This window comes from Bolinopsis microptera, chromosome 5, assembly GCF_026151205.1.
Source record: "Bolinopsis microptera isolate Bmic1 chromosome 5, MBARI_Bmic_1.0, whole genome shotgun sequence".
Classification (NCBI taxonomy): Eukaryota; Metazoa; Ctenophora; class Tentaculata; order Lobata; family Bolinopsidae; genus Bolinopsis; species Bolinopsis microptera.
The window spans coordinates 8108692-8164526 of NC_087076.1; the positions used below are offsets into that span (position 1 = coordinate 8108692).

Genomic DNA, 55835 nt, shown 5'->3' on the forward strand with positions numbered 1-55835 from the left:
TGCCGCGCCGCGCACTCAATGAGGTTTCTCGCTAGATCGGCGAAATACGCTACTGTGCCGCGCCAAGCTGCGATGAATTGACATCGTCAATTAAATTTTATATATTTATAAAAATAACGGTATGCATGCGGTGCTTCACATAGCCATGTGTCTACGCGTACTGCGTGACTACGGCGGTCGCGCGCTACTGCAAGCGAGAGGGCTCTGGTTAGAGCAAATGCGGTGCCGCGCGAATTTTTAGCAGCAGTTAGCCAATAAGTTAACGGGTGATACTCGTAAAATATTTTTTCCATATATTTGGACCGTTGGTCCGTCGACGAGTCCAACTCGGCGCGCGTCATGGTAGGTTGTAAACAATTTTTTTTTCTTTACAAAACTTTTTTATTAAAAGTTAAAAACTAAGTGAATCAGAACAAAATCAAACATTTTGACCGATAACGCACAGTACACGCTAAATCAGACATGGCGCGCGCAAAACATTTTAAATATTTAATGACAATATATAATTGTTACTTAGCACAGCTTGTCACGTCATTCCATTTGCATAGCGCGGCGCTCTTTTCATTTTGCATGTTGTATATAGCGCGATTCGCTACTGTGCTTGCTGAGCTGCAATAAATTAACATCGTTAATTAATAAGGCTCAAAAGCAAGTAAATAATTAATATTACCAAAAAGTGGGATTTTTTGTATCGCGTCGTGACCCACACTATTTCAACGATACAGGGGAGCCGCGCATTCGTGCGCGGCAGGTCATACAACGTATGACAAGGATTTTTTGTAATAAATAATTTTAAATAGAACTTTTGTTTAAAAACAAACTTTTTGAGTTTAAATTGGGTTATTAAAATTTTGCATTGATAGCATCATTGATCATGCATGATAATTTTTGTTTATTTTTTATATTAATGAGGCATGAAAATACTGCACATTAAAATTGACGCGCGCCTGATCATGCAGTTTATTAAAATAAACAAATAGTTAAGTATCTAAAAATTATTTAAATATTTTGCATGTTGGAAATATTGAAAATATTGCTCATAAACTTTGTATTCTTGTGTAAAATTGTATTAATCCCGTTTGATGTGACAAGGAAAAATGCTTTTATCAGGAAAGGTATTTACTCAACGTTTTAATGTTACAACATCGTATTCATGATATGATCTAAAAATATATTTCTATAAAAAATTCAAAACGCAAACTTAATATTTTTTCTGGTATTTGATTATTCAAACAATAAACAAGAAATGTAATAAATTTGCACAGACGCTAACTTTAATTTAATATAAAGTTTAGTCAAATTAGTTGTTTTATTCATTATCAAATATTATATTTTTATTTTATTATTTTTTAAAACTATTATGGACAATAGACAATAGATAATACAAAAGCCAGGCAACAAGCCAATGCCAAAAATAAACTTAACTAGGGACATTACGGAATGAGATACCGTGATGTGATGAATTTTATCATATTAAACTCAGACTGCTATTTGACTGCTATTTAAGAATTATCCCCAAAAAAAGAAATTATTATTAAATCTAAAATAGCTAATAATTTAATAAATTATTAACAGGCCCCTTAACGTGGGCAATAATATACGCTTTATAAATTATATAAACAAATTGCAGTCTATTTTTCCAATGTTGTTAAGTGTCCCTTTAGATCTGTTTTGGTGTTTTGTGGGAGTTCCCACATTTGTTGGTTGAGAATGCTCAACATAACATACATGATGCTTGACTGCTTTATTGACCCGGACAGGCACCGGGGGCAGACATCCCAACACCAGTGCGTTGGGACATAGTGTTGGTCTGCTTCAGGACGTGTTAGATCCTAGAGAAGCCGCCATCCCCTCTACTGCTTTAGCTCAGCGGCAGCATGAGCCCTGGTTTCCTGCCACATTGGTACCTCTGAAAGTACAGAAAAGTGGTGGATTTCGGGGTCCAGGATCCTCCCTCTTTAATCTTTACGGTGGTGTTATTTCTCTGAGATGTTTGCAGAGTCTTTATTTTATGATCTTTCTAGTTTAGTTGGATAAATCCTGGAGAGCATCATTTTGACCCCAAAGAAATTCGACTCTTCTAATGAATGCTTTTTGTGTGCTGCTTTTTGTTAACACTTCATCTAGATAGGAATGTGAGTCAGCCCCACCCAGCTCTTCTTTTAGCTGCAGGTAACTGGTGTCTTGCACCTCCAGACACAATAGGAGCTGGTGTACAGGAGAATCATCGAAGCTGTTGCAGAAACGACAGGCCTCACCACTGTCACCACCCATGATCTTTTGGATATTCGCAAAGAGTGGTGAGCTGCCGTGAATGTAGTCCATTATTCGGCTGTCCAGATTTTTACTCGTGTTGTGCCCGAATAAGAAGTTGTTTTTGTCTAGGAGCAGCCCACTGTTTTTGATCTTTGTGATCACACCAAGTATCTTGGTCTCCTTGTTGTTACTGACAGTTCTGCATTGCAGATTTGTTTCGATGCTGTCAATCCAGATCTTATTTTTGTAGCTCATTATGTCTGCCTGAGTGTAATAGGCCAGATCCTTGAAATGTTGCTGCGTTAGGTCTATCATTCTGGTTCCGTGTGACTTATTTTCTTTCCAAAGGAAGTACATGAAGGTTACACGTGTTCCTTGAGGAAACCCTGCCTTCTAATCTGTCAGGCAGACCCACCTGACAATCACAACACTAGATCAACCAAAATTTTTAACATTTTAACCCCAAAATTCAGAATGACTGACTTTACTACTAGTGTAATGTGCTTGCGAGGTAAGCTAAAACGTGCGCTATTAACGAATCAACATAATCACGCCCTGCTTGATTGGACTGTCAAAGATTTTGACTGCGCAAATCTTATTTCCCAAACATTATAACTGGCTGGTCACACACATCTCAATTAAAATTACCCTAGGCTACTGTTTTCCAAGTCTTGTCCTGTGAGTAAAGTATGTGTGAGAAAGTTTTAATAAAATTATTGTATATTTACTTTTGAATTTTAAAAATCTAATTTGAGAATGAAGTTTAAAGAAATTTTAATTAGCACTGTATAGTTTAAGATATTTATAGCTTATTATAACCATTGTTACAAAGGCCATAATCTTTCGCCAGCTCTCCAATATCCACCTTGAAAGCTTGAAGCTGCATTTTATATCCTTGAACTACACAATATAAACCAAAGAATGTTTTAGTGTAGACTTTTTGTCACAACAAGACTGCAACCTATAATAACAACTATAAACAGAACCCCTAATGTCTGCTTACAATTTTTCTTCTAGTCCTAATCTGAGCCTTGTCTCTATAAACTTAACTGAACTAGCGTTTCAGTGTGTGCAAAAGCTTCCAGGCACGCGCATTCCTTGCCCCGTTAGTTACCTGTCCTTCCAAAACCAAACTAGCAGTCAAGGACAAAAAGTCATACACCAAATGGGCATTATATTTTATGAATTGTTTTACATCTTTTTATTCTGTAAAAATGTGCTAAAATTAAATTTCTTGTTTCATTGAATTTCTTGTTTCATTGACTTTTTTAGTGACATTGTTAAGACATGAAAGCTTGGTATTCTGCTTTCGTCAACTTGGTAGAGTGTAGCTGAGAGGTTGTCACCTTGTGTGAGTACTTTGCACATGAATTTAACCGAAAGAGCTTCGAGTTGCACATCCAGTGGTGGGAGGTGGAGAGCAAGTTCGGTTAATTCCCTTTGTGGATTCAGGACTGATCCAGATATTTTTAGAATGATTTTATTCCAGAAGCTTTTAAATTGATTGAGACACTTGTGAAGCCAAATAGGTGCTGCGTAGAACAGTTTAGTGAGGACCATTGTTTTAAGGAGGAGAGTGAGGCTGTAAACGTTTAGACCGTAGTTGCGGTTAGTTGATTTTGTTATTAATCCCCACTTTCTTTTGCATTCTTTAAGTTTTTGAGACGCATGTTTCTTGAAATTGAGGTCTTCATCTACTATTACCCCAAGGACCTTTGTGCTTTGGACGTAGTTGATGCTTTTCCCATTAATACATAATTCTGCAGGTTTCTGTTCTTCAGTATAAGCTGCAGTTTTCAAGATTATGGCCTCCGTTTTATTCGTATCACAGTTCACTACTAGCTTGTTCTTGATGCACCACTTGCTGAGGTGGTCACAAACCATCTGCATTTTTTCATGGCATCCGGAGATGTTCTCGAAGGAAATCATAAGTGTACCGTCATCAGCAAATTTGTAGCAGCTTAGATATCTTTTTACTTCTTCCGGGGTGTTGTGTGTCATGTCTGCTATGTATAGGATGAAGAGGAGAGGTGATAGTACAGCCCCCTGAGGTAATCCAAATATTGTACATTTTCTTTTTTCTCCTTTATAGTTGTTCACTTTTAGACATATCGTCCGGTTGAACAGGAAATTTCTCAGCACGTTAAGAATATTTCCTTGAATACCGAGAGTTGATAGTTTGACACATAGTGATGGGAGATGAACACTATCAAATGCCTTTTCGAAGTCAAGGAAAAGCACTATATATGCCAGCTTCTGTCTTTTAACTTCCTCAAGGTTAGCCAGCATTCTGAAAAGATATCGCGTTGTTGATCTCCCTCCAATGAAACCTTCTTGATCTTCATCAAGAGTTCCTTCAATGTCCAGGAAGAGTCTCAATCTTTTATCTAGCACTCTTTCACAAATCTTTCCAAGGTAGGATGATATGGAAATCGGTCTATAAGCACCAGGTAACATGTAGCTGGATTTTCCTTCTTTCCTTAAGAATGTTACATCTGAAGTTTTCCACAGCCATTTTCCTGTTCTCATACACCAGTTAAATATAATCTGCAAGACGTGAAGACAATTTGTTTTCATATGTTTGAGGATGGTAGGGTGAATATTGTCTGCATCACATGATTTGTCATTTGTTTCTTGCCTTTCTATAGCTGCTTTTATCTCGTCCATAGAAATAGGGTTGTTCAGCGAATCATCTTCATTGTAACTACTTGCAGATTTGCTGCTAACATTCTGTAATTTACTGAACTCGTTATTTACATGCATGTCGTGCTCTCGGTCATTGGGTTGGTTTTGAAGGTGTTTTCCTGTGAAGAAAGTATTAAATAACAATTCCTCCTTATCTTTTTCAGATGTGACCAGCAAGTCACAGTCTTTGAGGTTGCAGATAAAATTGTCAGTTTTGGCCCCAAAAACTCGTTTATACAGGGTGGGCCAAAAGTCAGTGTGCAAACGTTGGCCTTAATAGCTCAGTCACTGAGTGCCCAATTGAAATACTTCCTTCTGGTATGACTTAGTACCACCACTGGTTCGAGGAATTTGTCAACTCGAAAAATATTCGCGTTCATTTTTTTCAAATGGAGGTTCATTTTCACATTTATTTGATAGTTTAGATAGTCGGATCAAGCTAAATGTTATTGAATTGTGTTTGGCCATTCGAATTACGTTTGTCCTGAAAGAATTAGAACTGTAGCTTCTCAGATGACCGAGATATGAAGCATAACGAGTTTATTCATTACGTGTGATCAGGTGATTGGTTTACCTAATCACGTGATAAGGTGACCCCGTTAACTACCCCGTTAAACATTATGGGAATTGTTAAGGGTGCCCAATTAAGGTGTTGTGTCACGGTGTCACATAATCACCCAGTCAATTTTGTTAACGAGATACAGAAAATGCTTGATAACTTCGTCATTTCTAATCCGTTTTGCCTCATGTTTTCAGATCATATGCAACATTTGATAATCTACCGTCTCTGAAAAAATTAGGCGTTCAGCATGTTCAGAGAAAACAATATAGGTGTTTTAATATTGAATGGGCGTGGTCTAAAATATTCGAATTTTCAAATTTTGACGACGGAATCCTCGAACCAGTAAGTACAGTATGCCATCTGCAAAGCAACAGCTCTCAAATATAAAACACGGCGGAGGTATAAGACCCAACGTTTGCACACTGACTTTTGGCCCACCCTGTATTTTCTCCAGAATTGAGTGCAGTCTTTGGTGTTAAGTGTTTCAACTCTGTCACGAATCCATTCATTCTTTTCTTTAATCAGCGCTTTCTTGAATGATTCAGTGCTTTCAGTGAGTGTGGCCTTGTTTCTGGGAGTTGATATTTGCTTAAATCTTTCTTTCGCTTCTAGAGCTTCATTAGATAGAGTTGTAAGTGCAGGACACCAATATGGTTTTGAATGAATGGATACTGTCTTCTGAGGGATGAACATTCAGTTAGCCTCCTGTATTTTATGTAATAACTGCTGCCATAGCTGATCCCCTCGGTTTAATAACTCTGGGGCCGAACGAAGATGTTGACAGTTGGTCTCCATTGCATTTGTCCATATTTTCCAGTCTGCATTTTTCCAGTCCATACACACTCTGGGGACAGTGTCTGATTTTGGGATCCCTCTGCAGATTTCTTGAAGCACCGGATAGTGACCTCTTCTTGGGGCACCTGAAAATAATTCAACATCTTTATACATCCACTGATTTCCCAACTTTGAGATGATGGGGCCTTCGGCTAACACTAAGTCAATAACACTTCCTCCATTTGTACAGACAAATGTGCAGTCGTATGGTGAGCAGAGAGTTAGGGTTTCCTTTTCAACGTAGTCTAGAAGCTTCTTTCCTCGCTGCGTGGTAACATGATCTCCCCAGTCATGATGTCTTGCATTAAAGTCTCCATATGTGAGAAGAGAGTTGAATTTATATTTAGCCTTATATTCTCTTGCTTTATCAATTTGGGCAAGAAGTCCTTCAAATTTTCTTATGGAATCATTAGAGTTATTGCAAGGTTTGCAATAAACTGATCCCACCAAATATCTCTTTCCTTCAACTTTTATTTGGCACCAAACCGCATCAACTTCGTCTACGTTAAGGTCATAGACCAACTCTGGATGTAGTGAAGGATCAATGACGAGTGCTACCCCAGCTGTCCCTTTATTTATGTCCCCAGCTTTATGAAATACCTTTTTATGAAGGAAACTTCCGTCTGATTGAGTCCAAGAGCTTGTTTCTTGAACCGCCATCAAGAGTATCTCATTTTCGTAGATAAACTTGTCAAGTGTCATCTCAGAGTTAGTTGACATCTTTGCTATATTTATTTGGCCAAAGATCATAATCTACTGTTGGGTTGTGTGGGTGATTTTGAACATTTGTTTGGTTGCATGTTGAGTTTCATGACAATATTTTGGTATGTTGGACAATCTCTGTTTGTAGCTACATGGCCAAAGACATCACAATTAATACAGTAGTCTCTTCGGTTACTCTTGCATTGATATGAGTGGTGATTGTCTCCACATTTGCTACATGTTGCATGGTTTTGGGTACAAAGTTTAGCAACATGGCCAAACCTGTAACAATTGTAGCATTGGATGATTCTCCTTCTCGGCTTATACTCTTCCGCAGTATAAATTACCTGTCCGAGCTTTAACCCATTTCCTAAGCATTTCTCATAGTCTTCCTTAGTCTGAAAGTTGATCTTAAGAGTTTTCAGAGAAATGTTGTCCCGTGTCACAAATCTTTTTGCCCTAGCTCCTGGATAACACCTTTCCACAGAAATTGTTAGATCACTATCCTGAATGTTTGTGGGTACTCCTTTGAGAATGACTGCCCAGCTTAGCTTTTCTAAGATCCTGCATTCTGTAGTCATGTTACTGTTTGCAAAGAAATCACCTTTCCATGATCCTTCTACTCTTATTGCATCCTCTTTAGATGTGAGCTCAATCATCAATGATCCACCTTTGGTGACAAATGTCGATTTTATGGCCATATCTTTAAAATATCTATTGAAGTTTCTCTTAATAGTTGCACTGTTTTTAAGATAATTTCTTGAGAGTCCTCTTGAGACTAGGACTGTCGTGGAGTCATTAACAGTGGTTTCTGATGGCTGGTGAATGTAGTATTGTTTGCCCTCATGTGTTTTATCTTCTGCTATGGTACTGAAAAGATCCAGGTTTGTGTGTCTTGTAGAAACACCTTGATGTCCAATTACAGTTCTCTTGAAGTCTACTCTGTTCATCTCTTTTAGGATGCTTTTATTTTCCTCCGTTATGTTCTGCAGTGTGCGAAGTGCTTCATCCATGCCACTGTCAGCTTGTGGGTTTGAGAATACTTTGTTAATCAAGGGAACCCCCTTAGCTAATAAATTTCCCATATTCTCCGTTAAATTCCTCTTTAGATATTCAAAGTGTTTTGTTTCACTCTCTCGTAAGTCTTTCATTTCAGCCTTCATTTGTGACATATATCTTTCGAAAAGAAAAGGGGGGACCCCCAACCCATGTAGCTGAGACACCTCACAGCCAGTAGACCAAAGTGGCTCTTGCTTGTGAAAGGTGCATCAACTACCCGCTGAGGCGGTGGGTTGGGAGTCCCCCTTACCTGGTATGGGATCATTTCGTCCGTAAAATTTTACACAATATAAAAGCTACAATAAATTATCTATAAAATGTACACAAACAAACTTAAGAGACCTCATAGCTCGTCTTCTGAGGTATGAGATTGAAGGATAAGTTATCCAGTCCAAGGTGCTGGTCTTTTTGTCTTCCTCTGATTCCCCTGAGTGCTATGAGAGTGCTTCGTAGCAGATCAAACCTGAATCGTGTTCTGATGTGATTCTTGACCTGGCTCTTAGCTTCTTTATTGTGGTCAGCTATCCTTTCAGAGATACGATCTACAAACACAGTGCAAAGTGGCATGGACCCATACCTCCAGATATTGTAGAGACTAGTGGGACAAGTCATTGTGGCACTCGGGTCCTTGGTATTGTCGTCGGTATATTGTCCATTACCTACGTTCTGCTTTCATAGTTTAAACAATAGTGAGTTCTAAATATACAGCTTTAAACCGACTAAGTATGAATGAATGAAATAGCTGACAATCTACACTCCTATAAAAATTAAAAAAGCATGAGTAACTCGTAGTGATGTATGATTTCTAGAAACTTTAAATTAAATTTGGCGCTCACAGGTCCTCATGATCATGTGATCGCCGCATGAGGTTCTGTAAATGCGCAGGGCACCTTCGAGCTTATATTATTCACCTTACTGAGGCAGTCAACCAACGCGCGGCTTTATTTTTATGATATGATATGTTTTGATTGTTATTAATAAATACCAAAATTTAAATTTGTTTTCCTAAAATTTGTTTTCCTAAAGGACCCTTTCTCTTATCTGTCTGAATTACTCTCTCTTTATAGAGATCTTTCTTCTCTTTCTCATGCGCACTGTAGATTTTATCCAGTGGCTTAAATGTAAACCTATGCATTTTAAGTTGTTGTGTCACTATATTAATCTATAAGTCTAAATTATTATTATTATTATTATTTATTCGCAATTAGGATGAGTGACCCTGATGTCAAAGAATGTTCTTTCGAATGACTGCTATTTGACTGGAGTTTTATGATTTGATTATTGGAACTTTTACTTTACTTTAAATAATGAAATGGTTATTCAAACAGTATTTTTATCTATGTTATAATTAAAAGAATTATTCTGTACAAGTTATTCTAGCAGGAACTCGTCTAACCCTAAAATGGTGTCAAGACTCAAGAGACTAAAATAATTATTACTTATTTAATTTGCGTTTTTGACACCACTTGGAGGTCCAAATTTTGGGCACTAAATTTCTTATTCCTTGGCCAATTTTTAACTTTGTATGCTGATTTGAAGGCCATTAAGGCATTTCACCTTGTCAAAAAAGTTTCAGTTTTATATCTTTTACGGTTTTTGTGGAACATTGTGTTAAAGTTGATGCCGTGTTGTCAGTAAAATGGTACGGATATGTAAACATACATATATGCATAATAATCTCGTCTCGCTTTATATACCTAAAGAAAGATAATATGAGATGCCAACATGGATTGGGAAATTTAGTGGACGCCTGCCCCACACAGGAAACATGATTGCATTTCTTTTTTCATATCACATATGATGTGACCAATTATATTATTGTAAAAGCTAAAGTAAAATTATTTACTCAATAATTTTCTTAGCGCTAAGACGGGAGTGTGGGTGCCCCTTTTCAATCAACTCCTAAGACCAGCATATCTTACAAAAGTCGCTCCTGTTTGTGCTACACGAATAAGGTGTGTTGGTATTAAATGAGATCATACTATATTTGAAGTGTAAAGTTGTTCTCTATTTGAGTTGCCTTTTTATTTTTAAATTGGAAGCAAAACAGATAAATATATTCTTTTCTATTCTATTCTGAACTATATTATAATTTTATAGAAACTTATGATTTCATTGATTCCTCAATGACATGATTCCCGATTTTCATAACCTCACTTTATTTTGTTTAGGTACTTTTCTTCAAACATGTCTGAGGGTGAACCAAAACTCAGCAAAAATGAGATGAAACGACGGGCAAAGTTGGAGCAGAAAGCCAAGGAAAAAGCTGCAAAAGACGCTGCCAAATCTGCTGAGGAAAGTTCTACGGGAGCTAAACCTAAGAAGGTTGAAGAGCCTCTTGATCCTGGAAAGTATCATGAACACCGATGCAAACAAATTCTAGGTTACAAGGATGCTGGAGAAACACCCTACCCTCACAAATTCCATGTCACTGATTCACTGAGTCTTTACATTGAGAAATACAAAGACTTGGAGGCTGGGGAACATTCAAAAGAAGTAGTGTCAGTGGCTGGTCGAGTACATTCTATCAGGGAGTCTGGAGCTAAACTCAGGTTTGTTTTATTTTTCATTGAATTGTGTCGAATAATTTTAAGTTTCTGTTTCCCTGTATCTTGTGAACTAAAATTGTGTGTATTCCTGAATTGTGCTTGAGCTGTTACGTTTTTAACACGGGTAGAAAAACTATAAGTCCAGTACGGTTGTTTGGACTTCAACATTGTTCACATTTTATATTATATTTTCAGTCTATATTTATGATCTTTCCAGGTTTTACGATCTGCGAGGAGAAGGTGTAAAGATTCAGGTAATGGCCAATGCCTCATTCTCTACGCAAGACTTTGAAGCTGTCCACTCGAGAGTCCACAGGGGAGATATCATTGGTTGCACTGGTCATCCAGGAAAAACAAAGAAAGGAGAACTTAGCATTATCCCTCAGGAAGTGCACATTCTTACTCCTTGTCTTCACATGCTGCCCACACTTCACTATGGTTTCAAGGATAAGGAATCCAGATTCAGGCAACGTTATCTTGATCTCATTATGAACGAGGATGTGAGAACTAAATTTTACACCCGCTCTAAAATCATCAATTATGTTCGTAAATTTTTGGACAATCTAGGATTTCTGGAGGTGGAGACACCAATGATGAACATGGTCGCCGGAGGAGCAACAGCAAAACCTTTTGTAACCCATCACAACGACCTAAACATGGACCTGTTCATGAGGGTAGCACCTGAGTTATATCTGAAAATGTTGGTAGTTGGAGGCCTGGACAGGGTCTACGAGATCGGGAGGAATTTTAGGAATGAAGGTATTGACATGACTCACAACCCTGAGTTCACTTCAATGGAGTTCTACATGGCGTACGCAGACTACAATGACTTGATGGAGATGGCTGAGGAAATGCTGTCTGGGATGGCTAAGGCTATTACAGGAGATTATAAGGTAGAGTTTACACCAATGGGAGCTGAGGAACCTATCATCATGGACTTTACTCCTCCCTTCAAGTTAGTTCTTTTAAACTTATTAATCAAGCAACAGCTCATTAGTACTTGTAATAATATATTAATCAGATTTTAAAAATAATAATCATTAGAGATGTTTTCTCCGTCTGCTATGCTCATTATTTGGTATCTATGTGATTTGTTGCTCTCTTTGATTTCGGTTCGTCTCACTGTACCACTATTCTCACATTCCAGGAGAATACCAATGATTCCTGAACTGGAGAAACTGTTGGGAGTTAAGTTCCCTCCCGCTGCCGAACTTCAGTCAGACTCTGCAAGAGAGTTCCTTAGTGACGTGTGTACTAAAAATAACATCGACTGTTCCGCCCCACGAACCTCCGCAAGACTTCTTGATAAAATGGTTTGTTCACCTTCAATAATGCTGATCCGTCTCAATAACCAGTATATTCTGTAAACAATAAATAGTTATCGAATAGTTTTAAATACAGAATCTGATAAATAACATTCCTCAACTTTACAGGTAGGAGACCTGATAGAAGTCCAATGTAACAACCCAACCTTCATAATAGAGCAGCCTCAGATCATGTGCCCTCTGGCTAAATACCACAGAACTACTCCTGGACTGACAGAACGCTTTGAGCTGTTTGTTGCCACCAAGGTTTGTTATATTCTACGGATTACAGGTTGAAGGTTCTATGGTTAATATTTTTCACCGTGGTAAAGGTGAACTTATATCACAAATTATCTTTTATCTTATAATGCTTTTGGACACGAAGGGAAGCACACAATGTAAGGCTTTAAATCTTCGTAAAACTACATCATTAGAGCCTGTAATCAGAACCGTACGTTTAAATTAACTGTTTTAAGGCGAAAAAAGTGGTTGAATGTTGTTCAGATATTAATAAACACTGATGCTGGTGGTGATTTAACTTTTTAGACAGACGTCTTATAGTTTACATGTATTTCTAAATTTCTAGTGTTCAACATCAATACTGTGATATGCGTCTGTTGTGGTGGTGGTGGTCTGTTGTTAGGTTCTTGAGGGAAAAAACTTTAAAAAGATAGAACGTTAGTATTGAAAGTAAGATGACCTCAGTATTTGATAGTACACTGAAACTAATGATTTTAATTTCAAGTTCCATGAGGCTTCCGGTCTATGAGGTTTCTATCCACCTCAGCATTGACCCCTCTGAAACGTTCTGTACTCGTTTCATAAACGCCACGTGGCTGGGATTAACATTGGGGCATGCTTTGTTCACCTTCTAGCTGCCGGTTCATTTCCAAATAGACCAAAGGTTGAGAGGTTATCATGGCTGGATGTTTAATGATAGTCTTGCTGTTTGAGCTCTGTTGTTAAGTTCGTGCTTTAGAGTTGAAGGATATCCAAGCTTAAACTATCTACAATACATAGGGAATGTAGATTCTACAATCTACATCGGGGCGGGGGGGGGGGGGTCTACACTCTACATTGAACTTTTTAATTAAGAACGAACTCACAATTTAATGGTGGCTCAAAGTATTATACCTAAAATGGGGTAGACACTATTACACCCACTATAATCAGGATACTAATGTACCGGACTCTCAATCTAGGCCATTACAAGCCTGGTAATAGCACGTGTGTAGTGTGAGATGGTATTCTAAACTTTAACTAAACATTCGGAGATGGTGTGTATGAATTGTTTAATTATTCCCGCCATTTTCGTTATTGAGACATGTACTCTTCAGGATTCTAGCCATCGCAAAATGTGGGCAGAATTTACCATCCTTCTCCTTTTAGCTCTCCCCCTCTCCATACGTCTTATATCTCACAAAACATACAATGAATTAAAACACGGCTTGTGACTCATGTGGCCTGTTTTGATTAGACTTTGGATGTTATTCAAAACATAATATTTTCTGGGCTGTATCTACCTCAGAATCTCTATTGGATTAGACATATTGCTGTTTGTAGCTACCGTTTGTTGCAACATATCACACATCTCAATACAGCTTGTAACTCCAAAGGATACCAGACTTAAACCAGCTCTTCACACACTTTCCCCACAACATTTGAAGTGGAGACTTTTTTAATGATACAAGGGACTTAATAGATCAAGTTCCTTTAGAAAAACTTAGCGAAGTTATTACTTAAATTACCACAATATTTCCTGATAATGTTAAAACCGTGTCCTGTCCTTTCAGGAGATTTGTAACGCCTACACAGAGTTGAACGATCCGTTTGTGCAACGTGCTCAGTTCGAAAAACAGGTAATTAATTGACTAATTCTTTATACATTATGTTTTCTTCATGAAATAGTAATCTGACCTGCTCGCACATTTGTGCCCTTGTAATGAAAGCGATGCGCTGTTATTTGCACCCATGATCTGATGTTAGTTGGTGTGCAGTGTATATGATCCGTGTTTTTGCTTCAGATTGTTATTTTGCTGATAGTTTTACCATGTTATACCAGCTTTAAATGAGTTGTAGTAGAACTAACCTCCCTCATCTTTGTAAATCCCCCTCCAGTCTCCACCACTCTACTGAATGAGTTGTAGTAGAACTAACCTCTCCTCATCTTTGTAAATCCCCCTCCACCACTCCACTAACCCCCTCTCCACCAGGCACTTGATAAAGAAGCGGGAGATGACGAGGCTCAGCTTATAGATGAGAACTTCTGTACTTCATTAGAGTACGGCCTCCCCCCAACAGCAGGGTTCGGACTAGGCATAGACAGACTGGTCATGTTCCTAACTAACTCTTATAATATCAAGGAGGTGCTTCTCTTCCCAGCTATGAAACCCGAGGAAACTAAACCAGAGGAGTCATCGTAAAGGTGCACTGATAGTTTTTGTAGTTTTATTTGAGTTTTTATAGATTGGTTTTATCCGTTGTCACATTGTTTTACTGCTTCTCTATTCAGTTTGAAATAGTACGTGTTTTCACAAGACAGAGTGAGTTTGTAAGGGGTCGTTCACATATTACGTAATCAGCCGAGGGGGGTTTCAAAATGATTACGCTACGAGTAAGTTTGTAAACAGGTGGCTAAGTAGAATGAGAGCAGATGTGCCTCATTTGTTATTATTACGTCACTTTTACAGCTTAAATTGCATTTCAACACTCACAAGCACCCGAAGAGCCTTTTTGACAGAGTACTACACACACCGCACTGGACACCTGGGCAGTTGTCCTTTGTCTTATAAGATTATACCACCTTTGTCTTGTTATACTTATTTAGAAAGTTAGACAATTTGTTATACTAGCTTTTTCCCTTGTAACACTCACAGTGTCAGAATTTAGACTCGCAAATTTATAAATATCAATATTGCATCAGCTATTTGACGGTATATATAATATATTGTATCCCTCTTTTGATTTTGTTTCCTCTAATCTTATCTCACTTTGTAGCTGACAATGGAATCCCTACTGGTATGGCAGTTAATATCTATAGTGAGTCTTATTATTGGAGTGTACTTGTTTGGATTCGCCCCTCTGTTGCTAGGTAACAGCATCAGTAAAGGTCATGTCAGTCTGCTGTCTGCTTTCTCTGGGGGTGTCCTCATTGGTACTACATTCATTCATCTCTTTCCTGAGGTTATTATTACTACTATTGTTATTTACAGTATTTTAAATGGGATTACGAATAAGAAATTAAGAGCTCTTACATACATTTTCTTTGAAGATATGACGAATTAAATTCTAAATAACTTGCACACTTTAGAGATATCCAGGTTGTAATTATTTAATATTCAGGTATCAGAATCAGCAGCTAAGTTCAGATGTGCAGTAGGAATGGACTCCCCCTACCCAATAGGAGAGCTGCTAATCTGTGTGGGTCTAATAGCAGTAATGATAATAGAGAACATGGCAGCAGAGTATGAACACATAGCACACGAAGTAAAGATACAAGCAAGGATAGAGGATGAAGACGATGAGGGAGCCGCGCTGTTTGATCCGCATAACCACAAGGCACTGAACGGACACAGCCATGATGGTGGAGGAGGGCATGGTCATGGTGGGGGAGGTCACAGTCACACCTCTCATTTTGCTATGGTTAGTTGTGCAGTTTGAGATTAGCTTCATGTGTTGATAGTGTATACTGGTTGCTAATCAGTACACAGTTCCAACAGTCAACACTACGTATGAAGCGATAAGTGACGCGTCTTGATATTGAGCTAGACTGCATGATAAATAATATCTATGTAGCTACAATACACTTTGTAGAACGATTTCAGACAGCATAGAATAATTATTCGATAGCGGTTCAAAGCAATTGGTTAATTGGTATTTGTCGCAAGTTTCGTTTTCGTTTTCAAATGCAAAATACAGAACTTTCGTACTGTGCAAAAAAAACTTGTTAGTTTTCTCTTGGCTGATCAAGGGACAGTGTGGATATGTGATTTGTTGTGAGTTCAGTCTCTTATCCTTCAATAATCAATTAATGGGAAGGTCGACCCAAACTGCTCTAATACACTGTTGTAGCTCAACTAGATTACTCATACATACCACATCTGACTTTAAGTGTACATTGAACACGTAGTTACTGTAGAGTACATTGTACAATGTACATTGTTATGGTATTCTACTCAAAGTGTCATAGAGCGTACTGACCAAGGTATTTCCTTATTTTTAACAAAAGACGCAACATTTCTAAAGATCAAACAATTATATTAGGCTGGAAAGTAACTAAATAACAATTAAACAATTAAATCCCCTCAGACGGAGGAGCTAGGTTGGGGAGCTTACATTCTGGTGGTGGCTCTGTCAATACACTCTATATTGGAGGGTATTGCTATAGGACTAGCTGATACTGTAGAGGATCTTATCACACTGTTCTTATCTGTTATCATTCACGAGGTCATTATGTTGGGAAGTATTGTTGTACAAGATATCAGGTCTCATCTTTTAACAAAGATAACAAATGTTAGGGCTTATTTTTAAGTTTTAGTTAATATGCATATGTATGTATAATGAATAATCAATCTTATCATAAGAACTTAAAGTTCTCCATCAATATAACTTAAAATCTATCAGGTATGCCTGGCATTTGCGCTAGGATTGAAACTCTATGTAGACAAACACACCATAAAACAGTTTGTTATCTCCCTCTCCATCTTCGTTATCTCGTGCCCTGTGGGGATTGGTATTGGAATGTTGGTGGTGGAGCATTTTACTGACGTCACTCTCACTAAAATAGTATTCGTACTAAAAGCTCTGGCTACAGGTAACTAACTAGTAACTAGTAACTAGTAACTAGTAACTAACTAACTACAGGTTACTTTACTCTGCATATATCTGGACTGAACATTTCGGAGATTCTATAAATTAACTACAAGATGTTCCTTGTTCATGAGTTCAATCACAATAAAAACTATTGTCAGCGGTATTATGCGTAAACAAGTATCTTTTGCTTGAAGTACGGTATTGATTTGCTCATATAAAATGCACGGACCCATCACTGTACCCGCTGTACCATTCCAATATAAGTAATAATATTATGATCAAATTAACCTTAATATCACGTCAGGCTGTAATTCAAGTGTAATTCGGGGGTTGCGTGGTACTAATACGTGGGTAGTGAATATTATATTTCCTATTTTATCAAAACTTACCACCTACTATCCCAGGAACGTTCGTACAGGTCACATTCCTGGAGATTGTAGCCCCGGAATTCTCTCACCGTCACATCAACCAGCTCTTCAAGATGGCATCCTTAACCTTTGGGTTCATCTTTATATCTATTGTCATGTACTCGATACACGAGTTTCCCAGCACTGACTTTTGTAAATCTTTGATTGAGGGCGTGGTCGGGAATGTGTGACTGTGGGAAGTCTGTCAGTTTTTAAATGTTTTTATGTTTTACGAGTTAGTGAAGCGATGATTCACTTATTATTGCTAATTTGACGGTTTTGTCTTAACCCCAGCTTTGTTTCGTTGTTATTTCAGTGCTACTTTAATTGCAGAACATCGTAATTTGTTAAGTTAAGACACAATATATTATATTCTCAATCAATTTTCTCAGTATGATAAACTAACATTCATTGTGGTCATGTAAAGACTGGTAATCGGAATATATTCTCAAGAAATAACAATACTTTTGATTGTAATTAGTTATATATTTGTTAATGTTATTTGTAAATTACAGTAGGTTAATTTGAAAATTCGTTATTATAATAATATTGTAAACAGTAAATTCGCTATCAAATAGCTATTCTCTTCACTGTGTTGTATTAGCTAATTAATTGCCTGTGCTTAATTTGTCTTAACTTAATTTGCCCCCAACAGCTTGTCCATAAGCCGAATTAGTAAAATGATAATTAAATGGTTTGTTCTATTTTTGCTTATTTGTTGATAGTTTCTATGCACTTACAAAGATTATAAGTGCGAATCTAAAAAACTGTTGAAGTTTTTAACGTGTGTTTAAAATATTAATTCCCTTTTTCTATTAATAATGAGGTCTGATCGTCATCTTCGTACAGCGTTCGATGTCTGTGTGAAGGTAAAATGGTGATATCCTCTGGATCAGGCAGAGGTCGAGTGTTATCGGGATTATTTCTGTAGTAGTGGAACAGCAATACTAAGGTAATGGGACTACTGCGGACCCTCTACCGGCCAAACCTTGTTAACAAAGCCGCAGTCAAGGTTCGGTGAACGGTAGCTCGTCGGAGAAGATAAAGGCCTTGCTCAGCAATGGGTAGGGTTTGCAGTTTAGATAGCCATGTGGCACGCTGCAACTAAATTATTCGAGATTCTTCTCGAATAATTTTCAAGACTTGATGTCAACTTATTATCGGAGAAAAAGACGATTTATAAAGGAGCAACCTAACATTCTACCTACTCCTCATTTCTTAAGACGTCCACTACATGATGTTGCTTTACCAATTTGACTTATGTCCCTTAAGCGCTTTTAACTACCGTTCACCGAACCTTGACTGCGGCTTTGTTAACAAGGTTTGGCCGGTAGAGGGTCCGCAGTAGTCCCATTACCTTAGTATTGCTGTTCCACTACTACTTTTTCTATTAAATTCAGAATGAAGCGTTAATCTAATTAACATTCATACCGTATTTACTATTTGTAGTTTGTCTATTATTTCTTCATGAATTTTTTGTCATAAAACAGAATTGCTAATGCAAACAGCTTAAATGAATGATCATTCCTTTTTAAGGGTTACATATGTTAGTTTCCCGGATTTATTTCTCATTTATTCCTTTGAACTTTGTTGTGAAAAAACGTTGTTTGAAATGGTTATTATGACTTAATATGTCGTTTTATTGAAAACTGTACTTTGCAAATTTTTGCTTCAATGTTTTGAAATTTGAGTTTTGATTTTGTCGGGGGGGGGGGGGGCCAATGGCATAAATGGAGAAAATGGAGAATTACTCATAGGTTTTTCCATTTTCTCCATAGAAATAGTCTCCATTTTATGCCATTTTATGCCATTTTATGCCATTGAAAACCTGAAAAATTTAGAATTTCGAGAAAAATTATTTTAAAAAAAGATATTTTCGGCCAATTATGAACAGAGTATCATGAAACATGGAGAAAAGTGGTTTTCAGAAAAACTTTGAAAAATGTTGACTTAGAAAATGTTCGGTCCGAGTCATTTTCGATACGTACCTCCCGTATCGAGAGCTCCCGATTCCGAGCTCTTGTTGCAAAGGGGAGGCCTGCCTTCCGAGATCGCATTACTTCGAGTCCAAAATTGTGTATCGAGGGGAAGGTGTGGACTTCGAAAAACCGAAAAAATATTTTCGGCAAATAATGAACAGAGTAGCATGAAACGTGGAGAAAAGTGTTTTTCAGAAAAACTTTGAAAAATGTTGACTTAGAAAATTACCCCTCGGTACACAATTTTGGACTCGAGGCTTCCCCCTGGTAATGCGATCTCGGAAGGCAGGCCTCCCCTTTGCAACACGAGCTCGGAATCGGGAGCTCTCGATACGAGAGGTACGTATCGAGAATGACTCGGGCCGAAAATTTTCTAAGTCAAAATTTTTCAAAGTTTTTCTAAAAACCACTTTTCTCCACGTTTCATGCTACCCTCTTCATTATTAGCCGAAAATATTTTTTTGGTTTTTCGGTTTATCGAAGTCTGCACCTACCCCTCGATACACAAATTTGGACTCGAGGCTTCCCCCTGGTAATGCGATCTCGGAAGGCAGGCCTCCCCTTTGCAGTGCGAGCTTGTTTCGACTGTCGAGGATGTAGGTCTCACTTCTCAGTGCCTATTACTCTCCCCTATTACTCACTCCTGCTGTAGCCTGTAGAAATAAGTTTACACTAGGCTTGAGTAATTATGAGTTTGCCTGAAGTGTGCCTCTACTAACCTAGTATAAGCATCTAGTAGCCTACTATGAGCTTTCATAAGCTTGTTACGCCCCTAGTAAGCGTAAATAAACATGTTAGGATGTCCAATTTAGGTGTTAAATGGTGTTAAAGATGAAATTTCGAAGACAAAATTCATGGCAGAAAATGGAGAAAATGGAGAATTACTCATGGGTTTTTCCATTTTCTCCATAGAGATTTTGTCTATCTATTGACATATCACGTACAGCGAGTACATTTGTGCACAGTATTGCACAACTAATGAGAGATGCCACGTCACGCGCGAACGACAAATTATATGATCTGATCAAAAGTCTACAAATTTTCGCGCAAACGCGGTTCTTCAACGCGCATGCACGCGCGTCGAGCATTTAAGTGAAACAAAATTTAAATTTGATTGCTTACGTGTTACGGCATTACAATGAATAATGATATCATAATAAATATTATAAGTAGACATCCGATAATAAACTTGTTTGTTGTTAGGTCCAGTACAACCCAAGATTTCGCCCGACTAACAAAATAAAAAGAGCTAGCATGTTCTTCAAACGCGCATTCTTAGGCTGCACGGGAATCGCTATAATTCTACGTCATATTAAAAACTTTGATTCAACATTCAAGATGTCAATCCTTCGCATCTCACCTATCTGCATTCGTCATACGTTGTATGACCCGCCGCGCACGAAGTGCGCGGCTCCCCCTGTATCGTCAAAACCAGATGCGAAGGATTGACATCGTGAATCAAAAGGTTGCATTGCAAGAAGCGTTATTGGATGCGCGGCGCGGCCCAGAAGTGCATTGCGTTACAATAAAAACCCAACATTATTGTTGAGATACAAAAATAAATTTAAAGAATATCAACAGTCAGAACTGATTGGTAGAACAGAGTATGTTAAAAGAATTTATTTTAAAAACTCTTTTGCTTGTATCACGTCGTAATTACCCCCGGCCCCGCCCCCACTGTCGTTTCACTATAGAGTTTCAACGATACAAGGGGAGCCGCGCACTCGTGCGCGGCGCGCGGGTCATGCATGCAACGTATGACAATCTTTTTGCTTTTGCTGATTAGGCGCGACACTGCGCTTGACCCACATGCTATACAGCGTGTAGCAACACAGCGCCGAAAACGAAAAAGCTATAAGCGGTGCGCCGTGCCAAAACCATAAACTCTAAATATTGTTAAGATAAACGATATTTTGCGAGATAATTTACAATTTAGCATGCTGATCTCGTAGGATATTGAAATTATACCCGTGCAAGTTCCAAATGTGAGACAGCACTTAAACCATGACCAAAAGTAGTTGGCAAAAAGTTAAGAGCCAGTTGCCTGTAAAAGCTTTACTAGCTTCCGATTTACTACTCTTGGAGCAAGGAACTCAAGCCTAAAACCGCGACCGGCCGATCGCGATGACAATTGACAAAAATATATTTCAAAACTCAAAGCTGCGGATGATGACTTACTTACTTACAGTATATAGTATATATTGCTTTAACCAGAGCCCTCTCGCTTGCAGTAGCGTGCGACCGCCGAAAGCGGCAAAGAAGGCTCTATCCACGGCCACACACTGGCACCACAAATCTTGGTGCCAGTTTAGTAAAACAAAAATTTTAGTAAAACAAAAATTTTTATTTACCACAATCAATCAAAACATATTTAATATTATTATACATTTACAAATAAATCTAAATTTAAATTCAGCTATATACACAATACACAGCCCGCCGCGCAGACAGCCACACATTGCTGAGAGATTCTCAGGTGCAGATGTAAGCGCCGCGCGCGCGAGGTTTGTTTATTCTACCTGTGAAACAAGCGCGTCACGCAGTACGCGTAGACACACGGCTATGTTAATAGTATATATATACAGTACATGCATGACAGTAATGCAAAGTTGATATTCGTTATTAATTAACGGGTGATACTCGTAAAATATTTGTTTCATATATTGCATTGGACCGTCGACAAGTCCAACTCGGCGCGCGTCCTGGTAGGTTATAAACCTACAAGTTATTAATTGTAAAGCAAGAATACGAAGCAAGAATGCTTTGTATCAAGTTTTGACCCCCACGGTCGTTTCACTAAATTGTTTTACTTTATCGCTTTTACAATACAGGGGAGCCGCGCACTCGTGCGCGGCGGGTCATGCAACGTATGAAAAGTATTTTTCGAGAAAATAAAACCTAAACGAATACAATACAAATATTTTGCAAATGATTAAACAAAAATCACACAATTTTATTGATTCACGATGTCAATCCTTCGCAGCTCGGTGAGGCACAGTGGTGCATCTCGCCGATCTACCGAAGTGGTAGCGAGAAGCATTATTTGATGCGCGCGCGACCAAGTAGTGCATCGCGCTACAAACAATTTTAAAGTTTGTTTTTGGAATTTTGAACGTAACATGAACATAATAATTTTGTAACTAACAATAGTTAGTTATTTTATATACTTACTATAGTTACAAGTTAGTTATAAAATTATTATGTTCATGTTCAAAATTTCAAAGTTTTTGACAAATTCGACCGTAACAGTTAAAATCACTTGAAATCACTTTTTCAAAGTACGTTTAAAAAAATGGTTTTATGATTCTAATGCATCGAGCAAACAATCCCCGTTACGTAACAGCATCTTCTACCTCATAATGAATGAAACAATAATGAATAAGTCAAATAACAAATAATGATCTTATTCACATTTAAACTGTACTACCACATTTAAGGGGGCAGGGGGGGTCTTCATGGAAATTTTCTCAAAATCGACTTTTTAGTTGTTTCTGATAGAGGGGAGTGATATCTATCAGATGCTTTTGATCCGATAGAAAAATATTGTTCCTAGCCGAAATTATCGCCGGTAAAAGGTCAGCGCTTGTGTGTAATTGTATTGCGCGAGCGATTTTTGATTGCGTGCCCTGAAAATCGAGTCTAAAAATCTATCTTCTCCTACATTTTTTGAGCAATCACCCTCAAACTTTCAGGATATGTTCTAAGGATCATTTAAAAGGGATTGTCCGGGCAAAATTTTGAGATAGGCCTTTAAATATTTTTTATTCGATTTTAAAAATCTTGGACCTCGAAAAATCGTCAAAAAACCAGGTCCAAGATTTTCAAAATCGAATAAAAAATGTTTAAAGGCCTATCTCAAAATTTTGCCCGGACAATCCCTTCTAAATGATCCTTAGAACATATCCTGAAAGTTTGAGGGTGATTGCTCAAAAAATGTAGGAGAAGATAGATTTTTAGACTCGATTTTCAGGGCACGCGATCAAAAATCGCTCGCGCAATACAATTACACACAAGCGCTGACCTTCTACCGGCGATAATTTCTGCTAGGAGCAATATTTTTCTATCGGATTAAAAGCATCTGATAGATATCACTCCCATCTATCAGAAACAACTGAAAAGTCGATTTTGAGAAAATTTCCATGAAGACCCCCCCCTGCCCCCTTAAACTGGTGTTTGTTGATTACCTCCAGGATTCACTTTTCCAATGTTCGGTCCTGTTCTTGCCCTCCCTCGGTTCATTTCAGTTCTTTCCCTTCCTCCTGAAAAATCGGTTATGTACTGATAAGATAGCTCCAAGTTCGACCAGATAAATGCTCTGAAGCTAGACACGGTCAGACAATAGATGTAGAAATTACTGATGGTGTTTAAAGACAGGAGCGAGGTCGCAACTCTAAAAAAAGTGGTGTGGAGTGAACTCTTGCTCTTGTCATGTACGCTAATGATAGATTCCCCAATACAGTAAGCAGTATATGGTAGGAGGGACAAGCAGAAGACTGTGGCTGTAAGGACTGTTGTCATGATCCCCTGCCACTTCAAACTTTCCCTGCTCCGGGAAACAATTTTTCTGGCTTCAATCAGCAAACAAATGGTAGTTGATACAACCAGGGATGTTGGAATGACTCCAAATATCACTGAAATAAAAGGCTTCAGGTAGTGCCAAATCTCCGATGAGAAACCATAATCGCATGAATAGCCCCTATTCGAAAAAGAAACATCATCTTTATCTACGAGAAGGAGTGCCACAGGGAAGGTGAATGCTGCCAACCAGCATGCCACGCAGATAAAGTGTGCTTTCTTTGAAGTGATTGTTCCAAATTTAAAGGGGTATTTCAGTAAGATCAGCTTGCTGGTTGTCATGGCACAGATGAGAAGTATACTCGTCAGATAGCAATAAAACGCTGCATAGGAGCACAAGTAGCAGAAGAAGTTTCCTAGCACCCAATTATCAGAGATGACAGAGAACATATTTGGGAGAACGGCGGTAGCAGATAGAATCAGGTCACAGAATGCTATGTGCTGAATGACAACAATGATGACTCAGTGAAGTTTAAAGGCCTTGTACTTTATGGATGCTATGAGAATGGTTGTGTCTCCTATTAGAGATGAGATGAGAACGAATAGATAGCATCCGGCCCATGTGTATCGTATAACATCACTTTTAATGCCATAAGCAGTTTTGTTACTGAACTCTGTTTTCATAATCATGTATTTGCAAAAATAGACAAGTTCTATTGACTGAGCGACAAGTAGATTAAAAAAAGAGAAATGAGCCATACATTTTGTGCATCAAAATTGTATTACATCACAATTTCAGTGTTTCTCCATGATAATAAAATGATCTCCTATTTTATTTCCTTGTTGAGGGTAATATGATAGCCCATTTCTTATATCTTAAAGGGACATGTAATGGAGCAATATTGCTACTCAATTTAAAGATTTAGAGGTTCTTTAGAGGGCGTACTCAAAATTGGGTCAAGTTTTCAATAATTAACAGATTCCCATCAGTGACTCGATTTGATTCACCTTATCACATTCTCAAAACGATAGTTGCACTCAAAGATGATCCTGGCCAGGATCGGATCACATGACATATGTGATCCATGGGATCAAAAGCAGCTGATAGATTATTACAACTGTAAAACTAAAGTCAATTTCTACAATGTTAAAGTTTGCTCCTTTAAATGTTAAAATTTGTTGACAAAATTGATTGGGTCATAATCAGATCGTGTGATACCACACATCAATCAAGCAGCTGATTAGATTCTCCAAGTGTACGATGGTGCACTGCACTTGATTAAGTACCTTATTGGAAATATTTAAATTTTAGCAGGAAAATTGTTAAAATCATTATCATCACTCTATAATTGGCAATATACAAAAATACAACTGTGTGCTCTACGCACCACTCCGCTCTGCAGTAGTTTAGAGTTTGTGATTAAATATGAACTAATAAAAGAAGTATTATACTAAAAATAGCAGTCAAATGTAAAGAACACGAAATTGAATAGCAACATTACACGAAGAAAATATTAAACAGATATACAAATAATATTTTGCAGAATGCAGATAATATGGCCAATGTTCTGTGCATTTGGGCAAACTTAATGTTGGTTTTTCCTCGCATTCAATGGCCATACCATGTCTTATTTGCTATGACTAAATGGCTATTCTGATGATAGCTTGGTTGAATCACTAAAAGAATTTTAACTGTAATGACTAATGGTCTAAGCAAGGAATGGTCACTCAATGAAACAATAAGTTTTATTTTACATTCCACTCAGTAAACGACATTGAGTTCAGTACCAGCAGAATCCGAAAAATTCTAAAAGATGTCAATGTTAATAAAGCTGCTGGTCCAGATGGTATCCATGGCAAAATTTTAAAGAACTGTAGAGATAGTATTGCATACCCACTCTCGAGCCTTTTTAAAATCTCTTATAATATAGGTCAGATACCATCTGAATGGAAATTTGCTAACGTAGTACCTGTGCATAAGAAAGGCCCCAAAACTTTAGTTGAAAATTATCGGCCAATCTCTCTCACAAGCCTTACAATGAAAATTTTTGAAAAAATAGTGAGAGATGAACTGTTGGCAAAATGCCAGCATAAAATACATGACAACCAGCATGGTTTTCTTCCTCAGAGGTCTTGTACTACACAAATGGTCGGGTATATAGACTGTCTTTCACTGTCTATTAACGATAATATCAGAACTGATGTGGTATACTTTGACTTTGCCAAGGCCTTTGACTCAGTTAACCATGATGTCATCCTAAAGAAATTAAAATCGGAATTTGAAATTGATGGTACACTGTTGAAGTTTATTATGAACTATCTCAAAGACCGCAAACAGTGTGTTATTATTGGGGGATCCCAATCAGAACAAAAGAATGTCCAATCAGGAGTTCCCCAAGGCTCCATTTTAGGACCTCTGTTTTTTGTACTCTTTATTAATGACATGTCAGAATGCGTAAGTGAAGGTACAAAAATTGCCCTGTACGCTGATGACACCAAAATATGGCGTAAAATTGTGGGCTGGAGGGACCATGAGATCCTACAAGCAGATATAGATGCCCTGCATTGCTGGGCAGTAAGAAACAAAATGAAGTTTCACCCCAATAAATGTAAGGTACTCTCTATATCAAGCAAATTGAGCGAAAAAGGAATTTTGAGTTTTTTCCCCTTTCAGCTCTTTGTCTACACCCTAGATGGAACGGCACTAGACTTCGTCCAGAGTGAAAAAGACCTTGGGGTCTTTGTTAGAACAGACCTTAAGTGGGAGGAGAACATAGTCAACCTTTGTACGAAAGCTAGTTCTCGTCTAGGTCTAATGAAAAGAACTCTACGGTTTATTAACGACCGTAAACAAAAACGGGCATTCTATCTAGCGCTGGTTAGGAGCCTTTTCGAAAATTGCAGTGTTGTCTGGAGACCAACAAGTGTTGTCTTGAATAACAAAGTTGAAAACATTCAACGCAGAGCAGTTAAGTGGATCCTTGGCGAACAGGATCATCACTATAATGACTTAGAATACTTGGCTCGATTAAGAGAGCTAGACATGTTGCCAATGGAGCTGAAGTTTGAATACACAGACTTACTATTATTCCATCAGATATACAATGGTCAATCTGTTCTGAAGCTCCCACCTTATTTAACCCCGATAACAACCAGTGAACAGGGTAGGTTGCGTTCAAACATAAGGCAACCCTCGAGATATAATGAAGTTGATACATCTCAAATGCCTGATATCAACCAGAGGCGACAGAACAGACACGACCACCTTTCCCTGAAGTGTACTGTGGAAATAAAAGCTCACTCCTTTAAGAGAAGCTTCTTCTTCAGAACACACAGTGTCTGGAATGACCTACCAACTGACCTTAAAGAGATAAGTGATGCCGGAACTTTTAAGGCAAACCTGGCAAAACACTTTTGGGACAAATTGACAGACCCTGACTAAGTTAATGAGTGCAAATGATATTTATATGTGGGCCCCCGCCACTGATAGATCGGTCACGATACTGAATATAACAACTATAATATAAAAATAAATCTATTAAATAATATTAAATAACATTTACGTTCTGTCACCATGATTTGACCCTGGTGCAATCCTCAGTTAATATACTTAACTGGATTACGCGAACTTTATATCCGACTGTAATCTTGCTTAGACTAAGCGCTGTGTGATGATACGCGCGCAATTTTTGGCGCACTATGAGTCAGGTCATGGATACATTATGTATTTATTTTGATAATTCTAAATTTGCGTGTTTTAGATACATTTTGTGTGTTTAGATGGAGGTGGTGTTAGTGAGTCTGGGAGTAGAACTATTACTTGTAATACGTATACCCCCAGAACTTGTACCACTTAACCATGCTTTTAGTATTTATACAATATGGACTACAACTTTTACCCTACAAATGCCTCATGATAATAATGTCGTATATTTTTAATTCTCTTTGCTGTATTGTATAATGTACTATTTGTAAAAGTTTCAAATCATAAATAAAATAAGAGCTTAAACCACGAATTAGTTAACTAGAAGTAAACTTGAGGAAATATTCTTTAGTGGTTGTATATAATTATTTAAAAAACTTTATTTGTTAGTATTTTTATTATGGAAAGTGGTTGAATTTAGTGAGACAAGGTCAGTTTCTCTATTGTCTCAGAAAAATTTCTACTTTACAGTAGGCAATGCTGAGTGGCAGGAATGACGGACCAAAACGCTTGGGGCTAACAATGGCCATCAGCAATTATATCAAGAAATTATTTATATTTTACGTAACAGAATCACTATCCTGTTAGTATTTTGATCACAGGAACATTTACTGAAAGAGTTCATGGCCACCATACCCGGAAACTTTCCCAAAATCTTAAATGAAAAATGTTTCACTGATGGTCACTGAAACCTCAACTGCATATCTTTTCCAAAATTCCAATGAAATCAGATCATTCAATCACCTTATATTAGATTTTGTCCTGTTCTATAATGTAAGTTTCTCCGACCACGCAGTCACTAGACTTCTTGACATATTTTTCCAGACATCTTTCACAAAAGTTGCAAAGTGTTTGTTTTGCAAGCCATATATTATTGGGTTACCAAAAACACTTATCAAGTAAAAGTTGTAGGCAGCAATTTCGAAAACTTAACTGTCTTGGTTGATGAATACCGAACAGCTCCCATGATGCTGTAAATCTGTGCTGGCATCCATGATAAAATGAGAAGGATTGAGATGGATGAAATTGTCATGATTCCTCTTGCTGTTGTCCTTCTAAATTTCTGCCGAGCTATGATCATAAGGGATACATTTAAAATCATGACCAAAGTAAAGGGGGCCCATTTCCCAAATATCCAAAGAAAAATGAGAATCTGTGGTCTCTGTTTTCCGAACCCAACATAATCCACACCGCATCGATATATGTCATTGTTGTAGGATATTTCAGCACCCATAGCTGAAAGGATCACCATCTTCAAGGATGAAAACACCCATATAATCAATGAGATTGTGTTTATGTGGTGTCTTTTAACCTGACGCATCCGCCATGGCCGGACACACTTGAGAAACCTGTGAGCGGTAACAAAGAGGATGAAGTGTAAATTAGCTGAAGCAAGCCATGTCCCAGCGAATCCAACCATGTAGCAAGATACATTCCCCATGTTCCATTTGTTGCCGATGTAGGAGTTGAAGGAAGGTAGAATTACCAACAGCATATACAGAAAGTCTGATACAGCTAAATTCTGAATAAGTAGGATTGTTACTTTGTCCAGTCTGAAGGCTGATCTTGTAAAACATGCACGGAGGACAATACCATTCCCCAGCAGACCTACAAGTGAGGAAATGCTGTTGTAGGATATGAGGAAAGCTGCGTAGAGGGATACTCCATTCATTCCTGTGCAAAAGATACGGTCAATTGTAACTTTCTGTTTTGACCTTCGAATCAAATTGGCATACAAATTCTTTATAAAAATGTGTATCAAAAGTTAGTTGATAGTTAAAATGCCATAACAATGATTCAACTCAGCTAACTGCTGTGACTCAGTTGGCTTTACTGAATTCTGTTCTGTGTATCAAGCCTTTACATGGACAGATGATCGTAATTAACATGGATCACAGATAAGTAACTCAGTTATATAGCCATCTAATTTTGGGGACAACGGTTAGGTGTTATTATAGACTCCTCGATATCTGAGTCATTGGTCTAATTATGTTGATCAGATTGATCTGACGATTTACCAAGAGTTGTTCGAAATCTATCAATATATTGCCAAGTAGAACTCTAAAATTAAAACTAAATGTACGAGTAGTGATAATGTGCAAACATCAAAATGAATCAATCCTAATAAAATGAGGATTTTGTTGTAATAAAATAGTATTTAATAAAATGCGAGCTAGAGGGTAGATGTGACAACACGGTGTTATATCAATGAAACTAATAAATCAATGAAACTAATAAATCAATGTTTTAGCTCATTTTACAAAGTCAAATATTTAAAACAATTAAAATTGTATAGTGCTCAATTTGTAAATGACTAGTTGATCTTTGCTATTGGAAGTTTGTCAAGGACTGGCAGCTAGCGGGGCAAGGAATGCACGGGCTTAGGGGCTTTTGTGCACACCAGAACACTAGCTCGGTAGATTTTTGGAAACTAGAAGGACTGAAAACTAAAATTGTTTTTGATGGAGGCTGAGGCATGTTTTTGAGAGGGACGGTATAATAGCTTGTGGTAACAACTGGCCTTTACTTTAATAGGATGAAGTTTTAGTTTTAGGACAGGAAGAAGGCATTAAGAAGATTTGCTCTTTGTTTACAAGGCAGAATATAAGCAATGTTGGTTATAATATGTATCAATATCTAGATCTTCGTTTATCAATTTTCACTAAATGGGTTTAAAATTTTAATAGGGAGGGAAATTCATCAACTTTATTAAGTACCTATCAAAAATAAATCTTATATCAATGTAATATATTAAAAATCATAATCCTAAGTCTAATAATAAATCTGTTAAAAACACTTTCTCACTACACTGCGCTCACACACGTTAGTAAGACAAAGGAAAATGCACACCCAGCTAATTTTCAATTTCAAGATAATCATTTTGGATGTGTGGACCCTAGGGTAGACTTAATGTCAAAATTTAGATTAGAGCATTCGAAATCTTTGTTTGTCCAATCAAGATCAGCATGGTTATGCTGGTTGACGAGCAGTGATTGCTTCATCCTAGACTTCAGGCAGGCCACACTTAGACAGTAGTCACGTATACCAAGCTTAGGCACAATTACGTTCCAAATACGAGTCGTTCTGCTATTGAAGTTGTCAGGGGGGTCTGCTTGGCTTAGTATAAGGGTGGGTTTCCTACTTGAGCAGGTGAAATTTTCATGGAGGGAAATCGGAGCACGGAATTTCATGATTTTATAGAGCTCAAGGAAACAATGGTAAGTGTACAGGTTTTGGACGGCAAGTATTCCGTGTTCCTTGAACAAAGGTTTCGTGTGCTCTTTCAAGAAAAATTTTTTGTTCAGATTTTGGTTGCCAAACGGTCGAGCACGAGCACAGGTCTTAAATTTATCTAGGTATGCCTCCCTGTCGCCAAACAGTACCCTGAGACAATATTTTTGTGCTTTGAATACAGAACTTATACGAGTTTTGGCTGCCCCACCCCAAACCGTGATACAATAGGAGAGGTGTGATTCAAATAGAGTGTAATACCAAAGTAAAGGTACTTAATAATAATGACTTGTTGATGCCTTTATTGGTGTCTAGACGTGGTTAACAAGGTGATGCCGAGCTAGCATGTGATTAATCTAAATTAGTCTTGGAATTGTGTTAATTACCCTTGTGTTAATTAGCTTTAAATCTGGGGTTTAATGTTGTTGTCTGGAACCAACAACACAGATCACCTGGGCGTACAAAAGTAAAAATATAAATAAAAAATAAACAGCTGTGATACTTATCATAAAGATATGGCAACTACGAATATCGTAACATTTGTTTGTTGCCATTTGTTTAGCTATTATTACTGCTTATTAATAATAAGCAGTTATAATAAGCAGAATAAGACTGTCGTAATAATATGAAATTAAGTTCTAGGACCATATTATTAGAGTATAATAAATGAGGCCGGAAACAAATATTAAACAATTACTGATGATGATAAGAATAGTTTAGTCGAACAAGAGGCCCGCTTATGTTTCCTGTGGCTGTATATAAATGTTATGCATGTTCTTATTATCAAAATCGATATAAATTGTTTTCGTTTAAAGCATATTTAATAATGCTGGAAATGCACTACAACATAGTTTGTGCCTATTATATATATATATATGGTTACTAGGGTTACAAGGAAAATCCAGACAAACGATATAAATGACAAAATGATAAGCTATCAGAATGTTAAATTGTTCTCGAACTAGATGACTTCAGTTTACTATGTTTATTATTTGTAGATGAACTTAGAATGACCAGGTGAAGGTAAAAGTGGTCTTTCAGACGAATCTACATGACTATGGGAATGAAGGTTTGTTGCAAATATTTCTTGGAGTTGATATTACTCTTAATTGTTTAATATTGTTGTACACAACATACAATTGATTATTGAAATATAATACAAATTTAACGCCCATCTCTCTTATTTCAGGCCATCTCTGAATACAACAGACAGTATACATGGCACGAACTACCTCCAGCTAACCCTATAGCAGGGTGCCCTAGTTTCAAGGAACATAAAGTAGCTGAACCACCTTTTCAAGCTAACCAACGACCAACACTTGAGCTAGCTTCAAAAGAAGGTAATCGTCATAAATTATCGATTCCTGTCTCGATAATGACGCAAATTACGTTCATTAAGCAAATAATACAAAAAAGTTCAAACTTTTAACTGTAACGAAAATTATCACTGCATTAAAAATGATCACTGCGAATTAACAGTGCATTAGCCTGCATTAACTCAGTCTGTAAAGATAGTAAACTCTATTGTAACCGGTAGAACAAGTTAATTAACTAATTATCTAACAAAATTATCAATAAGTCTCTCTTCCAGCACATCATTATCACCCAATAAAATAAATTGTCTCTGACATGTTATTAGTAAATCGCAGAAACTGTAGACTTTATATTTAGCCGTCACATGTCACTAGCATTCTTATCAGACATGGTCAATTGCCAACATCTTTGATAGGGAGAGGGCTTACATAATTATGTAAGATTAAAATATTACGACGTATAATAATTATTACTTTCCTAACAAAACTGAGATAGCACGAATAACCTTAATTAAATAACACAGACGGAGTTAGCTTGGTAAGATGCAGGTAGTTTATCTGAATCTGAACATAAGATTAATATTTTATAATTTACTATGATTGAGTACGTAACAGGGTCAATAGACAACTACGAGAATTTGAAATCGGTATTATTAGATGTTCGTTGGAAACTTTTCAAGTTCAACTACCTTAACAAAATGTTCATGCCAATAACTAGAAAATGAGCTCTTTTTCTTTATTGAACTAACAAAGTTTAACATTGCCTCAGCTGTAACGTTAAATCCAGCAGCTGTTCAGCGCTGTAATTGGCGCTGTAAATGAGAAAAATGGATCAATTATAAATTTGTCCCACAGTTTCCATGGTATCTTGATCTGTCCTGCGCTACTTTAGTGGGTAATTAATATAGAAGTGAACGTATGCTCTAGTTAAGTGGCAAATTATAGTAGATAATCTACGGGCATTTATTAATTATTATCATATCGATTAAAGGCTCATTACTGAACCATTGAAGCAATGAGTCACGATATTATAAAGGCATTGAGGTATAGATTAGAATTTTTCTCCAGTGGCAATTTTTATTATATATTTTTATCTAATATTTTTGATAAAACGGTCTTTTCCTTACATAACAATTTGGTTCAGGAAGATGACAAGAGAAAGTACTTCAAATTGAATACGTGATTGAGAATTGCGATTACAATGTCTCAATGTTCCTCAATATAATCTCGAATAAATTCAGAATTGCGATTACTAAACTACTGTACTAAAACCAAAAAGTGTAACTTGCTATCCAACAGGCCCACTCTTAAATATCCCCAGATAGTATAAACAATCTCCCACTCGTTTTAGCAATCTCTAAACAATACCCAAACTATCCTCCTTGTAACAAAAACAGAGGTGCTAAAATGCACCCTCAGCTCTGATAATCAAAACAGAGATGTTAAAATGAACTCTCTCTAGCAATATCTAAACAATTCCCACACTATCCTCCTTGTGACCAAAACAGAGGTGTTAAAATGAACCCTCTGATAATCAAAACAGAGATGTTAAAATGAACTCTCTGCTCTACCCTGCTGTACTAAATGTCGTACACTAATATATGCCCTAAAATACTACGCTAAAATACTGTGCTAAAACGAGTACACAACATTTTCTCTGCCCAGTGTGTACCTCACGTGTTATATAATCATAACCAGAACTACAGATGTACTAGACACTAGACAGTAACATCTACATACTTATCAAATCTTCAAGGTGCTAAGATGCTAAACTGCAGTTTAATGTAATTGTGATTGTGTTTCAGAGTTACCGGAGGTTGTAAGAACGTTTGGGTCTCCCTCAAAAGAGTTACACATAGTCAGGGAACCATCATTCTCACACAAAAAGAGGGTCCCAGGTGCCAGCCCTGAACGAATGAAGGTTCGTAGCATATTATATTGACAGAACATAACATAGCTAATGTAATATTACATAATATGTAATGATAATATCGTTTAAATCGCTCAGCTAATTCCATTGCTTGGATCGTGTATTTGTGTCTAACGCCTTCAGTGAAAACAAATACCTTATCGGACGTTATTTGACCGGACATTGCGTGAACGTACTTGATTTTTAACGGACATTAAAATAAATGCTCGAAGGCATTCAATTAATGTATTTAATTTAACTACCTTGTCGGACTATATTTGAAAGGACTTTAAAATGTACGCTAGGGCCTCCAGCGTCCAATTAATGTCCGTTCAAATAAAGTCCGATAAGGTAAATAAAAAGGTTAGTATCATCTTTCATCAAACTTAAGCTGTTTTAAATAGAACCCTGAAAAACTGCATATATTTACTAATTAATAACCTATCTATCAAAAATACCAAAAAATGGATAAATCAATAATTCCATAGGTGGACAAGAGTTTGGAAAAGAAAGCAGGTCTTTCTAAAAACATCAACTCAGCCCGATATAAAAGTGAATACGCCTTAAGATTCTCACCAACCAAAGGAATCGTGGCTCGACCATCATCCCCTATCCAAAATTCTAAAATCAACTTCGTGGACAGTAAAACCAACTTACCCATCGGCAAAAAACCAGGTATGTGCCATCTTTAGTCTGTTAGAAGATCACATTTTTAAAGTGATTACAGCGAACATGAAACTAGTTACAACGTAGCTATAGCCACTACCATGAATTTTCTTAAAGTTTCTGGCGACTCGCCAGAAACTTTAAGAAAATCCATGGTATTTAAAGTAAAGTAACAAGGTCATTTAAGGGGGCAGGGGGGGGGGGGGGTCTTTTTGAAATTTCTCTCGAAATTGATTTTATAGTTGTTTTTGATAGAGGGGAGTGTTGCTTTTGGTCCCATGGAAAAATATTGTTCCTAGCCGAAGTTATTGCCGGTCAAAGGTCAGCGCTCATGTGTAATTGTATTGCGCGAGCGATTTTCAATCGCTCGCGTGATTTTCAGGGCGCGTGATTGAAAATCTCTCGCGCAATACAATTACACATGAGCGCTGACCTTTGACCGGCAATAACTTCGGCTAGGAACAATATTTTTCCATGGGACCAAAAGCAACAGATAGATATCACTCCCCTCTATCAAAAACAACTATAAAATCAATTTCGAGAGAAATTTCAAAAAGACCCCCCCCCCCTCATTAACACTATTTGATTACAAGATTACAGCACCCCACTCAACCCAGCTAGAATGAACCCCTCAATTTCAGTGGATAAAAAAGTACGTTCAGAGTACGAGTCCAGGTACCAGGACCCTACCTCAGAACTTCACTACGTTAGAGAGCTCTACAAGGAACAAGTGAGGAGGAAACGACTTGAGCTAGGTTTGTTTGAAGATGTGGTATTTATACCTCGCGTGCAACTTGAAGGAGAGGGTCTTCTTATTATTGTGATGAGATACATGTGTTTAGTAATGGTTGAGTTAAACAATGCTCTGTAGCCACGATTTCATTAAAGATATTAAACTTAACATAAAGAGGCTTTTAGCAGTTGAAGTGACCATTGTCAACTGCATTATTTCATCAAAGCAAATAACAATTATTGCTCGATATTGTATGGGGACGAACTAGCCGAGATGATTACATTTCAATATTTAGTATTGTACAATATTCTCCATAGCATTCTATCAATCATAAGCCCTACGATTGATCCAGTGTTGTTAAGTCCTGTATCAGCTCGAGGGCTGTAGAAACAGATTATGCCACGGCTGGTCTTGCTCTACACCTATACTAGGACTCCCATGATAATATCATAATGATAATATTATGATATAATAGGCAGACGATAGTGACACGTTGAAACTGTAACCTGGATCAATGAACCTTACCTTTTATAATTTCTCTTTTTTAGAGAAAGCAGAAAGAGCAGAACCAGCTGAGGAAGCTGTACCTGTCAAGAAGCTTGAGGTCAAAGAACCCGAAATTAAAGATGCGGTTGCTAAAGCACCTGAAAAGAAGGTTAAGTTGAAGATTGTCAGTCCTCTGAAGGGAGTTCCTAAGGTAAGGTTTAAATTATTTTTGCTCTTATGTGGGAAATATAATTATAACTTCCGTGATGTTGCACGTGATTAAAAATTCATATATCTATTTAGTTCCACAGTATCTGATATCAGTACACGGATCGTAAAACCCCAAAATGCAGATAAAAGCAACATACGACATAATAGCGGCAGTCAGACCAACCAAGCTCAACTGGAAGTCTGAGTACAAATCAAAGTTCGAGAGCCCAACAAAAGAGGCTCCAATAGCACCCACAGCGTACGGTAGACGCAGTCATCCTTACAAAGCCGCGGTATGTTTTACAGTCTAGTTAAATACACATTTATCCTGGTCACGTGACTATCATTTTGTGAGCTGGTGATCGGCAGATGGTTCGGCACAATGTCCGCCCTTCGTTTCCAGATGTTATGAAATATGAGTATTAAATTGACAAAAACCTCCTCTTTGGGGTGTCAAATGTGACGTTAGATGACTCTTAATTCTCTAATTACTCGGAACATGAGTAGGATTATGTCGATAATTATTAAGAAGCTGCGGCGTGATATGAGAGTGACATTTCGCGTCATGCTACGTCGAGCAGAGGCACCATTTAGTTGCGGAATCGCATAATTTACCCTACATAATTTCTGCATTTTAATTTTGTGATAAAATTATAAAATTTGTGGGATCGCATATTTTGTGATTATTTCCACACTTTAAATGTAGCCTTTGACGTGACATAATGAGATCGTTATTTAATTGTTTTATTTCTTCAGAGTCCAGAGCGAGTTGCGAATCTAATAAAACCAGACCCAAGTGAAATAGCAACACCTAAACCAGCCAATTCTGTAAGATTTTGATCAGTATTCTTCTAAAAAATGTATATATTGACACAAAGTGTTCTAATAATGACAATAAGTTATTTTGTTAGATTTTATTTCTATTTTTCACGGGATGACTTAAGCAAACAAGCAAATGAATCAAGCTTCACTTACAGGTAAACTGGTACAATGAAGTTGTAGAACTCAGACAAATGGCCCAGGAGTTTAAAGCTAGATCTCACGGTTCACACTTCTCACCGAACAAGATGGCACACCTTTCATTCTCAACAGCTAGATTGAGGGAATGCCAGCCTATTCCTTCCCCACCAGGTATACAGTTTATTGGTATAATTGGAAAGTGAACTTTTTTAAATTTTATCGAAAAAAATTATATGTACAATGTAAATATTACATGAAAATTACAACAAATATTTAGCTGACATAACGAAAAGAACTATTCTGGGTCATCGCTACCATCAGCTATATTGAGTTCTCCCTCGAAAATAACACTCAAGGGAACTTCAACTTCCGGATTTCCGTCCTTATCATGCGTTATCTTGCCTACATGATCGAGGCCAAGTTTCTTTTGCTTTGCTACCCATTTTGCACATTCTGCCCTGTTCTGTTGACACTCATCTTTGACCATCATATTTAGAATAGTTTCATCTAGATTCTCTTTTAGTTCAAAACGTTCAAAAATACTTACTTTGAAGTCGCCATCCCCATTATCATCGGACTTTTTCACTCGACGTTGAAGGTTGTCCGATGGTTGATCGACTGTCGGAGCCTCTTTCAATTTGTTCTTAATTTTAGTGTCGTAATTTTGGTTCATTCGAAGGCTCCGGTTTTCCGATAGTTCATTCTGGAACAATTTTTCATCGTTATCTACTGTCCTTGAAGCTACTTCAAGTTCTGCTGTCCTTGTAGCCTTTTCGGGTTCATTACTGGCTTTAGTGGTATCATTTTTTATTCGATTTGATTCATTGACTTCATCATTGTATTCTTCACGTTCATTCATAACACGGTCTCTCATTTTTGCTAACAAGTTATCCGTGCATTCCTTACCCATTTCACACTTGTCATCGATAACTTCCAGCAATACTGTCATTCTCGTCGACCCAGTATCCCTATCTGTGGGGTCGTATGGGTCCCCACTGATAAGAAATATAAGTTCTTCCAATACATTATTAAAACAGTCCCCTCGCTCGTGACATACATCATTGGCTAGGTCTGCAAATAATCTCATCACAGAGATGTCTTCGTCATCTACATCGTCATCTGCATCAATACAATAACTTAGATGCAATGTGAGCAATATCAGCGTTATGGCTTGAAAAAAAGTCATCTTATCGCCAATGTTGCTATAGCTGCGCCCTATGGCTGTGTTAAAACTGGCTTGACAATGCAAATCACTGTACGAAACTAGAAATAAGTATAATGAATACTTAAAAGCATTCCACTAATTTACTCCTTCATAAAATCATTTAACCAACACATTCCCCAATCCCCAACCATCATGAAGTTCTCTGTTATATTTCCGGAAAGTTCCGTCGTCAGTAAATACAGCAGGGTGTCAGAATTATTGGCGTGTTTGAAATTTTATGTGTATTTTATGATGAAATCAATATTTTTCGACGGTTCATAACTTGACTTCTGAATATCGGAATTACAAAATTCAAAAATTGGTCTGTAGACAACCGTCTGAACTTTTTCTTCAGAATTTTGTGTTGATGTACCTCAAAACCCATAATTTAGGCCGTTATTTAAAGGGTCGATTCCATACTTGGTTAGATTTACGAAGGAGTAAGGGATTTATGTGTAATTTTTTTTTGGTGAATTTTTTCTGAAATTATTCTTTAGACTAAAGTGTACAGCTCTTCAGGCGATAACGAAACATATGGAAAACTATAGATTTTATAAAAGCTCTCTTTCTCCTCTAACTGATGAAATAAAATTTAGTCGAGCGGACTCATCCTGGAATTCAGGGGAAGTAGCCGAAGGCTTCAAGTCCAATAATCCAAATTTTCTCTTACGTCGTGATTATCGACGAAATTCAACTTCTTTCGGACTTCGTTTTTAGACTGAACTGTAGTATAAAGGATTATCTCTCGAATGATCAAGACTCCATAGCATAGGAAACTGACCCTCAGAAGTCAAGTAATGATCGTTTCTAAAAGCTTGGGTAAGCTTAAATTTCACGCAAAATTGTCTACGCGCCAATAATTATGACACCCTGCTGTAACTCATAAATAACGCATTGCGTGATGCGTCAAAGCAATAATTTTCAAAAAGTTAATTTTTAATTTCTTATTATGATATGACACTTTACATAGCATAAGCCAATTTTAGGTTGCCCGTTTATCATCGTTTCACCCTTCAGGATCAGCAGAATTGGTGAGAGCCATCCCAAAAGATGAGCAAGCAGCTGCTGAACTGATGTTAGGCAGTCAAAAATTTAACATTTTTATCAAAAAAATAAATGTATATTACATGACAATTACAACAAAAATTCGACTTGCATAACCAAAACAACTATTTTGGGTCATCACTGCCATCGGAAATATTGAGTTCTTCCTCAAAAATGACACTCAACGGAACTTCAACTACAGGATTTCCGTTATTATCACGCGTTATCTTGCCTACATGATCGAGGCCAAGTTTCTTTTGCTTTGCTACCCATTTTTCACATTCTGCCCTGTTCTGCTGACACTCATTTTTTACCATCATACTCAGAATAGTTTCATCCAGATTCTCTTTTAGCTCAAAACGTTCAAAAATACTTTCCTTGAAGTCGCCATCGTCATCAACTTTTTCATCGGGCTTCTTCATTTGACCTTGAAGGCTGTCTGATGGTTTATCGGTAATCGAAGCCTCTTCCGATTCATTCTTAACTTTAGCATTGTCATTTTGGTTCATTTGAAGGCTATCCGATAGTACATTCTGGACCAATTCTTCATCGTTATCTGCTGTCCCTAAGATCTCTTCCGGTTTATTACTTGTTTCAGTGTTATCATTTGTGATTAGAATTAATTCATTGATTTCATAATTGATTTCATCATTGGTTTCATCATTGATTTCATCATTGATTTCATCATTGGTTGCATCATTGTATTCTTCACGTTCATTCATAACACGGTCTCTCATTTTTGCTAACAAGTTATCCGTGCATTCCTTACCCATTTCACACTTGTCATCGATAACTTCTAGCAATACTGTCATTCTCGTCGACCCAGTATCCCTATCTGTGGGGTCGTATGGGTCCCCACTGATAAGAAATATAAGATCTTCCAATACATTATCAAAACAGTCCCCTCGCTCGTGACATACATCATTGGCTATATCTGCAAAGAATTCCATCACAGAGATGTCGTCTTCATCTGCTTCAATACAATAACTTAGATGCAATGTGACTAATATCAGCGTGATAGCTTGAAAACATTTCATCTCGACAATGTTGCTATAGCTGCACTCTATAGCTGTGTTAAAATTGGCTTGACAAAGCAAATCACTGAACGAAACTAGAAATAAACATGATGAATGTCAAAAAGATTTCCCCTGATTTACTCCTTCATAAAATCATTCAACCAACACATTCCTCAGCCATCATGCAGTTACATTTTCGGGAAGTTTCGTCGTCTGAACAGTACTTTTAAATAACACAGTGTGTCAAAGCAAATATCTTCAGAACATAAAGTTACTTTGTATTTCTGATTATATGATGCTTTTCAAAGCAGAAGCCAATTTTAGGTTGCCCGTTCATCATCGTTTCGCCCTTCAGGATCAGCAGAATCGGTGAGAGTCATACCAAAAGAGAAGCAAGCAGCTGCTGTAAGTTTATAATCACTCTAAATTTTAGATACTACGTTTCGAGTTCACGTTGTCATGGATTTAAGAGATTCTGAAGCCACAACTGTATTTATCAATAAAGCGCGGACGCGAACTCCGAATCGATTTTATTTAGCTCATTTTCATTGGCAACACTGTGTGTTTATAAATATAATAATGATCGCGCGCGCAAAAGTTGTTTTAACTGACGCATTGGGCCGGACTACACGGTACGTAGATGTCTGGCTATTGTCAAATGTTACCTGGCTTACAATGGCTATTGTATTGTAGTATTGTCCATTGTGAAAGCCTGTTAAGTGTGCAAAAAGGATGTTTATACTTTTACCTGCTAGCAACAAAGCATATTTCAGAAAGAGGTCGCATTTCCGATATCAGTGCCTGCGGTCGCAGCTGAAACTCCCAAACTAGAAAATGATATAGTGGTCACTGATTTGGAAGATACGGAAGAAGTTCCAAACATAGATCACCTCGTAATTAAGACAGAGTCCCTCATTGATGACGTCAGCAAAAATCCCTCTCCTGTGAAAGCTAAGTCAAAATCTCCTGATTTAGTTTCTTCCAAGAAAGCACTCAAGGAAGTGGCAGTAATAGCCGAGAAAGAAGCCTCAGTTTGCTCGACTCCAAGAACAGCTGATAGGAGTTTCAGTCTGTTTGGAGACAGAGTTCCCACTCCCAGATTGAGGAACCAGGGCTCCAGGCATCATTTGGACAGAACTACTCGCAAAGACAAGTCTGAACCGTGAGTAAACCTTATTTGATTAATTTTAAAGTCTTGATGAAACATTTATTGGTTCTATCCCTCTATAGTTTATATACCTGTTTAGTGGTTACGAAGAAAATAGCACATAATAGGTCTGCTTGTTAGTAGCGAATGTGGGTACTAATTATGGTAGACGCTACTATCTACTTCTTATATTGAGAAAGTTTGGTAATTAAGTATAAGTACCGTTTACTTAACTCTAACAACTTAGGATTTCCAGAGCACCCGAAATAAAGACTGCAGTTTTGGCGGGAAGAGTGGCGACGCCGACACTAATTCAAGAACAGGGAGGCTCCAGACATCATCTGGACACCACCACTCCGGCTCCAGTGAAGACAGATAGTAAGCTCCCAGAAGGAACCCAGCCCTTCTTCCCTATCTTATCAGATCAGGTATGTTACCGCTGTTTTCTTCTAGTTAATTCTTTTGCTATACTTATAGGTATATTTCAAATGAACGTCATGCAATAGCTGCATTGATGTTCAGAACTATAAATTTATGATTTGAATATGTTTTATCACGACATGATATTCAATACCATGTTCACAGATCAAAGAGAAACTGGATTTCTCATCTCCCTCGAAACCCGCTGAGAAAGCAAACGGTTGGACAAAAGACTTGGACGAATCGGTCCTTTCTCGAGCATCATCCTGTACTTCGTTAGCTAGCGCCACTCTCAACAAAGCTCAAAAGAGAGGGACTGATTTCTGGAAATCTAAATAAAACTATATTTTTAGTGGGAGCATAATGTACCCACAGCATTATAAAGCTATAACTGATCGTTCAATTTGTTAATTTCATTCACAAATATTGTGCTTTTATGCATGGGATGTAAATAGCCACAAGTTTTATTATAAGGTTCGCAGACTTTTATTTCCCCGAAACGGGCATGATTTCACCAGAAGTGACGTATAATTTTACACTCAGTTAAATTATTCAATAACATCGCCTTCACCCCATGAGACTCTATTCATGTTAATTTTACGACAACTTTATTTTTATAATTATCGGAAGTTTGGTGTGTATAATTTCATGACCACACCAAGTAACTGCATGTTTTGTTTGTGTAGGACCACTTATTCACAGAATTGCTGTTATTTACTGCTGAGTGTTGTATTCTCTTTAACTTGTAAATGTATAATGTATATTGTATTATAGCGATTTATAAGTTACATATTTCTTCAGTCAGCTTACAGATACGCTAGATAGTTGCTTTATTTGTTTGAATTTGAATCTTGTTGTGCCAAGGTCCTTCCCAGCAATAGGTAAATAACTATCTGGTTCATAATATGTGTTCAGATATATCTAGTAGTTACCTACACTCAGTTCAAACACAGTGTAATGTGGTCACATATTGTCGTGATGATATGATAGTTGATACCAGTGGTAATCATATTTGTCTAGGAATGTAAATGGCTGATTGGAGTCTTGGAGAGCCTTCTCTTAAATTCCTGTGTCACCACAGAGATGTGTGATAACACCCCCTCCGACGGTGATAAGTCTTGATCCTGGCGTTCACGATCAAATTATATTGTAGCAGTCAGTAACACGTACACTCTACATGTAGAACTAGAAGGCCTTTCTTTTCACTCGTATTTATTAGGGATCATTCACATATTACGTGAACCGTTTTTGTGAAATAAAGTGCCCCCTCCCCTTTTTAAACCAATTTTGCACATAGCTATTGTGTAGAAATTACACTAGCGTTAGTTTTTCAAAACTCCCACCCCCCCCCATGCAGGCTTATAGGGCTTACGTACTAATATGCGAGCGATATCTTATTCTCTTTTCCTCTACAGTTTACACTTTCTCACTTTTTCCCTCAATATTAAACTGGGATCTGAAAAAGGAGTTATATACAATATACATAGCCGTGAGGACGTGTTACATAGGTAAGGTGATGTATTGTTGGGTACTACTACTAGTACTTCAGTAACTGTTCCACTGAGACAAAGTGACGTGGTCCCACAGTTTCAGGGTCACATGTGGCGTAAAGACCGTAACAGGTGTAACTCTGCGTCTATTTTATATTGTTTATTCAGGTTATCTACTCTCTTTCAGTTCTAATGTTGAGGGTGTGTCTAGTGTTTAGTGTGTTTCACGTTTAATGAGGTACATAACTTGTAACTTTGTTGTTAACTGCTAGATAAGAATAGCATGCTTCCACGGTACGGAACCTACAAGCTATAGGTAGCTTCATTTTATACGACTGCTGTTTCCCGAGCTCAGGGCGGTCTGTGTTATCTTGTCGGCAATCTAAAGCCCGGGATTTTACAGTTCATCATCATGAAAGACGTGTAATTATAACACAGTGTAATACTGAGCGAAAAGAGATTAGCTGCTGAACTGGTCATTATTAGATTTACCAGTATTTGTAGACTGTTATCAGCTGCAACACACTGGCGGCATGTACGTGACGATTTTCATGATTAATTAGTCAGTCATTGATTATGTGTGTTGTAAGACGTAAATGTTGAATAATTTCAGAAATTTACAGCAGATGTTTCTTTGATGAAGATTATTATCTTTGATATATTTTAGTCCTTGAAATACTCGCAACACAGTGTGATAAGTCCACATTTAGGTGATCAAGTTACCAAGTAACCTTAAATTGATCATGGAATATGTACAATAACAATATTAGTATCTTGTTCATGTCTGCACTCAACGCTCTCTAGTCCTGTGTTACACTCTTTTAAATCAGTTTACTCATCTCGTTTCTTATCTCGTCTTTGTGAAACCTAGAATTAATTTGATAGGTTTTTTGCGTTCAGATTCCGAAACTTTAAACATCAGTTTGCTCATGTAATTTATTAAGTTTCTTAGTCCCACTTCCGGTTCTTGTAAAACCAATAACTTAAATTTGATATAGGAATTACTTTTGAAACTGATACTGCCACTGCTCTACTGATAACTTTCGTCAATTTCTAAATCTCCCGGTCTACTACTTATAAGGTCAAAACACAATTTTTGCAACCTGTTTTAGAAACTTTTCTGTCTTCACGACGAACCACACTCATGTAACATTTAAGCTTAAAATGATCAAATAGAATTTTTACATGTTCGTGAATATTACAATTACTGTTGGACGTAACGACTCTAGCCTAGATAACGATATTATTAATAATCATAACCTAACGTCAGAAAGATAACGATTTACAACTGAGATAATATAACACCGACCATTGTGTAGGATATACTTATACTTTCCCATCAACTAGTGAGTTCTGATTTTGTTACATCTGACTGACGAGCTGGACTGCAAAATGTAAATGTTAGCTCAGGTGAGATCTATCTACTATATTTCAGCCCCTACAGTTGATATATATATACTAGTTGAGAGTCATCAATCTGTAATAGGACGATCTGGTTTTTAATTCACTCCGCTATTGGTCAGTTCTTTCCTGCAAGTAAACATGTTAGTTATCATGCCGTCGCCAGCTTCTTGACGGTAGATATACTTTTTAGTTCCTGCACAGTTATCCCAGTTAGTTGAAACAATACCTTGCAGCCTGATCCAGATAAGATATATAACACGAGTATCAGTACAACAGCGGATCCATTGGGTATCAGCCCAATCAGGACCACCGACAACACCTCCAGAGCTCCACCACTGAGAACAACCGACAACACCTCCAGGACCTCCAGAGCAACCTCCCCAACCTCCATAGTCCCAAAACCTAGGACACCCGACAGCGCTTCTCCCTCCAGGACACTTTTCGTGTCCGTTGACCACCTCCTTCTGCGATTTAACATCCGACATAATGTGGTGAGTGGTTTGAAGCACAGTTTTAGTTGGTATTTGTTTCGTTTCTATTGTCACTGCCAAGAGGAGATCTGTCGCTATGAAAACAACTGTTTTTTCTGTTTGCATGTGAGTACCCTTTCCACTGTATATACACCACATAGATTATATCTCTGATATGTGCAGGTGCTGGTAACAGAAGTGTTGCTGAGTCTGTTGGTGCTGTACTCCACTGACACCTTCTCCTACTACGGTAACAACATCGACTACACTAAATGGAGGTTAGTGTGTGAATGTTAAAGACGAAGAGTTGTTGATTTGTAACCACCATGTTTATACTATTAAGTATTGTTGAGCAAGGACACAGGCCTCCGAAAAAAGTTAACTATGTTTATAGTGCCCTGAAGTCGGATGGTGAGCTTCAAAAAAAGTATGCAATTGAAGTTCGGAATAGATTCTCTGGCCTGGTAGAGGAGGATGATGGGGCCACTGAAAGCTATGGGAAGCTTATGGTTGCTATTGAGGCGGCAAACAAGAGCCTTCTGCCAAAGAAGACTCGACAAAAGCAGATTGACCCCTCAAGTGACCCAAGAGTGGACAGTGCAAGGAGGGGACAGTTCTTGGCCAAGGACCAATACCATCAGGAGCCTTGTGAGGAGAAGAGAGAGGAAGTCGCCACTAAAAAGGATTTGTTAAAGGCCTGCTACAAAGAGGTAGAAGAGGAGATCCTGAAAGGAAAGATCAGGAAAGTTGAGGATACTGCTGATCGTTGTAAGAACAAGGAAAGCTGGAAGCTTGTCAACGATATTTCAGGGAGGACAAATCCCAGCTGTGGACTCGTGGAAGGGGGCAGCTCAACAGAACGTCTTGAGAACTGGAGGAAGCACTTCTCTGGGTTACTTGGACAGCCACCCACAGTCCCTGACAATAGCATTCTGATCAGGAATATACACCCCCCACTGAATATAGAGGATGGCCCGTTCACCATTGAGGAACTACGTCTTGCCAAAAAGCAGATAGTAGAAGGCAAAGCTTATGGTGATGATGGTATCTCACCTGAAGTGATGAAGAGGGTGGACATCGATGACGTCATCCTGAAGTTCTGCAACGACGCATTATGTGATGGTCTCATGCCCGATCAATGGAAGCTCAGTAATATTGTTCCTGTGACAAAGAAAGGGGACCTCACTAAGACCGACAACTACAAAGGAATATCTCTGACATCGATAGTCAGTAAAACTCTGAACAAAATGTTGCTGAACAGGATGAAGCCAAGTCTTGAGGAAGTTTTAAGGGACAACCAGAATGGCTTTAGACCTGGGCGCTCTACAACATCGCACATCCTTGCTCTACGAAGAATTATGGAGGGTGCTAGAGCCAAAAATCTAAAGGCCACCATGGTTTTCATTGATTTCAAAAAGGCGTTCGATAGTGTGCATAGAGGTTTGCTCATGAAGATATTGAAAGCATATGGCATACCAGAAGCCATAGTGCGGCTCATTGAGGGTATCTATACGAGCACAAAGGCTAAAGTAGTTACAGCCGATGGTATAACAGAAATTTTTGATATCCTGGCTGGAGTACTGCAAGGAGACACTCTTGCCCCGTACTTGTTCATTATCGTGATTGACTATATCATGACAATGACTATAGACGATGATGACTCGGACTCTGGGTTCACTCTCAGGCCTGCACGGAGTAGAAGGATTGGTGCCGAGAAGATCGCAGACGTCTAGTTTGCAGATGATGTTGCCCTTATCACTGATACCATTGAAGGGGCAAAACTACTCCTGGACAGGCTTGAGAAAGCAGCACTGAGTGTTGGGCTAGCCATGAACGGCACTAAAACTAAGTTCATGACTCTGAACATGACAGAGGAGGCGAGCAGTCTTAATAGCTGTTCTGGAAACCAGCTGGAAAAGGTGACAGACTTTGTTTACCTTGGAGCTTGGATAGCAACAACAGAGAGGGACCTGCGGGTCAGAAAAGCTAAGGCTTGGGCAGCCTGCCACAAGCTAAAGAAGATGTGGAAGTCTGACCTTAGAAGAGGATTAAAGATCCGTCTATTTGTTGCTACTGTGGAGTCAATACTTCTTTATGGTTCTGAGACGTGGACGTTGACAGAGCAATTGAAGAAACGCATTGATGGCTGCTACACTAGAATGCTAAGGATGGCACTCAATGTGGATTGGAAGCAGCGAAAAACCAACAAAGAAGTCTATGGCAACCTACCGAGAGCAACCATGAAGATCCAAGAGCGCAGGATGCGACTAGCAGGCCATATCCACCGGCACCCAGAACTAGTCGCAAACCGCTTGCTACTCTGGGAACCAACTCATGGGGTGCGGAGTAGGGGGAGACCAGCCATGACCTATGTTGATAGCCTACGAGCTGACACGGGTCTCAACGACACTGGAGAAATGGGCGGACTTATGGCGGATAGAGTTTTATGGAGACAGCGCATCAATACTCGGACGCTGAAGCCGCCTTAAGTCAGTAAGTCAAGTAAGTCATTGTTGAGCAACGTAATCTAGGATCACGTTAATATTAATTTGCTAATACGAAGCACTGTTACAACTCGATACCCCCAAACCTAACACACTCTCCCCTCTTCAGCTGCGGTCCACCCAGAAAACACCCAGTACGAGGTCAGGCAGCCTGCTCTAACTCCACCACTAACCGGACCACCTTCTGTCAGTCCCTCTACAAGGATCCCACCTTCTCCTTCTCCTGGGACGATGGAATGGAGGCTCTCTTCTCCACCGAGGTATGTGAGGGTCATTAGTGTGTGACAGTAGGTGAGGGGGATTGGCTTTAGCACTTAGTAATCAGTATCTTAATCACATTTTGAAGTCAATTTCATGGTCATAAACTTGATTAGTATTTAATTATTCAAGGAGGCTGGACGAGACTGATGTTTGATTAGGCTTTTGACGCTTATTTTGTTGGTCACTAAAAGAAACTTATCATAAAATCACTATTATATCAATTGTATGAAAATGTATGGATCACCTCCAGTGGAGATTCTCCACACTATTTCTCAATTAAATAGTCCATGTATAATTGAGTATTTCAAGAATTCCATGAGGGCTGGCCGCTGATTAAGTGTCAAGTTCGTCTGTTCGTTAGTATTATGTTAAATAAGGGAATAAGGATCTCCATCTGGAGGTAACGTGATCTCACTAACTACCTTCAGTTTGGTATGTACTGCAACAGAGAGGACGAATCACAGACAATATTAGATATTACTGGCATCGGAGCAGGTAAGGAGGAATTATATTTTATTTTTAGGTATTTCCTTTCAGTAAACTTTGGAAATTTTCACAGAATTGTCACACTAAAATGTAACTGAATTAAATTCAATAGCGAACACAGCTTAATTAAAACTGACTTCTCAATCCGCCCCAGGTTTAGGTGCGTTTGTGGGAGGGATAGTTGGAGATCTTTTTGGAAGGAAGATGAGTTTTAAGATAAGTTTCCTGATTATCCTCCTCTCCCTCATCACTCTGAGTGTATGCAGAACAGTACAAATATTCTCACTCGGTCTTTTCTTGCTAGGTTAGATATTCAAATTATAGAGGTGACTTTTTTTAAATAAACAAATTATTTTCTTAACACTTATTTATTGTTTCCGGATCATATTGTTTTTTAAAGTCCCGGATCAAAGTGTTGCAAACCATTTTGGTATCAACAAATAAAACTAACAGCCTTTACTCTTGTCCAGGTTTCTCTATCTACATGAGTGTAACAAGTATTGTAGTCATGGTAACAGAAATGCTGCCCTACAATCTTCACTATCCTTTTGTTATTCTCAATGCTGCACTTACCTGGTAAGTGCTATATCAAGTACCGGGAGATGTCAGATTGTCAGACAAGCTATTTTTTGTTCAGATGGTTAAGGGTTTATTAAGTAACCGCATTAACCAATAATAGTAACATGTGAACAATCCCTAAACAAAACCACAGTCTCACCTCAGTACTCCCCAGTCTAGGAATCTACCTGGGATGCGGTCTCCGTCTTCTGATCTACAACTCCTGGAGAGCCTTTACCGGCTGTCTTCTTGCCTTCAACTCAATCCTCTCAACCCTGCTAGTTCACTTACCACTGTCTCCCAGATACAGAGTTTATCAGAGCACTGAAGCTGCTAAAGATACCCTTCACAAACTTAATATAGCGTGAGTTTAATTAAGTAATAGTAATACTAGCGGTATGCCCGTCCTACGGACTATTAGGCCGGCTTCGAAATTGGAAAATAAAAAGTCCGTTTTGAGACAATAACAAAATTCGAATCAACGAGCCCGGCTTGAACATGGATATATCTACACGTCATTGACTGCACGCCGCACAGTCCATTATAAGAGGATGTCATCTGAGTCAGCCTTAATTTCTTGCATTATAATGCATACCTCATCACCTCAATTAAATCAACATTTCAATGATTTCCCGGCTGATAATTGGTATTACTCCACATTTTCGTAATTGAATTACCGGTTACGTACATCAATCTTATATAATTCACAACTCTGAAATCTCACTCAACATACAAGGAAATATTTTGTGTCACTACCACATATATAAAGAACTTTAGACCTAACCCACCGTGGCGTGTCTTACCTTGGATTTGGAACCTTGTTAAAGTCATGTGGCCCATCCCGATTCAATCACGGCAGATTGATCAACCTTAACGGTCGGGTCAGTAATTGTAGGAAACTCTCACCCATTGCTTGTGCGGCCCCTATCGAGCTTGTGAAGAAGGGCATTATAACCATGTCTAGACTTAGTTGGAATTTCAGGGTAGGACCGTCGCACCCACCACTTGTCAAGTGTGTGGTTCATAACTAATATACAGGGGAGAATTCTCCCCACCACTTTTTCTTCAAATTCCAGAATATGCGTTTGCGGAGTTGCTTACATGTCATCCAATTGTAGATTGGGCCTATCTAACAGTCCACTGACTACAAAGAATATCTCAATAAAAACTTTAATTCCCAATAATCTCTAGTTTGTTTGAAGATGAGCAGATAGCAGTACCTACAGACTTCGCAGAGGACCTAAAGTTTGACTACAAAACTAACAAACGGTTCCTCTTCACTGCTTTTGTCCTCTTCTATCTAAAAGGAGTGGTTGCCATGACCACTACACCCAGCTCAGGCCAGGTTAGATATTCAAACAGAAAATATTTCAGTGGTTACATACCTAGATCTTTATTTTCTACGTACCATACAAGCCAAATAAATGCGTAAATTAGTACTACTCTTTCTTGGCACTGTTTCATGATTTGAAATGAACTCTTCACACTTTCACAGTAGTTACAGATGAAGTTTGAATTTCTGTAAAGTTGAAACAATCCCCCAGGTGTGGACCTTATTAGCTGATAAGAACATTAGGTACACAGTAGAAGCGTCCCTGAGGCTGATAGCCGTGCCCCTCGCTGGTTATCTGTGTGCTAAAAACGTCAACCTCAGATCAACCGTACTCGTGCTGGGGTTAGTTATTTAGCTCCTTATATGGGCATCACGTGTTACTTACTTATCTTCTGACTTATTTAATGTCGTAGCTACACGTTCCAACCATTTGTGTACCCACTCCCCACGTCCAGTTACTCCTATTTATCTACTGATATACTCCCCTTCTCCATAACCTCTCATTTCCTCTACTATTTAATAACTTCTCTTTTCCTCAGCTGGATAACAATAAGCTGTTACTTTATTGGGGAGCTACCTATTGGTTCGGGTATATTCAATATTAACAACATAGCTGGTTTGGTGCTTATACCTGTCAACAGAACTCTACATATTGTTATCCTTCTCCTTACCCTTCAGGTATGTGTGATTGCAGTGTTGTGAGAAGTTTAAAGTTTTCCTGAAAGTCTCTTGTTCAGAGGCAACATAATATGTAGGTGCGGTCATGGTTTTTATATAGTGTGATTTCGCACCTGACCAAAACTTTTTTATGTGCGGCAAATTTTGTGACCAAAAACTTCGCAATTAAGCGGAACAATTCGCCAAACTAACAGCGTTTAGGTACTCTCAGGTTAGATTATTCAACAGCCTAGTATATAAAGTATATAAAGTTACAAGATTGTTGTGTTTAACAAAACAATTAACTTGCAAGGTGTCTTACGTATTGCTTAGATGGCAAGTACGTACGGTACAGGGCTTTAAGTACGTACGGTACAGCTACTTTTAAAGGTACGTACCGTACAGGCACTGTAAGGTACAATTTTTTTTCAAATTTTTAGAATCAACTTCAGTGAATTACTTGCAATTTTTGATTAGTATTATCGTCATAATTTTTGAGATAGAAGTCGAAAATAAACACAGTGGTTAAAACAATAAAAGATTTAAGAGGAAAATTTGTTTACCGGATCGATCTTAACCGGTACTACACTACTACTACTTGTAATTATCGTTAAACCCAAAGCTTCATCCTTTTGTTGCAGTATACGAACACCAGCTTTTCAGCTAGCTCAGGTCGCAACCTTAATCTACGCTTGTCCATAATATACTCGTAATCTCTAAAATTGGTCTCACGTACCGTCTAGTTTTTGTTTCCATTACTATCAACTGGATTTGTACCTTTCAGCCTACTTTATTAAGTACGTACCGTACAGCTAATTTAAAGGTACGTACCGTACGAACTTGCCATCTTAGACGTATTGTCGGTGTCTTAGATCAAATTTCCTGACAATTCAAGATGTATGAATAATCCACATAGAAGGTTTTACAATTATTATTATTTTACCATTATTTGTATAGACGGGCAGGATGGCTAATTAAGCTGCCGATGAGGATAATTGAAGTAGAGACTAGAGTGTTCAATATTATAACTTTTGTGAAGCTCCTGAGATGAAAAAGTGACAACTCGGAGACTGAATCTCATCAATTTCGCTCCCGGCAATCAAGCTTGAGCCTTGATTCCTATAAGGCCTGAGGCCTGGAAAGCCGTTCAGTTCCCGTGTTGAAAATTAGATTAGCTTCTCAAATAATCTCTGGCAGTCAGTGAGGGCATATGGTGGGAATGACTCCAGACGTTTGGCGCTAGTTTGGCGCTAGTTTGGCGGTACAGATTACCGCATTATTAGGTATTAATTTATTAATCATTTTTGTGTGTACGATCCTGTTTAACAATAATTAAGTCAAATAAGTGCACTCTTTTCCCCCTGTTTGATATCTTAGTTATTAATCTTTCGATTTTAATCTTTCGACACTGATAGCTTGCTCTGCAGTCATGCCGGCCATTTTGGTGTCAAATTGGACGATTTCTCGTAAAAATACAATCATTAAATGGTGCCACTGTGTTCGTGCCGCGAATAATAATAAAACAATAATGCCATGTACATAGAATACATTATATATTATATAATATTAATATACATACCTATAATGCCATATATCATAACTTCAGCAATTCCATGGCCACTATGTGAAGTATAATCCAGGTCTGTGAGATACACCATGTCCCCTTCAAATCCGTTACAGTTCAGGGTGAACGTTAGACCTTCAATAGTTGTTTGATCCCTAGGATTATTCTCTGAAGTATTAGTAAGGTGAAATAAATACTAATTATTAGACTCATCAACATATATTTATAAGTTTTGATCCATAATCGTACATATTGATTTTTGTCCAAATTGAAATAGTTCCTACAGATATTTCATTTGTTTCTCTTACAGTTTTACCATTAGCGTCAAATCAAATAATATACGCTAATCTAACTGCGTATAATGCGATAATGCGATTACACCACGCCTCGTGAAATAACTGTTGCTCAACACGCTATCAGGCTACTGTCCTATTATCGCTTGTATACTGGGTGGATACTGGATATAGGGAAATGTATGCATGCTACTACTATACGAGAAAAGTAAAAAGTCCACGAGTCAGAAAAAAAGATATGTTTGAAAAATTTAAAAATTGGTCATATTACAAGAGTTACTGTTAACCGGGCGAGAGAAGAAGTGTGAACGTAGCTCTGCTGCAAGGAACAAATAGTTGCTTGAGCTAAAATGGGCCCTTAGTTCCTGAGCGACAAACATCTCACTCAAAAGGAATCGAGCAGGTCGACTAAGTCACTGGGTTTTTTATGCGTGGAGCGTAGGCACTATTAAGCAAAGGTCATGATTCTGTTGAAGCAATAGGGTTGGTAGGTCAACAAATAATGTTCATGGTCTATAAAAAATAATAACGTCAATAAGGGTTGGTAGGTCAACAAATAATGTTCATGGTCTATAAAAAATAATAACGTCCAGATTCATACGGCTGGTTACAGGGTAACACGACATCTGTCCGACAGCGACATCAGTCCGACTCAGGGTACCAGAAAAAAAAGTCATCTGTCCGAAATTGTGATCTTCGTGGTCATTCAAGCAAAAATTCAGTCAAAACAGTGAAATTTGGGTCGCGGAAAGCTAAAATTTGAAAATGTCCTATCGGTAGGACATATTAAAAATTGTCATTGCATCAAAGTTTTCTCCGGATATACTGGTTTCAGTACTTTGATGGCGAATTGTTTCACTTTCACCGACTTCACTGATTGATCATTGGTCAATAATTCAGTCAAAACGGCGAAATTTTGGTCAAGGCGACGGCAGAAAAGCTTCTCTTCAAAAATCTTCCAAAGTCTCTTTTAATTTACAGGTCAATATATTTACAGATCAATAGTGCGATTCTGCAGTCCGCAGTCCGCACCCACCGCACTTATAATTATAAATATATGTTGCCTCTGCTGTTTTTTCAAAGTTTTCAAAACAGTTATCAAATTTATTGCGATTTTTTTCGTTAGACCAACAAATAAATCAATATGAAGGCATGATATAATGATAAACATGAAAATAACAACGCATAATTCAAAAAAATTGCTGACAATATGAATAAGAAAAATAATCCCACATATTTCAGATCCCACCGACGTGTTACCGGGCCACAGTGTTCGGACTCTCCTACTTTGTAGAGAAATGTTTCCTAAAGTTGGGGGCTCTAATAGCTGGGATAGACTCCCTCCCAACCACAGTGGACCTCTCCACGCTATCCGAACAATCCTCATACATCCACGAGTACTCTTTCCTTGTGTTTGGGGTTATTTATTTGTCCTTTATCTATGTGGCGAGTTTTCTGCCAACAAACACTTATAGAGTTCTTCCGGGGACTATTCGGGAGTTTAACAAGATGTACTGGCCGAGGAGAAGCGAGCAGGCTTATTTGTTGACTAGATATAATCCTAAGTGTACTGAGAAAGATTCTGATATAGAAACAAACTAGCAGTAGCACTGATCAGCTCAAAGTTATTAAGTAACTAACACTAAAACTAACAAACTAGAAATGATTGCTTTGAACTGTTCTTGCCCTTTTGTTTCTCTGTTTTGTAAATGTTATATTATTAAGTTTATTTTGTTAGATAATTTGGAGGAGAGGATGGGTATTCCTTTTTTTGAGATTGGAAGTAAAAAGCAAGCTTAGCAGCAGCAAGAAAACACAAACGCCAAGCACTGTGAAAAAGTGATGTCTTCTGACTCTGAGTCTGATTGTGAAATATAAAGTTATCTCCTGGGTCGTGGCTTTGTACAGTACCTTGTTCTCTTGTTCAAGCCAGATATTTCACCAATAGGTTAACGAGTCAAAACTCAAGATCTAAAAGCAATGATTAACCCCAATATCCTGAGTATTATTGATAACTCACATCCAACATATCCCCTAACTGTAGATTGTCTTCCCTGGTAAATAATTCCACCATCCCTTCTATCCAGTCAAAGAACGCTGAGCAGAAGATGTAAACAGAAACCCAAATATCCCGTCATCCCCACTCATATCCCGACAAGATCCCTGACTATTGCTACCCCGACCAGGCCAGCAGCCCACAAACCCCTCCTCAGTCCCGACTCTCCAGACTTGCCGTAAATACACTTCCTGTAATCAGTCATATTCAAACTGGTGTCGTTATTAAAGTACGTATCAGCGTAGCAGCACCTATAGTCCGTGCACAGCTCGTCGTCGTTACAACCGCTCTCACATGTTTCTTTTGATTCTGTGCAGCCCCACGCTCTGGAGTTGTAGTCTGCTGCTATCTCGTCTGTTTCTACTTGGTACATGTAGTAGAAGCAGTAGTTGTAGCCGGTTGTTGTTGCGTTACACGACCTGTGGAGATGTTAGAATGAAGTCAGAATTGCGATCAAATGGTGTGAAACTTTCTGCCATTGCCAAAATATAAAATGGCGAACAGCAAAGAATATCGATCATCTTCGTGGCCAGGCAGATTATCATGGATCCATTTACACGAAACTTTGGGATAATAATAATATGTGGTTAGGTATGGCCTTTATTAGACCTCCACACTAAACATCTATTTAAAAACCACCATCCATCTTTAATTCAAACTTGAAATATAGAAATAGTGAGGATCACACTGACCTGTTGTTGAAACACATTAGATTGTCATCTTTCGGGCATTGCAGACACTTAAACTGATCCCACTCCTGCGTCACCACGAACTCTTGCGTCATCACCACCACTAGAACTAGAGCTAAGGTCCCAAATATGTATATCTGCTGCTGCTGTCGTATCATGGCGACTGGAAAAGCAAGTAGCTATATGAAAAGTTGAGAAACTGGTACGAAATATATCCATTAAACGGTGCTAACTATCGACAGTACCATGCACTTCAGATGACTGTGACGGAAATACTGCCGGAAAGTTGTAAAGGAACTGCCTGTAAGTACTGAAGCCTCATAACTGATAGAGCCCATTGTCGAACAGGTGCGATTCCATTGAA

The 55835-nt window shown here is 38.1% G+C and overlaps 5 protein-coding genes across 6 annotated transcripts; 4 read left to right on the forward strand and 1 right to left on the reverse strand.

Annotated features, from left to right (window-relative positions):
• Window positions 1-9951: 9951 nt before the first annotated feature.
• On the forward strand, window positions 9952-14434 carry LOC134816170 (lysine--tRNA ligase-like). The gene is made up of 7 exons (XM_063824941.1): window positions 9952-10053; window positions 10270-10650; window positions 10865-11602; window positions 11795-11960; window positions 12081-12218; window positions 13745-13810; window positions 14165-14434. The coding sequence occupies exons 2-7, from the start codon at window positions 10286-10288 to the stop codon at window positions 14372-14374; spliced, it is 1683 nt and encodes a 560-aa protein (XP_063681011.1). The 5' UTR covers window positions 9952-10053; window positions 10270-10285; the 3' UTR covers window positions 14375-14434.
• Window positions 14435-14941: 507 nt separating this feature from the next.
• Window positions 14942-18855, forward strand: LOC134815232 (zinc transporter ZIP1-like). The gene is made up of 6 exons (XM_063823747.1): window positions 14942-15134; window positions 15294-15593; window positions 16260-16397; window positions 16575-16764; window positions 17168-17996; window positions 18571-18855. The coding sequence occupies exons 1-5, from the start codon at window positions 14955-14957 to the stop codon at window positions 17359-17361; spliced, it is 1002 nt and encodes a 333-aa protein (XP_063679817.1). The 5' UTR covers window positions 14942-14954; the 3' UTR covers window positions 17362-17996; window positions 18571-18855.
• Window positions 18856-31501: 12646 nt separating this feature from the next.
• Window positions 31502-42535, forward strand: LOC134814721 (uncharacterized). 2 transcript variants are annotated; one of them, XM_063822906.1, is made up of 13 exons: window positions 31502-31667; window positions 31788-31938; window positions 33717-33832; window positions 34309-34495; window positions 35128-35241; window positions 35768-35916; window positions 36059-36208; window positions 36672-36743; window positions 36893-37046; window positions 40495-40544; window positions 40913-41301; window positions 41543-41714; window positions 41872-42535. In XM_063822906.1, exons 1-13 carry the CDS (start codon window positions 31650-31652, stop codon window positions 42043-42045), a joined length of 1896 nt encoding a protein of 631 aa, XP_063678976.1. In that variant the 5' UTR covers window positions 31502-31649; the 3' UTR covers window positions 42046-42535. The 2 variants fall into 2 exon arrangements, with proteins under 2 accessions (XP_063678976.1, XP_063678975.1); XM_063822905.1 differs by having other exon boundaries at window positions 31531-31667; window positions 41534-41714; window positions 41872-42527.
• Window positions 42536-44464: 1929 nt separating this feature from the next.
• On the forward strand, window positions 44465-54477 carry LOC134815060 (solute carrier family 22 member 4-like). The gene is made up of 12 exons (XM_063823520.1): window positions 44465-44606; window positions 44834-45091; window positions 45254-45348; window positions 47684-47834; window positions 48264-48330; window positions 48476-48625; window positions 48792-48897; window positions 49055-49243; window positions 50071-50224; window positions 50424-50554; window positions 50752-50890; window positions 53969-54477. Exons 1-12 carry the CDS (start codon window positions 44595-44597, stop codon window positions 54326-54328), a joined length of 1812 nt encoding a protein of 603 aa, XP_063679590.1. The 5' UTR covers window positions 44465-44594; the 3' UTR covers window positions 54329-54477.
• LOC134815061 (uncharacterized) lies at window positions 54442-55630 on the reverse strand. Its single transcript, XM_063823521.1, has 2 exons — window positions 55475-55630; window positions 54442-55201 (listed from the first exon to the last, which is right to left on the reverse strand). The coding sequence occupies exons 1-2, from the start codon at window positions 55627-55629 to the stop codon at window positions 54871-54873; spliced, it is 486 nt and encodes a 161-aa protein (XP_063679591.1). The 5' UTR covers window position 55630; the 3' UTR covers window positions 54442-54870.
• Window positions 55631-55835: the final 205 nt, after the last annotated feature.

Excerpts from the sequence above, each read along its gene's own strand:
- LOC134816170 (XM_063824941.1), top strand. The coding sequence starts at position 10,286 with ATGTCTGAGGGTGAACCAAAACTCAGCAAAAATGAGATGAAACGACGG. Across the intron at positions 11,961-12,080 it reads CAAGACTTCTTGATAAAATG|GTAGGAGACCTGATAGAAGT; the intron begins GTTTGTTCACCT and ends TCAACTTTACAG. Across the intron at positions 13,811-14,164 it reads GTGCTCAGTTCGAAAAACAG|GCACTTGATAAAGAAGCGGG; the intron begins GTAATTAATTGA and ends CCTCTCCACCAG.
- LOC134815232 (XM_063823747.1), top strand. The coding sequence starts at position 14,955 with ATGGAATCCCTACTGGTATGGCAGTTAATATCTATAGTGAGTCTTATT. Across the intron at positions 15,135-15,293 it reads TCATTCATCTCTTTCCTGAG|GTATCAGAATCAGCAGCTAA; the intron begins GTTATTATTACT and ends TTTAATATTCAG. Across the intron at positions 16,398-16,574 it reads TATCTGTTATCATTCACGAG|GTATGCCTGGCATTTGCGCT; the intron begins GTCATTATGTTG and ends AAAATCTATCAG.
- LOC134815060 (XM_063823520.1), top strand. Across the intron at positions 47,835-48,263 it reads AGGCTCTCTTCTCCACCGAG|TTTGGTATGTACTGCAACAG; the intron begins GTATGTGAGGGT and ends AACTACCTTCAG. Across the intron at positions 49,244-50,070 it reads CTTCACAAACTTAATATAGC|TTTGTTTGAAGATGAGCAGA; the intron begins GTGAGTTTAATT and ends AATAATCTCTAG.
- LOC134814721 (XM_063822905.1), top strand. Across the intron at positions 35,242-35,767 it reads GAGGAAACGACTTGAGCTAG|AGAAAGCAGAAAGAGCAGAA; the intron begins GTTTGTTTGAAG and ends TCTCTTTTTTAG. Across the intron at positions 40,545-40,912 it reads AAGAGAAGCAAGCAGCTGCT|AAAGAGGTCGCATTTCCGAT; the intron begins GTAAGTTTATAA and ends AGCATATTTCAG.
- LOC134815061 (XM_063823521.1), bottom strand. The coding sequence starts at position 55,629 with ATGATACGACAGCAGCAGCAGATATACATATTTGGGACCTTAGCTCTA. Across the intron at positions 55,202-55,474 it reads CTAATGTGTTTCAACAACAG|GTCGTGTAACGCAACAACAA; the intron begins GTCAGTGTGATC and ends ACATCTCCACAG.